General features: G+C 42.4%; 1 protein-coding gene across 3 annotated transcripts; it reads right to left on the bottom strand.

Moving 5' to 3' along the window:
• Nucleotides 1–23,470: 23,470 nt before the first annotated feature.
• pax2a (paired box 2a) lies at nucleotides 23,471–53,152 on the bottom strand. 3 transcript variants are annotated; one of them, XM_070977584.1, is made up of 11 exons: nucleotides 52,578–53,152; nucleotides 50,955–51,120; nucleotides 49,637–49,834; nucleotides 46,124–46,209; nucleotides 45,821–45,940; nucleotides 44,855–44,899; nucleotides 37,656–37,831; nucleotides 35,456–35,576; nucleotides 28,153–28,254; nucleotides 26,642–26,728; nucleotides 25,283–26,456 (listed from the first exon to the last, which is right to left on the bottom strand). In XM_070977584.1, exons 1-11 carry the CDS (start codon nucleotides 52,618–52,620, stop codon nucleotides 26,380–26,382), a joined length of 1,221 nt encoding a protein of 406 aa, XP_070833685.1. In that variant the 5' UTR covers nucleotides 52,621–53,152; the 3' UTR covers nucleotides 25,283–26,379. The 3 variants fall into 3 exon arrangements, with proteins under 3 accessions (XP_070833687.1, XP_070833685.1, XP_070833686.1); XM_070977586.1 differs by lacking the exon at nucleotides 44,855–44,899 and having other exon boundaries at nucleotides 23,471–26,437; XM_070977585.1 differs by lacking the exon at nucleotides 44,855–44,899.
• Between the last annotated feature and the right edge of the window lie 18,937 nt (nucleotides 53,153–72,089).

The raw sequence follows: 72,089 nt of genomic DNA, 5'->3' as shown, positions 1-72,089 counted from the left end.
GTCAAATACGGTTGGGAGGGTGCCAAAATAACAGCCGTACCAGCAGAATTTCTAACAGGGCAGAGAATCACAAAGGAAAGTTACAGCTCGCTTAGCATTATGCAGCTTTTCATCATAATTCTCTACAGATAAAGCGTAGCAATCCTGGAAATTTTATTTTCCTCTTTTGTTCACCCTGCATTTGGGAAATCTGTGTTCAGCTTGTGTCTCTTTATGTCCCTGTGCAAGTATGTGTTTTGCTGTGTTGGAGCTGTCATTATTCATTGACCACAGATGTAAATGGATCTAAACAATGGGACGCGCGTGCTGCGGATAGCGATCGCCCCTGGAGAGGACAGGGCCTGCTGAAATTAATAGGCCTCCCGTGGCTAAATAAGCAATGGCGAAATAAGCCTAAATGTCCCCCAATCGCATGACAGACAGGGCCCAAGAATCTGAACAGCAGGTAGTTATTATATGAATTGCTGGAGAGGGACATATTGCAGACCCAACATGCCACATCAAAACCATCACACTGCACTGGATTTGAATCATTATGTGTGCGTGGTACGTTTCACTGGAGAAAAAGCTCATTTGCTGCACAATGTTTCCCGCTATTTTTGCCTTTTGTGTACCAGTGTTTTTAAATATCACAACTAATTCTTTGACAGCATATGCAATAAGCCTTACTATGAGAACCCAAAGCATTACTTTCCATTATATGCCTGCTGTTAAACTTTTCGGGAAAAGAGGCAAATCATGAAACATGAAACATGAAAATCCATCTTTTGATCAGATACTACCACATATGGGCACTCATATGCCCAAAGCCCTAATGTTGAAAAAAGGGTGAAGAATATGGGTACAAATATGCTCCTTAGCTGGAAGACACACTTCTTTGAGCCATGGGCTCATTTCTAATTCTGAGTGCTGGTTCACAAAATGGCCCAACATTTAAAGCAACTGGCAGGGGGTAAATTAGTGCTCCGAGATGAATTATCATACAATTAAGGATCCCAGAATGTGCCAAAACACAAAATACACAATATGGAGCAAAGACCTACTTTCCCCCAATTTCATCAGGGACGGACCAGTGTCACATCCTCTTTTAAAGGAACACTCGTACTTGTTTCGACACTGTTGTGCTTTGTCAATAGATTTCTGTCCGTAATGGGTTACAGTTCATTCAGAAATTGATGTTTGTCCAAAGATTCATCTTATTCAATTGCATGCGGTGAGATTTAGGTTGCTCTGATTCCTAAAGACATAATAATGCACATGCATAAAACACTGAAGCTTCAGTTTCAAGTATCAGCTTTCCTTTCATTATAACATGTGTTCATCATGCTGTTGCTCCTTGCCTTTTCTCCTGGCTTGTATGGTAGTAGAGGTGGCTGTGGATCTGAGATGTGTGGAGTGATGGGACTGCTGAGGTGGTCAATAATCTATTACAGCACACAGCCCTCCGCAGAGTGACAAATGTCTGTCAGAGAATTGGGCCCAGAGAGGTCAGAGCTGGGCTACTGACCTCTGCTCCGCTCAGCCTCCTCACACAGATCAGAGCAGGCTGACGCAGACTACAGCGAAATACTCCGTTTGATGGAGGGTGTCTGTTTTGGTGTCCGCCCGCCTTTATCAAAACATGCAGAAATTCATTTACCTTTGCAGTCATGTCGGGAAACCTCCACATCCAACTCATCATCACTGCACGCTTCAACAAATCCTGCAGTCTTGTTTAGTGCCATGTAAAATGAGGCTTTAAAATTCATGAAGGCATTTTCTGTTCGGGGGGTGGGGTGCTTTATGTAGGTATGAATCATCATCCTGTTTAGAAACATGATTCCATCACAGGAGAGGCACAAGTCAAACACAGTGACTGTGAGCAACAATCCGGCATGTGCAACTTAACTTTTCATGCAGGAATAGGTCAAATCAAATTAAGTGCAGAGCAACATGAGGCATCGTGGTTTCTAGTCTACTGATCGGCCTGCGTACGTTTTACATTGTCGTGACAGCACTGATTTGACTGTTGCTTCAGTAAGAGCTGGTGTCTGGGTTGTGTATTAGGGTAGTGTACTGCTACTGCTGCATTAATGTGTATGCTGCATTTTACTGCTGTAGTTGTTTAAGGCTGAATTTGCTCTAATTACTTTATATACCGTTGTGGAGTTTAATCTACAGCAATGCATCATATTCTGTAAGATCATATGTTTTAGTGCTGCTGTCCTGTGAGAACCACACATCTCTAAAAAGTCAACTTATCATGAGCTCTGCCCTGATTTCAGCTTTGTCATGATGTAGTTTCCAGCTAATCCAAGAGGTCTTTAAAATACTTTATTTAGCTAAAGAAGTGGGAGAATTTTTCTGTGCTGATAAACGAACACTTCATCCTTCAGCCTATCAGAAAAATCCAATTCAGCACATTTGGAGATACATGGTTTTCACTGGATAGGAAATGTATAAAAAATTGTAATCTAAAAGTAACTAAAGCTGTTGTGGGGTAAAAACTACAACTTTTTCTACTGAGATATAATAAAGTAGAAGTATACAGTTCTTTTAAATGGAAATACTCAAGTACAAGTACCTCAAATTTGTAGTACTTAAGTACTATACTTATAAATGTGCTTAGTTATCTCTACCGCTGTGTCAATGTCAATAATTCTCTTCAGGGCTGAATATATCTGATGTGCTTCAGCCCTGATAGAAATATTTGCAAGAAATCCTTTAGGCCAACTATTAAATGAAGCTGGGATCTGCTTACAAGTCTGTGATTTTCTATCTATTTTCTTTTCTATCTTGACCCTTCTGTGCTTTTTGTAATACTTGCTGGCTCTAATGACTTAATTTCCCCAGTGTGAGACCAATAAAGTCTTATCTTATCTTATCTTATCTTATCTTATCTTATCTTATCTTATCTTATCTTATCTTATCTTATCTTATCTTATCTTATCTTATCTTATCTTATCTTTGTTTTTTCAGGCCTGTAGTTCTCTTGCCTCCTGCACATTTTCTACACAAAGTCCTATATTGAAATTTATGGATGTGTTTTGTTTATATGTTAAACACATTTGTTTTGCGTATATTTGTCAGTATATTGAATTTTCATATCATTTTGTATCATATTTGAAGAAAGGACTCGAATATGTGACTTCTTGTGAGGTGAAATCTTGGGAATTCGTTTGGCGCTGAGTCTATAAAAAACTCCCTCACAGCTTCTTGGAGTCACCCTGAGAAGAGTCAGTGGCTTTGTGTATTGGCAGCCCCGCTTCCATGTTATAATGATAGGAATGGACGTAGACCATTTAAGTATCAAATCAATAGCAAATTAAATTTTTTAGCAGTGCAAGCTACACTCAGAATCACCTGTAATTAGCCCTGACAGACTCTGGTTACGCTGCTCTCATGTCACTTTGCTCCCAATGCACACACTGCTTAGACCTACTCACAGCAGTTGCTGATTAGAATTCAAATCTAATTAAAATAGTGCAATTTCTATTATTCTTTTGTTGTTGTTGTTGTTGTTGTTGTTGTTTGGGAGGGGCGGTCATCAGCATATTTCATTGGCCATCTGTGCTCCTTGTAGGTTCTTTATGGGTGCAGACAAATGGCACATGTATTCAAAACACTACCTGAGCACCTGAAGTAGGTTAAGCAGAAACACATGCGTCTAGCCTGGTGGTGTGGTTTGGAAAATGGGCTGGGACCTGATTTAGATAAAAACATGATGACCCACAGGCGCTCCTATAACGAATAGTGTGTCCTCCGAGCCTTTCATTTTCCTTCAGCTTCCTACATTTGTCATCTTCATATGAATAAACAGGTCTATTTAATCTCTCTGTCCTTTCGTGGGATTTTGTGGCACATATAATAGCAGGCTATGTGCAGCCTACAAACATGCTTGTTTTGTCCTGTTTCCATTGAATGGTTATCAACAGAATCTCCATTGCAAATGAACTGCAGTGAGATGCTGCCCCAATCCGTCATTCTCTGAATTTATGTGGAAACTTTGACAGTGTTTGGAATTAGTTCAGACTTCTATGCATGTGATCAGTGCAGTACGGTGTTTGTGTAACATATACCTCAGTAACAGCTGTAGCTTAAGAGGCTTGAAAGGTTCACCTTAGGCTGCTCAGAGAAGCAGGAAGATGGGAGATGTGTGTGATGCTGACCTGTCAGTCTCTCTGTGCTCACCTCTGCATCAACATCTACTGTTGATCAGGTGGAAATTAACTGCACCTGAATGACGTGCCATGCTTGGAATCTGCGCATTGGCTCTGCCTTTTTAATAGACTTACACCTCATTTGGCCTCTAAAGCTTGTGAAGCCTCCCATGGGATGGCCTGAGGCAAAGGCACACACACACTCACACACACAAATGCATGCGCATACAGAAAGCCACAAGGAGATATGTGTACGCCAGAGGGAGAGACTTAGAAAGATGTGGGGAGAGAAAAACAAGGAAAACATATATAACGGAGAGACAGAGAGAAAGATTGCTTGCAGCAGAGAGATGAGGGAGAGTTTAGGGATGAGAGAGAAGAGAGTCTGTGATCGCAGAGACAGAAGTGCAGACAGGAACAGACAAAGAGACAATGGTAGATAAAGGAGAAAACGCAGAATGAGCTTGTGCTGTCGATGTTGGGCAGCAGCGACAATGCCTGATTAGGCCATCGAGGGCTGAACAATGCAGCCCGTTTCCCCTTCATAACAACAGACCTTCCTGTCTGACCCCCTAACCTCTGTCACCGGCAATACGTGTCAGAGCCGCGGCGACACCCTGTCAGACCCACCCCTCCCTCCCTCTTTCCGTCACCCACCCACTTCCCTCCAACCTCAAGTCACTCAGTCCAACCTTGTCAGCTGATAAACCCCAAATTATTCACTTTTGGAACAGCAGGTGTGATAACAGCAGCTCTTATGTTTACAGTCTTACATTTGCTTTACTAGAGGTGCATTGCCGCTTAAAAGCTCTTTGGCGTTGGATTCCACCTCACACACTAGTTTCGATTTTCCACGTCCAGCATTGCTATATTTTTGTGTCATTCTGTTCTGTAAATGTTTGGAACTAATTTGAATTCAAGAGTTAACTAAAACTGGTAAATCAGTTAACCATTTAAGTAATTTTTGAGCAAATACACTAAACACTCTCTGTTTCCAGCCTCTCATATGTGGGCATTTACTGCTTTTACCTGAGTTATGTCGTTGTGAATTTAATGTCTTTTGCTCTCAGACGGACTGACTAACTGAGGGAATTGTGATTCAGTAATTACAAATTTCTGACATTTTAAAGGGTAAATGATTATCAAGAAAGCAATTGTCAGATTAATCCATAATGAAAATAATTGTTAGTTGCAGCCCTAAGCATTGTGACCCAATGTATTCACTGTCTCTGTCCTACAGTATCTATAATTAACAGAATATGCTGTTGTTGTTGGATGTTTTTTGAGTGAAAGAAGTGCTTCTGTTTTGTACCACATGTATGTTGTAGCCAAGAGGTGGATGGCTGGTATACGAAGTTCAGGACTCTAGGTTTCCTAAATCCTGTGTGTAATTAATTTTAGGTGACACATCGGTTAAGGTAAAAAAAACCAAAAACCAAAAAACAAACTTGGTTAAATATTAATAATGCAAACAGCTCCGGTCTCGTGCTTCAAGTTTCATTAACCAAGACCATGATGTTTCCCTAACCCTTAATCTGGTGCTGTGAGTAACTGCACAGAAAATGTGGGAACATATTTGCTTTTGCAAATTAGTACTATATAAAAGTTGCAGCTGCATGAAATACATCCACTTTAAAAAAAAAAGAAAACCTGCATAGAAAAAATACCAGTGCTTGATTGTTTGTTTTGTTTTGTATTCAGTCTGTGCAGTTTGATGTAACTTCAGCAGATGGTTACATCAGAGTTAAAAATCTGCTGCAGAATGGCATCCCTCTATCAGAGATTAACAGTTAACAATTAAAGCGATTCTCCAGTCAAACCAGATCTAATTAGCTTTTGCCAATTTCCCCCCTCTTGTACCCCTAAACATTCCATCTGCTGTACTGGAGCTCCTGATAGTGAACTCCACTTCTGGGAAGAGGAGCCTCTGCAAAGCTCGCTGTGCTTCTCTGTCCCCCCCTCACTGGCTGGTTTGAAGTCATCTTTTGTCTGGTGGAGGGGGCGTTATTGTCTACATGTTTAGTGAGGTTCTGTAAGGGTTTCAGCAGCATCTTGACTCCCCTAAGCTGAGGAGCAGCTGAGGTTAAGTGGTCTCCTCGCTCATGGCACCCATCTTCTTCTTCACTGTGACAGCTGGGGACCAGACTGTTGCCATAGATACATTTCCACCCCCAGTCGGGTCCTCATCTGAAATAAACACACACACACACACACACACACACACACACACACACACACACACACACACACACACACACACACACATAATATATGATAATAATAATAACTAGACAAATTCCCCTCGGCGGGAAATTTGGAGAGTGATACAGTGCGCAAACGCCGGGCCGTGTGCCAAACGCCGGGCCGTGTTGCTGACAGAGGTCAGTGTCCAGTACTAAAAACATAACGCAAAGCTAACATTAGCATATCAAAAAACACATTGAGAAGGTCTCAAACATCATTATAATGCCTTACCAATCATTTTAGCCAAGGTTAGCATGTTAGCATTAGCATGCTAAAATTAGCATGTCAAATATCACATTAAAAACCTCTGAACCCCCATTAGAATGCGATGAACATTCATTTTAACGTATGTTAGCATATTAGCATTAGCATGCTAACATTAGCATGTTAGCACGCCAAACCGACATCAACAGGTATACCTCCAGGCACCAACAAGTTCATAGGACCTCATGTTAGCATTAGCATGTTAGCATTGTGGCTAACGCTAACAGGCCAACATCACTCATTACATCACCAACACATACAACTCACCAGTAGGTAGCTTGGCTGTGGCTGGTTAGCATGTCACTATAGAGCTTAATGGAGAACTGATCATTTGACTGAGCTGCACAGCTGCAGCTAAAGCTACATATGTGTGTGTGTGGGAGAGGCAATTAGGCTCAGAGGTTGCCACGGCAACTTGAGATCAGGCCACCTGCGGGTCTGCGAGACTCTGAGAAACGTCTGAATTTGGCCTCTGCGCACCCTCCGAACAAACGCTTCTCACGCCAACACCGAAACTCCTATTGCCGAAATTTCTTCACCGTGAGAGCCACAAGGCTTTGCTGTACACTCTGATCACTTTCTTTTTTCGCTGGGCTGAAAAATGCGGATTTTAGAGCGAGTTAAAAAACGGCTGGTTTCTGTCTCTCCCATTTTTCATTTGTATTGGACCTTATGGGCGAGGTCAGAGGCGCTCTCCTCGCTCAGAGGCTGAGAACTCAAAAACCGTAAGTCCTATCGTTTAGCAAGGCACATCGTGAGAATCAGCGCAAGCGGCACTACAACTCTGGAAATTTTCAGGCGCGTAGAGTGAAATTTGTGCTTTGGAGGAGCGTGGAAAGACGAAAGTTTCACACAATTTTCAGAGCTTCTCTCCACTCTAGCAGTTAATCCCCTCCACTCTAGCGCGAACATTCCGTGCAATACACACCCATTATAAACTCAGAATTTCTCCCAAAACGCTCACGGTCATTGAACTGCGACTGCTCAAAAACTATACGACCTATCAAAATGAGACTTAATACACCAATACACGAGACGTGTGTCTACGTTTTAAAGTTGGAATGGCGTCTCTAGGTCAAAGTATGCCAGAGCAGTAGTCCTTTGAAAAAGGGGGAGATTTTGTCGCTTTTTTCGCCTTCTCCCATTTACTTTGAATGGGATTTTTTCGTGCGTTTTTCGCGTCTTACGACGCGAAAAACGCGTCTATTACGGAGAAAAATAATAGCACACCATTCCCGATCGAGCCGCACGTTTTGATATATCATTCGCCTGGGTGCTCGCTATCGTTTTTGACTAGTAGCGAACCGAAAAAAGTACGGAAGATGAATAATAAAAAGAAGAAGAAGAAACACGCAGAAGAACAATAGTGGTTCAGTGCTTTGCACTGAACACAGAAGGGGCTTCGCCCCTTCTGTGTTCAGGGCAAAAGCACTGTATCACTAATAATACTAGACAAGAATTTTGCCATTTTTTTCATCAGAATTGAGTCTGAGGCCACTGATTAGAGCAGTTTCATTGCTGTGGTATGTTCTTAAGCCTACCTGAAATTCCTCCAGGGTGTTATTTTCTATAAGAGAGGAATTAATTTGCACTGAAAGGATCTCACTGATGAATGGACAGTTGGATATATAGCTGATAGCTCATTAGTGCATCAACATCTAGACTAGTAGGTGTTTTTTAACATAACTGTTTTGAAGGCATCTGGGAAGATGCCTGTTTGCAGATATCTATTTTTAATCTTCAGGACATGACTTGAAACACACAAGATGGAGGAGTTAGACTCAGTGACAGTCTTGCAGAGCTCAGTTAATGTCATACATGAGAATGGTACATCTTTTATATATGTAGATATGCTGTATACAGTATCAGCTTATAGTGATTTATCTTTCATCTTTTTATGGCCCTCTGATCAATTTCATGCGTCCTTGTTCTCTTTATATTATCCAAGCAACTAAGCTAAAACAGAGAACAACATGAACTGAATCTGAAAGCAGAAAACTCTTTTCCTTTCATGCACTCTAAAGTTTAATTGTTATCTATTAGAAATGATTATGAAAAATGGAAAGTCAGTTTTTGGAACGGTAAAAATAAATTCCAGTCACTGTAGATGACTGCATTTCTGTTTGTTTTGCTCAAATTGCCAAACTTTTCACTGGAGGTGGAAGAATTCCAAGAGATAAGCCAGTGATCAGGAAAATAATTCCAAATATTATTTTCCAATAACACACTCCACAGGGCAACTTTTTTTGTGCCAAGCTACAAAAGACACAGGTCTTGTTCACTGACTGAATGGACTGGAATTTACTTTGCACTTCTCCAAGAGATTAATTCTAAGTCTGAAAATGTATGAATGCTATAGGATCATTTATTTCCAAAGCCGGTATAATTCAAGTTGTCTTCAAGTATATTTGATTACTTTAAAGCACAAAAAGGCAAACTAAAAATCATTCAGTGGGTGTTAAAAGGACCCACAAAGAAAACAGGAACATAAGACCAGTCTGACAGAATGGAAACCTTAAATAACAGACCACGACTGGTAAAAATGAAAGTTAAAAAAATTACTCTCACGGTGAAACAGGCTAACAGCATCTTCAAGTGATTTACCATTGACATCACTGATAAATTACTTTGCTTTTTATGCAGCAGCTTGCTTCAAACACTGAGGTTATAGACAAATGGGGGCCAAAGGCCTAAAAGGCTGCTCAGCCTCACTGGACATTCTGCTCATAATTAATCATTTCAAATAAATAACTGTTAATGTATTTACTGATTAATGTAGCTCAGATCATAGTATTATTGTGCTGAATGTATGTTTTGAATTTTAACATGATCACACAACGCTCTCTCTTCAAAGAAATGATTTTATTTCTTTGCATGTCTTTATTTTTATGACCTAAATAACTAATTGTTTGACAGTTCATAATTATAAAGGAACATCCACAGCAGCACCTCTGACTGACCACAAAAAAAACCTAAACAAAACCTGTTCTCACTCCTAACTCATCACACATGGATGTTTGGTCACTTTTTGAGGCACATCGTTTTTTCAATGTACAGGGTAGTCCGATAGACCTCTATAGACATCCCAACCAAAAGTAATGGTTGATATCTTTTGTAAGGGAATTAATGTACCTAAGTAATGTATGTACATAAGTACAAACGCACACAGGAAACCAGGAGGCAGCATTATTGTGGAAAAAATAAGTGCAAGTACTCCATTTACATGTAGGCGGGTGTATCAGCTGGTATCAGCAAATCATTAAGTATGACATTCTGAATAAAATATACAAGGAGATATTTCAAATGTTCACACCATAAATGTATTGAGGCATGGGAGCAAACCACTAACTACGTATGTAGATAGGTAATGTTCCTGTGTTTTTAATGATCAACCACGATCTTTTCCTAAACCCAACCAAGTAGTTTTGGTGAAAGAGCAACTGCTTCACAACGTTAACCACGTGTTTATGATTGTTCTCAGCAAGCAAGGCTACCAGAACATCTAATAGAGAAACTGTCGGCGAAGACCACGGGCACTTCTCACAAGGTGCCAGGACTCTTTTCTGTCCCTTCATATCAGCTTTTCTGTGCAATTCATAATGGCCCTAAATAAACTGCATTACCCAGGGGGCACTATGATACACTCACCTGTTCCAGTCTCACCCAACCCAATGTTCGCCTGCCTGCTGTGCTCTGTTAGCAGCATATCCCCAAGTACATTTAATGATTTGCTGATATTGGCTGATACGAACACCAACGTGAATTAGGGGAATGCTGGCACTTATTTTTTTTTTCCACTTCAAGCACAGGCTATAACACCCCTGAAGTCACTGGGTGGCCTTGCCTACCCAGCGTGCATCTCTCTGTCAGGGTGAATGTAGACAGTGAAAACCTGCTGTGTTAATTTTTTTGAAGCCTCAAGGCTGTACATTTATTTTCTGAACATATTTCATGTAAATACCATGGCAAAATGTGAAACAACATGTATAATTTGATTTGTTTTTAATTGAGCTGTTTCTAAGAACAGTGACCATTGTCTCCGTATTTTCAGTAAAACGTTGCATGTATAAACTTTACAACAGGGAGAAAGGACTCTGTATTCACAGTGATTGACCTTCACAAGCTATAATGATGAAGAAAAAAACTATAAATGCCCCCTTCAAAATGCTTTTTTTCTACATTTCTACACAAAACCTATGATTTTTAACTTTTTTCCATTAACAAAATTGGCTTATAAATTACAGAATCTTGTTACAAACCGAACATCCTGCCTGAATACAAGTTTGTACTTATTTTTTTTAAGGATTTGTGAAGATATATTTCATTAAAAACAATATACTTACGCTTTTGCATCCCTTGTCTGTTAACTTGTTGCAGTGCCTATAGATCATTAGCGCTTCATTGCTGCTGTTCACTCTTAAAGGTCCCATGCAAGTGGAGCTGGTGTGTCTTGATGTGACACCTCTGTAGGTGTGTCCTGTTTCCTCACCAATAACAATGTCCTGTGAGATCAGAATTAAAGAGGAAAAAGTTAAAGCATTTGGATGGGACAATGAGGAGGCCCCACCCAAGACCCTAGACCAGCAGGCTGAGATTAGAGGACATTTGTTCCACAATATTGCTGCCTCCTGGTTTCCTAAGGCTGGTGCGTTTGCACAGAAGGTGCAGGCAGATATTTGGGCAGCGGCCAAAGCCTTTCTTCGCTAGCGGGCCACCTCGCTAGAGCTGCAGGTGCTGAGAAGGACTCCCCACTGCTTCCTAGTGCGGACTGCGACCCTACAGGCTGATGGAACAAATGCTGGTCTATGGAAAATAAACTTATCTCATTTGGATGACAACACATAGCCTCGGGTTACTGTGTTGTGTTGCACCAGTTTTGAGAAACAAGTCGGATGGGGTCAGCAGCTCATCTCGCGTTGTGAAACCAAGAGAATACTGTAGTTCTGATGCATAAGATTTGTCTCAGGATTAGCTTTTTCTATTCATATCTAAACTTTTGGGACAGATCAATATATTGTTACTTATTGCTAATGCTACAACACTATCAGAAGAAAAATACTGCTGTTTTTACTTTACACTTTTGGATGCTTTGGTGGGTAGCTGGGAATGTTTGAGGTGTACTCTGTGGAGGAGCTCTCTTCTGGCTGACCTGGCCCTGACCCCAGAGGTGAACCCCATCACACAGAGGTGTTAGAGTGCCACCCGGCGTGATGGATCACCCCTCAGATCTCTGTGATCTAACAATCACGGCCAATCATCAGGGCTCTCTCTCTGTTACTATAATGATCGGCAATGATTCGGGCCTGGAGTATTCATATGATGGATGGAGGCTCATGCTGGGTCCTGAGAGAGGGTGAGTCAGGCCGGATAGAGCCAGGACTCAATGTCTATTGACAGCATTGGTAGGTTGGGTAGTTGTTAACACCTTTATCATAATGAAGTGGGGGATACTTAACCCTGGAGTACATGGGGGTCTCTTGGTGCCTTAACACTGATGTTTAAGGTGACCCCCCTCAGGGAGACGCCCACACATTGGCTAACCATTTTGCCAGATGATATGTTAATTTTTGTGACCTTAGATCGAGCTGGGTTACTCCCACGTCTAGTGAAAGAGTAGAGGATGACAGAGGATGATGGACTCAGCGGAACATATAAGGGACTGAGATTTTATTTACATGTCTTTTATTTATGTGGTTGTTTGAGTCATCAAGCAGAAACAGTTCCATGCTATGACAAATGCTGCACTATACATGCAATGATTTTCTGGCACCGTCCTGTCTAACAGAAGATCAAAGTCAAATACTAATACTAATGTATACAGCATGTGCTCCATTTGTATGGAAAAAAGCATTTCTGCAGCAATAAAATGTTTGAAGCCAGGTTCTGTACTGTGTCTCTATATAATACATGCAGCGTCTATGTCTGGCCTTGGATTTGGGTAAAGGCTGTCACAAGCTCACATGAGTGCATGCATCACGGAGCAGGGGTACTCATCCAAACCCCACCCAAAAACCCACTCCCCTGGTGCGGGGAATTACTGGGCCTCTCCCAGCTCCTGGTAACCCCTTCATTATCCACACACCAATGGGTCCGGATCAGATTCAGCCTTTCTGCAGGGGGGGAAGAAATGGAAATTGGGAGGCAGGGGCTGCAGTCCATGCATCTGAACAATGCCTCAATGTTTAAGAAATGGCCTCATGGATGGGAAGTGATAGGGTTCCGTTGTGCTTGGTCTGGAGCAGGCTTCCTTGTTTTCATTTGGCCATTTGTGAGAATCTGCTTAAACACTTCCTCTGGATCTACGGTTATTTAATTATCATGCGCTTAATGAGCAGCATTGCCTCAGAGCAAAATAAATATTTGATGCTGTATTTTGCTCTTTCCCCTAAGCTTTGTGGCCTGTGTTCAGCCATCTCTCTGTCTCCATCTCTTTTTCTCTCTCTATGTCCTCTATTCATTTTTAAATTAACCTCCTAATGGACCTCATCTGTCCAGAGAGAGCCTATTAACTAAAGCTCTACCCTCATCCAGGGTCCCTGCCACAGAGGGCTGCAGACCCCACCCACATGAACCTGTCCCTTACTGCCCATCAAATGAACAGCCTCACACATCAGGAAACAAAAATCAAATGTGGAGAAAACCAAGAGGTAACAAAAGGACTTCATCATATATAGTTAATTACCAACTGGTCCTTTCCGAACCGAAGAATTAGAGGGCTTTAATTGCTTTATCACCTGGGCCTTGTGAGCGCAGAAACTTAGCAATCAGCCTGATTTGTTTTAAATGAGCTGTCATGGGATGGGATGGGGAAGCTTGATGCCCTCTAGCACCTGAAGTGAAGTGGTGGACTGAAGGGGTGTAGAGCGAGGCCGGGAGGTTCCTGAATGGCAAATCGAATGTCTGTAAATGAATGGAAATCAACAGTGTCAGTCCCCGAACCTCCCTAACATTTTCTGCTGGCCAACACAGTCTCCAAGAAAGAGTCCGCTAAAGGGGCTCTTTTTTAAACAGAGGTTTCAAAACCCCAACACACCAACTCCCTCAGGACGTGGCGGTAGCCTTGGGATTTGAACACCAGTGTTGCTGAAGCAATTAGCATATTCCTGTATTAAAGGAGGGAAGCGTGACAGTGTTTTCCAGGATGTCAGTATGTATCATTAAAAGGCATATTTTAATTAGGGACATGTTAGTTCGTTACACTAAATGGATTAACATTGCTTGTCAAGGGTAGAGATATGTTTTACATTTAAGTCCACTGGGGAACAAGGTCTCAATTTAACAAGACATCTTAAGTTGAGATGGGTCTTGTTAGTGGGGATTCAGAAATGGCACTTAGACAGTTTAATATTTTGAAAATGTGTGAAGATGCCATATCACTGGGCTGCTGTTTGTGTGTAACTGAGTGTAAGAAGTCAATTATTGTATTGCAATTGTCTGCAGGCTGTGATCTGGAAACAGTACGCTCAAAGGGCAGGCAGTTTGCTATCATTTGCAAACTGTATTATTAACAAAGACAAACTTCAACTCAAATTGGTTTAGTTTTACATTGTAATTTGTAAAACAAACGTATCTATCTCAAAGTATATTTGTCCCTTGTAAAGTTTGTGAGGAGAGATTTTAAAGCAAAGAGCTTGACAGTACACTTTCTGGCGATGCAGCGAGTATAGGTTCTGCATGACCGTTTGGATCAAAGAGTGGTTATCTCTCCTATTGAGCTGTTCTCACCTCTGTCTTCTCTCATTATGGGGTGGACAACAAGAATTTCCCTCCATTAATCAGAACCCAATTCCTGGGTCAGCCATCACAGAACTCCTAACAAGCGAAAATGCAAAAAGAAGTGTGGAAATAAAAAAAAAATAATGAAAAAATAAAAACAAGACAAGCATCTCCTGAATGTCATAGATGCCTGAGAATTGATTTCTTCCCTGTTAGTTGGAGAAAATGGGTGAGAAACTACTGCTTAGCCAGAGGTTCTACTAAATTAGATTCACTTTGTGTGTGCAGTCAGCAGTCAGTCAGCAAAGTCAACTTGAACTGGTTGTGAAGTAAGCACATATTCATATAAATTGGCTTTTTTTCTGCTCTGAATGAAATAATCCCCCATCTGACCACAGTGGATAGCTCTACATACATTTAGACAAGTTGTTTCCATCCATATATGAATAATGGCTTGTGTTAGAGAATGTAATTCCAGAGTTTCCATAAAGAGCGCGTCAAAGGATTTTGAGACTATCAGGATAGTTATTGGGATGTGAACCCTGCAGCTGTGTTTTTACATTTCTTACACACCTGCTGTGCTAACAACACCCCTGTAAGGATTATATCCAAGAGGATTTGCAGCCTGAAAAAGTGCCTGAATTTGTGACATGTGCTGTACACATTCATGAAGTTCACACTAAAAGATGAGATTAATTCAGACTTCTACAAATGTAAACATGACAGCTGATACATTCTGGTGAAAGCTGACAGAAACGGAGCATTTCAAAATCACACGAACAACAAAATAAATCCATCCAGAACTTACAAATCTTTCTGTGTTGTGCCATTTTCCACGAGTAAAAGATTATTTGCAGTTGAATATCATCACTCCCCTCTTTTCACTGTCACTTAGACCTGTCTAGGTGTAATGTCCTGCCCTACTTTGCCAGTTCTTGATTAAAATGTTGACTTTTTGCTGGGTAATAACCTGATTAATGTAATTGAATGTAAAAGGGCGTAGCTCAGCAGCACTGCTGATCACTGGAGATGGATTAGGAGAGAAGGCTTTCAAATTGAATACAGTTCTCCCTCCTCAGCTTGTTAATTGCGCCGTTTACCACTACCTGAGTCAGTGACCACTGCTATTTAGTCTCTCTAATGATGATGCACAGTCCGACCCAACCACAGATAATTAAAAAAGCCTTCCCTGCACCCACACCCCCATCTCTCTCTGTCTTGAGTTTGGTGTTGCATTGACAAGCTGCACTAAGGCTAGATATTGAGCTGTCCGCTTCGCAGAGCCTTGGCTGTAGGACCACGTAGCCTTCTAAATGCTGTTGTGTTGTGTGTTTTCCAGAAAGAAAGTTAGGTATAGATCCTTGGTGTTTGGCTCTGATTGATGGCAGAAAAGCCTGAGGTTTCATCATGTTCTTCCTGTCAAAATGGTTCTCTCCCTTTGTCTCACTCAAGCTAAAACAGCCGCTTTTGTGCTACATTGTTGATTCTGACAAAAAAAGGATTTTCCTTTTGCTAAGCTTTAGAAATCATTGTTTTCCACCCAGAAGTCTGTAAGAAACTGTGCTTTATTAAATCTCAAATTGTGAATATTTTTTAGCTGTTTGACTCCAGTTGTGGAAATCAGTCAGATTTTCCATCCGTCATTGACACCTTTAAGCCTCATTACTGTCATAGCACGCCGTGTTAATCTGTAATCTGTACCTGAATAAATCTAAAGCAATCACATGATTTTGTTACAGAAGAAGTTACAGAAAATGCTGAACAGCCTCACATAACACTACACCAAATGTGTGTCTGTATCTAGCCTTTTTTGACACGTACTACAGAAGCTCACAAACTTTGTAAACCTGACAATAAGTTTCGTTGGGTCTGTGGTTGGCAAGGACAGGTGACATTTTTATTTGTGGCACTGTGCAAAGAAGTGTTTAACCTCTTTGTCAAGACCAGGCAGTGTGTGCACATACAAACTCTTTTCATCTCCGTTTGGTTTTGGCCTATTTTCACTCCTCTCTGAAAGAACATAGTGGTGAAGATAATGGACAATGCAAATGCTAGATGGTCCTACAGTATGCAGTGCGTCGAACTGGCACCGCTTTGCCACTTTGTGTTGATACGTTGTCCTTCACTAAGGCTGCAGATAAAGATTATTTTCATTATCGATTTCTTTTCCATTGAACTGATAAATCTTAAATCTATGAAATCTCAAAGAATCCCAGTTGCAATTTCTTGGAGTCCAAGGTGACGTCTTTTTCTTGCTTCTTTAGTCTGACCAAAAGTTCAAGACTCAAAAAGATTCATTTAACAATGATACAAAATACAGGAAAACAGCAATTTCTCACATTTTTGAAGCTAGATCCTGCATATATTTGGAATTTTTGCTTGAAAAATTTATTAGATTATTAACATAGCTGCTGATTAATATTCTGTCAATCAACTAATTGTTTCAGCTCTACTTCATTTCATCCTCAGTTGGATTCCTACTCTACAAAACAGCAAAACAGCAGATTACTGACACATCTATTGAGTTTTGCACAGGGGTTAATGTTAGGATTAAAACTGGGTAAGGCTCACTGTAACGTGAAATAAACAACATCAGGATCTTTAAAGAAATAAATACAGACAATTGATTTATTTTATTCGTCTTATTTTAAGGGTTTATTTCCCTGTTACGTTCGGCTCTGAATTATGGATGCCTTATGTGTCTACATTACTTTTGATTAGCAAAATAATTGGATATTACATCGTTCTATTGGAAAATTATTCACCGTATTCTAGCTGAGAACATTTATTCAGACGAGAAACTTTTTCTTATCCATGTCTACCATGTCAGATTAAAATTCATCCCTTTAAATGTATCCTGTTGAAGCAGCTCGAGAATGAGGACCATTTTAAGAGGTCTGAGACGAGGAAAAGCGGTCTGTGAATTTACACCGCTTGCAGTCTTGAGCAAGTGCTGAAATAATTAGGGGAAAGAAATCTTTGGCTTGTGCAAACTTCCTTCCACCATTGCAGAACAAAATAATAAAGAGAATGTGTGTGAGACAAAGGCAAGAGACCCCCACGGTGCCTGGGTCTCTGCTTCCTGTCATGAGTATTCCTGCGGGGTTTCACATGACAAAACGCAGAAAGTTGTTTTGTCCCCGTGCCTGTCACGATACACCCTCATAACCGCAGCTGTGTGTTTGTGTGCATATGTATGCGTATGTGTGTGTTTGGTTGTGCACTTGCATTTGTGTGTGTGTGTGTGTGTGTGTGTGTGTGTGTGTGTGGCTGTGCTTTTCTTTTTTTGTGCTGGCATGTTGTCTCGCTGTCTTCCCTGTCAGCTCATAGTGTGGCACCTGCTCTCATGTTCCTAATTAGTCTCATTTAATTAATTATATTCTACAGCACATCTCCTCTCTGTTCGTATGCAGTTTCTTTCTGTAGGTTTCACTCCCTTTACTCTTCTAATTCCTCGCGCTTTACGTGCAGAGACTATAGGAGTCTTTGCATGCGTTCAGTGGCGGTAGGATGGGAGTTTGTTGAGAGGCAGAGGAGGTTGTGTTAGGGCTACAGTAGCAGTTAATAGACTGTCGTCTGGCTGAATCAAACACTCTTTAAATACTAAATATGAGAGCCTTCTCAGTTTAATGAAACATGCTAAATAGAAAAAACACTTCCCTTACTTGACCATGTTATTATACTCTCTAAAGCTGCATTTTTTCCAGGCTCAAATTTGATGCAAAATGAGTGTTTCTGCTCGCGAGGCGCGCTGACACCCAGCTGACTCACAGACAGAATCTCTTCGGTAAGCTGCAGGAAAACAAGTCAAGTTTCAAGCGTGGTGAGTAAACAGAAATCAGGAAAGCACTTTACCTGTGACAGTTGGCCTAAGCACCTCTTTCTTCTCTGTTAGCTTTTCTGTTCCATTTGTCAGGTTCACTTGGCCTGTATGCCAGTGTTGTCTATTAGGTGTATTTTCACTGTGCTGAGCACTACAGTGAAGGACTGAATTGAGAGGAATGAGAAAGAGAGAGAGAGGAAAAGATGTGAGTTTATTAGCCCGGAGTCACTGGAGTAATTTCTCATCATTTGGCTGCAAGAAGAAGTATTTATAGTTTTAATGATTGTTAAGATATAAATACCCCACAATATCACTAAAACCATCAAACACCTATCTTAAAATCAACTTTATGTTGCATGAGATGCGATAATTCTTTAAAACCAAGTGACACTTAGAAGGGGGCATCCAAGGTACACAAGCCCATCAATGAACGACAGTGGAAACAGCGTTGAATTTCACTTCCTGATGTCAGAAAAGAGGGGTAGCCAGTCCCAGGCAGCCTCCCAGCTGCCCCTCATCCCGTGTTTTCCACTAGAGGATCCTGGGCTTAAAGAAAAGATGCTGTTAATAATTCAGACCCTTGATGAACACCACCCAACACCGCCACAAAAGACAAGATCAAACTTTTGGCAAAGCCAGCGCCACAACGGGCCGATAGTGTTTCCCTGCGTAGCTCGCTGTACATTGACCATATGGACATCATAATCACCCGTGGGATGAATCAGCAGATTCTTGATCTGGAGCCCAAAATCACACGACACCTTAATTAGCTGGTGTTGATATCGCCCTTCACAGTGCTAATTTGTCACCGCCAACAAAAGCTCCTGGCAAGCACAGTTCTGTTGCATTTTGTTGACTCTGTTAAGGAAATAGAGATGGAGCATTTGAGGTGGAAAAATATTTGAATTCTGGCACTAACCCCCCCACCCCCCCACCCCAACAGGTAGCTCTACTGGGCAAAGCATTTCTTATACCAACAAAGATTTCACATGGAATCATGTTACATATCAACAATCAATTATGAGGAAATAAGCATGAGTTTGTCTTGGTCATTTCCTGAATAATAAATGCAGCCATCATTAAATTATTTGGGACTGTGTTTATTCCCAATGACATGCAGTTCCCAATAAGGTGTAAATAATTGCTGCCCTCCTCGGGAGGCGTAGCCACCATGAAGCAGTGAGTTGAAAAGGTCAGACGTGTTCTGCACGCCAGCTCTAAAGTGGTTTATTAGCATCCCAACGACATATTCAGGAGATCGTCTGAGACATAATTACCTGGATAAGGTACAGATGAATACTGTATTTGGGGGAGAAGGCAAGGTTGGTTGGATATTGGCTTTGTCTCCATTAACCTGGAGCACGGTGTTAAAGGATCTGTTTGTGGAGAGAAAATGACAGGGAGTCGGGCTGACGGGGCTGGACTCAGACAGTTAAAGGCCCCTCGCTGCATAGGATAATTAATAAATAAAATACCAGGGGAGCCCCTGCCATGCCTTCGTCTATGACAGGGGCTGTCTCCAGTGCGCTAAAGCATTAAATGACCAATTTCTGTCAGACTAACTTCCACCACGCTCTCCCTCTCCCTCTCCCTTTCTTTCTCCCCTCTCTCTTTTGCTTGCCCTCTCGTCTCCACTACACTCACCCCTCTCTCCCTCGTTCCCTCCCTCACTTCCTCGTTTTCTGAAGTGGGGCTACTTTGCTCTCTTTGCACTGAGTTTTTCAGCGACTGATGGCTCTAGTTCATTTCTGCTGAATTAATTGGTCCCTGAATGAATTCTGTTGACAGGGCAATTCATCATGTGTTTGGCCTGACAGTGACTGGGTGTTGGGTAGGGGAGGGGGGGAGGATGCGTCGGGGTGTGTGTGTGCGAGTGTGTGTGTCTGTGTGTGTGAGGGGGTTGAAGCAGTGTGGGGAGCCAGTCAGAGGTGGTGGGGGTTGGTGATTGTGGCCTCCCACTTTTCTTTCTCCCCTCTTTCCCTAGTCTCTTCTTCTTCCGCTGTCCTACTGGAGCTGCAGAGGGCTGGATGCTCTTGTTGCACTGTTTTACCAAAACAGTGGGGACTCAAACAAATCAACCCCCCCCCCTCCCCCCCAGACTGGGCTTCTGTCAGACAGAAGACCCCCTCTCAGCTTGAAGGGGGCACACAGGTCAGTGCTACCCCATTTTACACATTTTGGCCTTTTGTTATGCCCCTGCACACTTCCTCCCCAACCTCGAATCCCTCCCCACCACTTGATTTGCACACGCAAACACAGGAACGCAATCCCTCGCCCCACAGCTCCTCATCCCTTTTGCAGAGTGACATAATCAGGTAGCGAGGCATATTTAGTGCTTAATTACACAATGTGTCGCACAATGGCCATTCAAAACGATAATTTAGCTCCTGAAGGGAAATTGCTCTGCACTGCTGACTGATCTAACTGGGATGGGAATGGTATAATAGCATATAGTTGGCAGACGAGGCCTGGGCTGAGAAACGCAGCAATTGCATTTCTCCAGACAGCTCTTCGACTGCTCATTATTCTAATTGCGAACTATGCTGCAGTACAGGATGCACACAGAGCCCGAGCATCCTTTGAGCTTGAACATGGAGGAAACCTCTTTAGGCTGTGTTGAGTCAATCAATGCTCACTCATTACAAACATCACAAAGTCATGTTCTTGTCGCCTGGATGGTCTCACCCGCCGACAGTGAAAATAACCTCATAATCATCGTTCTGTCAGGATCAGGCTCATCAGAGCCTGGGCTTGAACTCTCTGACTCCCCTGCCACACTGAAATGATCTTAGTATGAGAAGATGATTTATTTTCACGAGGACATTTTCACAAACCTTCATTTTAATTTTCAAAGCTTTTTATCCTTGGACCAGAATGATAAACAAGCAGTGCTTCTTCAAGGACACTTCGAGACTTTTATATCTATGTTTCATATCTATATTCACTTTCAAGATATAAACAACACAAGAAATAACACTTATCAACCAGCAACAAAGTAGCTTCACATTATACCGCTGGACTGTTGCATTGATGTCTCCTCTCAACCCAAATCCATGTGGGATTAACAGAGTTAACGAAGGCACCGTAGTGAACAATACTGCACCCGTGCAGCCACCAATTAAAGCTGCTTCTAATGAGGGCTCGTTGATTGACACAGCAGGGTTGGCCTCTCCCCTCGCCAGCATCAACTATGACAGCCACATGATGAGGCTGATGACAGGCTCCCATGCAGGCAGATGACAGGACGTCACTGCTAGACCACCACCAGTCCTTGTCTCTGAACAATACCGCGCTCATATCGCACCTCGAGATTCATCCAGTGCTGCTCTTTGGTTGCATCGTGGATGCTTACACAAAGAGAAATGATGATATATTGAGTTCTAGGGGTTTAGATTGTGTACATTGTCAGTGTTTATTGTGTTCCAAGTCAACAACTGCTGGACAAGTAACAGTCCTGCATTCAAGTTACTTTAAAAGTAACTTTACTTAAGGATTGTCAGTAAAATGTACTTAAAATGTAATTTAAGTATCAAAAGTTACAATACTTCTGTCTCATGATCACACATCCGGACTGTTAATATCAATGCATCAGTGCAAGTTACTTTCGCAGCTGGTCCAATTTGCATTACTTTATATGCAGTCAGACAGTTTATTCCAGACAAATCTGTGACAGAAGAAGGTGGGAACAAAGAGAAATCAAAGTTCTGCTGCACAAATTTGAGTTCATTGTAGGAATTTTTCTCTTCTGCCTTGAACAGCTAATTAAATGGACCCATCTGAAAAGTTTAGTGTGGAACCGCTAAGAACTCATAGACTGATAGATATCTGATAGCTCTGACAAGGGACCCTAGGAGACGCTGCTTTTTTTGTAATGGGTTTTGTATTGCACTTTAGAAGTACAATATATAATTTTTTTTAATCTAACATCTTCATGAACACTAACCAGTATGGAGTATGAACTGGACTTTTTCCCTCTGTATAAAGCAGCATGAAAGGGAAATACTCAAGTAAAGTAAAAATGTACTTTGTTACTGTGCACCACTAATGTTGACCATCAATCTTATTTGAGATGTTTAAGGTTATAAAAAGTTAAATTGAAAATTATATATATAATTTAATGCAGTATGTTGATGTCAGAATGAAACTTTGCAAGGGATTGCCTCAGACTGCGCTCATCCAGCAGCTCTTTAATATGGACTTATTTCACTGTATATATTAGTAGTGACAGACATGAATCATGCCAAAGAGGCCTAGCTGTAGGGCATCACCAAGCCAAGTTGACAATGAGGGTGAAGTGTTTGAGTAAATCCTGTGCGAGGCCCATTGGCCCCCGTGGCAGGGCCTCTCTGTGCGGGTTTGAGAAGCCCTGAGGATGACAGGTGCTTTTCGTAATGCCTAACTGATGAGAGCCAATCAGTGCGCCCCATTCTGCTGGTGTGTGTCTCTTCTCCTGTTGTTGTCATCTGGCCCGCTAAAGTAAAGATGAGCTTGACTGACAGATGCATCCGGGTTCACAGTTTATTGGTTTCTACGAGAGAGCCAGATATGCCAATTTAGACAGGGTAGTGACAAAAAAGTTCCCATCTAAATGGAATAATTTTACCACTGGGAATTCTCAGCTGGGAGAGGAAGGAGTGTTAGTGTGTACATATGTGTGTGTGTGTGTGTGTGTGTGTGTGTGTGTGTGTGTGCTCTATTTTTTTTTTTTTTTATCTTTTAACAAGGCCTGAATGACAAACACATAGGACAGTTAGGGGGCTGACAGAAACAGCAGATTTTGATGCTTCACAGGGGATCCATGAAATAAACAATAGGCAGAGGAAGCAGGGAAATTGAATTACAACTGGCTCGGCTTGTGTGTTTCAGAGTAGAGAGTGTAGAGAGGAGGTGAGGCTGCAGCAGTGCAGGATGAAACCAATGCATCATTAAATATACTGGAGTGAGAAGCTGGGGCAACGCTCTCCTGCCTCTCCAACTGTCCTGTGTCTTTGTTTCACCCTCTCCTCTCTCCTCTTTTTTTTGCCTTCTTTCTCTCTCTCTGTCCTGCACACACCCAAACACACACACACATGCGTTAAAATAATCCAATTCTTCTTTTTATTGTAGACTGCTTTTAACAGGAATCATAATATATATATATATGCTTTCTACAGACATCCACACACTGATACACACAAACAACATGCTCTCCAGCTATCCTGTATTTCATCTTTGAGAGCTGTAACCCGTATGAGTGCCTTCAGTAGTCCTGACTGTTCATAAAACCAAACATCAATACACCAGCAGCAGGAACACTCCCCAGGAACCTTGAACTCTGAATCATTTTCTTATGGGGTTAATAATGAGGGGACACCAAGTCAACGACTGACATATAAAAGAATTTATTTCTCATGTGCACAAAAAGAATTGGAACAGAACTGAAACAGAACAATGATTGAGGCCACAAGGCTTTCCGTATAGATTTTCATCAGAAATCCTTTTTATGTCCATGACACATCTCCTGTATCATCTTTACAACAGCAGAAGACCCATTCCTTCAGAGGTGCCTTGCTTCCTAAAGCAAAGACGTCGCCTGAAAGACGGTGGCTTGCACTCTGCGCCAGTGTTTCATTTTCAGATATGTCGAGCTACATGTAGACAGAAATAGGCAAATCCCAAGTGCAATTTGTAGAGGATAGCTTCTCCTGGAGAGCAGGACTGCAGTCTGTTTCTCTGTTATCTGGTGCCCTCAGCAATGACAGTTAACCCTGGTACCAGGTGATGTATTTGCTTATGTAGAATTAAAGTAAACTTCATCTTGGAGGCCTAAAGTGTTCGCGGTTGAGAGAGTGGAGGAAGGAGAGATGGACAACTGGGAATAAGTGTGGATGTGTTTCTATACATGGAGGCACAGATGACTGTAATTTGGATTAACATAATGATCACAACATCTACTAACAGCAAACAGGACACTATCTTTGATTGTTGCCAAGGACTTTAGTTTGATCATGTCTTCATTTGTGGAGCAAAGGTGAAACTAGAGAGAAACCATTTCACGCTGGAGGTCATTTGTACTTCTCTACCTTCATGCTGCTCTCCGTGGGGATTACTTGTTCTGAGCCCAACAGCAAAAGATGATACAGAAAGCCATTTAACTCATTGCATAGTGACATAAAACATCATCATGACATTATCATGAAAACAAAATAAAATGACAAAGACAACCTATGTGATGTTAGCATCTGAAACCTGCCCCTACAGTCTATGTAGCCACAGGTTATACAGTAGTTGCGCCTTTCCTCAGAGCACAACATTACATTAAGACACAAATGTAATGCATGTTTTTTTTTTTTCGGTCTGTATATCTACAAAGGGAGCCAGTATTAGTATGATACTGCAATGGTGTGTGTGATATTATTTACAGAGAAGAATTGTCTTCACATTATTCACAAATCATTCTACAAAGCAGCATTTTGTTGCAACTGATGGAGTATTGAGTCACTGAATTTCACCTTTTTCATTACAGTCATATGCATTATGTTGTTCGCCATGTTGAAAAGTCACGACATACATGTTCAGTGTTGACTACTTATTTAAAAGATAATACTGCTTTATTTATGCATACATATACTGTAAATAAAATATTAAATATCAAACTAAGTCTTTGGCAAATGTAGTTAAAAGTACATTCACAAAATATTTTCCAAAAAGCAAACTGAATCAGTATTTCCTTTCAGTCCCTATGGAGAGTAGAACGTAAATCAAGGAGGGTGGTGAATATGTGTTTGTAAAGGCAATTAATTCCATTGAACAGGCATGAATTTACGTTGAAAAAACAGGTTTGTAAGGCAATTGTTGAAGCTAATTTACAGTTGTTTCGCTCAACTGCGTACAGCTTTCTAAACTGTGTAGGCATCTAGTGGTATGACTAAGTAGCTGAATGAAGTGTAACCCAGGAAAATTTGTTCATGTAGCCACAAGACTATGGCTTATAAACTGCTCAGAAACTTGAAGGCGTCGCTTTTACTCAAAAAAAGATGTTCACACAAAAACACGTCTGTCTGTCTGTCTGTCTGTCTGTCTGTCTGTCTGTCTGTCTGTCTGTCTGTCTGTCTGTCTGTCTGTCTGCCTTGTGTCTTTACACCTACGTTATGCAACATAAATAGTTTCGACTTATGTTTAAAATTGGTAGGTTAATCAAACTTAATTTTAAGTGAATGCACCAAATAAATTAAATAAACTGAGGTTATAGTGCAAAAAAAGAGCAAAGGACGATCATGCATGGACATGGACATGACTGGAAAAATGAAATGTGACTGATCTACTCTGATGTGAACTACTCTGAAGAAATCTTTGATACCGTTTTTTTACATTAAAAAATAGTGACAGAAAAAAATAATTTAAAGTATTTAAAATTCTGGCGAGACCATTTTGAGGCCACCGTGTCTTTTAATACTTTGCAAAATGATTTACATTTTTACATCTGATTGTTTGCCACAGGGAGAGTGATGTTGCCATTGGTCTATATAGGGTCAGTAGACGTTGTAGGACATGCTGTGTTTATCTGATAATGTGGGTGGGACTGGAGAAATGGGAGCAGGAGACGTAGTCAAAGCACCAGAGTAAAGCCCGTCCTACAGTGTGGAGCCAGGAACTCGTTATGTGTCAAAGAGGCCCCACAACACTGGTTCAAGTCGCTGCACCATCAAGCTATGGGACCTTTGTCATCTCCCCTGGACTTCTTGCTTTAGAGCAGAAAAATACTGCAGTTCATCACATAAAAGGAATGTGAGGATCCATGAATAAAATAACAACAACAACAACAGCAAGAAAGAAACAAAAATAAAAACCCACAACATTTTTTTCCACATGGTATTCTTCACACTGTTTTTCTTCAATTTATATTTTATAATATATATATTTATATAATCTCTTAAAGTCATTCTGGAAATGTTCAGGCCTGCGAGAGATTGAGGGCATGATGGGTGAGTTCTGAGCGCCCCGCGGGCCCTTTTGACCCAAAAGTGTGTGACGCTGAAGCTGGGCTAGATGCACCGGTGTCCACTTTCGATGATCCTTCCTCCACATCGCGTAACATCATGGGCTCTCCTTTAGGATTCCACCTCGCTTCCCTTTGACCTCAGTGTTTCTCAGACGGGGACAATATGGAGGCCGAAACCCTGGCCCTGCAGTTTGAGCTGGTCTCCATGGTAACTAGTGGCGGTCGTAGGCAGTGGCAGCAGTGGGAGGTGCGGAGCCACGGGATGCGGCACTATAATAATAAGGGGAACCTGAAAGTTAACAGAAGAGCGAGCCGTTGGAAACCATGAGGTCAAACATCATGTAAGACACGTGTATGTAAAACTCCAAGAACAGATGGAGCCTCGAGATTTTAATTACTGTTTTTGACTATGAATGAGATTGAAACTTATTAATGTAACAGACAGTTTTTGTCATAAGAGAGAAAGTTGCTTACTTAGTAATGCTGGATTGCTGAACCGCCATGCTTCGTTGTAAGTGGTGTACTGTGGATGAGAGTAGGGGTTTCCAGAAAAGTCCCCTCCTGGAGAACAAATCAATAAAAACAAACATTAGCAAAGCCCTAACAAACTGAAATGACTGACAGCTTTTCTAAAATATTAAGCTGAAAAATGTCTTTCCACCAAGTTACATTGCAGTTACATTACAGTCTTGTCACACAACAATGTGTCTGTGGTGTTTCTATTCAGGCTGCTTGTGTCCCTTCGGGTGAATTGATTGTTTTATTAATCCTCTGTTAGTCTTTAGCATTTCCGCTATTCTTTCCTCAAGTGCGATTTTCAGTGCTTTTTTTCCCCCTGCGACGATGCTCGCTTCAAAACTCCCTAATAGATTCTCCGAGACTCTCTGCTCTTTGTCCTCCCTGTGCAGGTCGTGCTGCAAAGGACGGGAGGCTGAGGGGATGTCAGAGAGCGATGCTGTGGGTCCACAGGTTTCTTTCTTTTATGAGACTATAAAAGCTGGGTTTTATATGAAGCTGCTGAAGAATGGCCTTTGCTTTAACAGTGTTTGGGGCCAGTCACTAAATCTTAGTCATTCACTGCCAGATGAAAAAAAACTACAATCTCTGGATTAAGGAGTTGGCTGTGCTTGCATGCGTGCATGTGTGTTTGGGAGAGTACACACTCTCCAGTGGCAGATAATCCAAAAAAGCATGTGATCGGCTTTTACTTCCATGCATATCGTAAAACGTTACCCTCACACACACTAAGCTCACTTTGATTATTGGTCAGTGTGAAAGGTACATGTCTCACAGCAATAAAGGGAATTGTGTTTTCAGTTGTTTGGAGGAGAGATCTACACACGCTGGCAGCTATAGCATCCTCACTGCTGGTCGTGTAACTCGAGCTCATCCCTGAGAGAGATAGTGATTTAAATATTTACAGGCCCTCCACGCCTCTGTGTTTTGACCCTTAACTGTTTGCTGTGAACCTGAACTGCAGGTTAAGTAGAGGGGAAAGAGATACGCTCTGCAGCCCTGGGTGTCCGGGGAGGCGAGGAGAAGCGCAAAAGCAGTGTTTATCGACGGGGCTGGTGAGAGTGCGCTGTGTGGACACGGCGAGGGTAATGAGCGCTGGGAGCTGGAGTGTAACTGAGAGGAACTGTCCTATCTCACGGCCACTGATTGTGGTGATCGCCTATCGAGTTCATCTAATGTCCTCGTCCGCACACGCTAACCACAAGCTAACCGCAGTCTAACAAAGCTATAACAAGCTTGCTTCAATCCTTTGGGTCAAGAGCAACTCTTTAAGAATTCTTCAGTCTCTCAATAGTGAGTGTGGTACATAAATACTCTTAAACACATCACAGAAAAGCATTACCTCTTGTTTAGTTTAAAGTGACCTCAAGTTCTTTACACAAGATCAACTGAAGGGTACTATCTAGTGAAAGTAAAACCCGTAAAAAGTAAAATTAATGGCATCATAAAAAGGGAGTAGTGTCACCTACCAGGAACCATTCCAGCGAGTGTGGAGGTGGGGTAGCTGCCTTGTCCTGTGGGGGGGACATGAGGCGGGTAGCCAGGTAAGGTGGTGCTGGCCATGTCTCGCCCTGCAGGCACACAGGAGGAAAATTCTTACAAGGATGCTTGAATGCAGAAATAGTATTGATACCTAATTTCTAGGAGACAGGGCTGATCATTCAGTGGGGTACAACTATATGCCGTTTTGTTGAAGTTCATTTTCAATCAACTGTCATTGTATTTTTTTCATTTTTCTCCTTGCACCATAGATGCTGCAATTGTGATATTTCAGCCAGGAACACGGTAAAATCACCAAAGTGAAGTGATGCCACTCACAATGCATCACACCATTTAATTTCTTATTGTATGCAAGACCGTTCTGCAACTGTCTAAAAAAATATAGTTCTATGTATGTAATATGTAAAATATTGCAGCATGATTCATGAAGTTGCACGTTCTCTAATCAGCTTTAAAACTGAGAGCAGTGTCAGGAGCTCTCTCTGCTCCACATTCAGTCCTTTAATTAACACTGACAGCATTCGACCTGGCTGGATGAAGGGGCACACAGGACAGGGAGATACAGGTCCAAAGCAGGCCACAGCATAGGCCCTATGTCTCTGAATCCCCCCACCACCACCACCCTTTTGGCCTCCTCTGGCCCCTCAGACCTTGGGCCTGTCACGAGGCTGGAAGGACCTGGGTGCCTATTGTTAACCCCGAGAGACGAGCAATGGGTCAGAGATGGTGAAAAGCAGGGTGGAAAGGGGGCAAGAGCAGTCGCTGTTAATGAGGGGCAAACAGTCAGTTTTGCTCCTGTGTACACAACAGTAGGGCCACAAAGCATGATGGGACTGATGGCTTTGCAACGTGAGAGACGGATGCTTTCATTGGTGTATATTTTTGTACATTATTCAATTGTTAAAAACTAACACAGAGGTAAATCAGCTGAACAGAGAGAGCCTGATTGTTTTTTGATCTGATTACGGGGTCTTATGGGTAAAGTTGTACCTGCTATAAAGGGCTGGCTGGCATACTGGCTGTAGGAGGGGCCGTGGGCATGGGCAGGGTAGCTGGGAGTAGAGGCATCTACAGAGAGGCTGGACTGGTGGGGCAAGATGTCAGCTAGAGCAGAGTCCCCAACAGAGGAGGGGGTGAAGGGGGCAAAGGATGCCTCATGGGGCTCCCGCTTTACACACATGGAAGGTGGATATGATGGGTGAGAGTCTGCCAGGTGGAAAAGAAAAAGAAAAAACTCGATATAATGTAGGCATGCAACTCCACACATACTGTATACATTCACTTCAGTCACTCAGATGTATGGTGGCATGGATGTAATGCTTTCTAAATGTCCAAATAAACTAAAGGAAACTACTGTACAGAGGCAAAAACAAATCAAATGTGTCGCAGCAGAAGTTTTTAGATTTGTCATGCACAAAGTTGAACACTATCACAGGGCAATAAATCAAACAGAGACGGGACTCCAAATCCTTAGCAGACTCATGGTATGAATTAAAGACAGCCTAAAGGATGAGGAACCCTACAAGAAGTGCAATTGCTACGACACATTAACTTCCTATCTTTTACCAACTCAAGGCCAGACATTTCATATGAATTCTGAATTGATAAGCAGTCTTTAGAAGTTGATTTGTTCATTTACATAGCTTATAATAATAATCTCATATGCACCCAGCAGTAATTCATTCAACTAAGTGGAAACATACACCAGTGAAATGTTGCAACAACACATCGCGCCTGATCAATCAAGCTCAAATGCGTAAAAAATTTCCCCAAGGTTTTGGGAAAACAAACAACATAATCTCACGGCTGCTCTCTCACAACAAAATCACTCCCACAAATAACTCAACAATCGGCTTGCAGACAGTTCAAAACTCTACACTTTGATCTAATTTGGCTGATGAGTCTTGGCATCTTTCATTTCAACCGGCTCTGCCTCTTGGACCTATGCAATCAATGTGAGCTCTGTCTCCGGCCTCTCCACGTCTGCCGCAGAGCCTGTTCTGTTCGCTGGGGCCTGTAGGGAGAGATGGCTCTTTCCCGACACCATGATAGCCTCATTAGCTGCTTCCCCCATCATTGTTATTTTACAACAGGACTGTGTGTTGCGATTCCTCATTAAGATAAGGGCTGTTCTATGGAAGGGGGATGCAACCCTGTCAGCCCTATGAACCTGATGCCAGGGAATCAGGCAACCTAACTGACTGCTTTCCCATAGAAATCTATGGCAGGTTCTCCAAATTTCTTTGTCTCCGTGACAGCTGTAAATGTGGATTTAGACAGAGATACTGCAATTACACAGACCACTTTCATCTTATTGAGACAAATACCACTGTCACAGAGGGAACAACACAATGTTTAACAATGTAAGTTTTTAACTTATGATCGAATCATTAAAAAGAATGGTTGACATGAATCTCCGGCATGAACAGAAATATTCTAACGAGTGGGCTTTGCATTTAATTGGATGTGCCTAAAGTTTGTCACATGCACCGTACAAGCATGTCATAAATTTATTGGAAACAGAGTCTGAATGTAGGAATGAGTTCAAACAACCCAGTTCTCTTCCTCAGTTAATTAAATCTAACTTGTAGTCTGTTAAAGTCTAGAAAGTTAAAACAGCTTTCAAAAGCCTAGTTACCCTGAGTTTGATATGGGTGTATAACAACCCCCATCCACCCTCAGTCTCTGATACAAGACAATACAGCAGATAACGGTAGAGCTATGCCTCTGTTAGAAACACCATAAAAGCGCCTTTTTTCAACTAAGACCTTGATCAGTGGCATTACCGCATTTAACCTAGTCTACAAGTGTTGGCCATATCAAGACGTAATCCAATCCCTGTGTGCCATATTTAAAAAAGCCAATTGTGTATTTACTTCTCAGATTGCTTAAGTGAATCTTGCTCATATAGGTACAGCACAGTATTTTGCTGATCTAAGGAGCCCTGACTTTGTTATCACTGAATGGCCCACCTCACCTTCACATGCAACATTAATATGAACTTCAGGCTAAGGTAGAGGGTGTTTACACTGAGTCTTCCTGAATACTACTGTAGGCTTCTGTTTTCCTTGCGCCTGAGCAACTGTTGTCAAACAGACAGGGGTTACGACGCAACAACAACCGATACAAACGCTGCGTTCAAGACCACTGAACTCTGAAACTAATCAGACATGGTGTTTCTTATTGTCCTGGAAACGAGGCAGAGCCCGGGTAAAGGGAGCTTGTCAAATCAAAGGCCCTGATGATGGAGATGGAAGATAAACTCAGGCTCCTTGGGGACTCTTCTTCCCAGCAAACACATCTCTGAGAGAGTGGAGACGCTATAGAGTTCTCCAACATCTGTCTCTGCTCCACCACTGATACCACGTCTGCAGACCCCATCAACCATAGAAATGAACCTACAGCAGTCCTCGGAGTGATGTGTCCAGATATAGCTGCAACAGCCTTCTCTCAAGTGAGCATTTCACGTCTAAACATACACCAAGGAACTTTGGTGCGCAAACCATTTACTGGCAAAACACTTGTTTTCAAAGGCTGACATTCGAGCTACAGATAACTTTTTCATTCCAACAGTATGTTCAAGACCACAGCAACATGTCTACCTTCATGTTTGCATCAAGCACAGCCAGTTAAACCTCTGCCTTCACTCTTTTGCACTGTAGAGGCAGAAATTTATAACCACTTTAGCGCCCAAAGAATGATCGTCAAAGGCTGCATCCAATTGTGAGCTGGTAAAGAATATTTGCTGGGCCAAATAGCTTGCATTCCCCACCCACAGGTTTGAAGTCATTCATTATCAAATGTGTGCTCAAAGGTTAGTGTGCTATTGTGGGGGGTGATATAAACATTAATTTCCGAGCTCTGGGCTGCAGGCGTTAACTGAGCTGAGACAAGCCGTTTGTCACCAGGCCACACACCAGGCACGGCAGGTTAGGTGGCTGCTTGTTGTTTGCCACCCAGCAGAGAATAGCTGGTACTGCCAAGTCATAAACTGGGCCCAGAGTGTGGTGTACATTTCAGACGAAATTAATCTGAAATGAAGCCCGTTCTTTTCCCATTTCTGCTCTCCCATCTGTACAGTTTTGTTTCTCACTCATAGGGGGAAGGATATATAGGTAACAAGGTGGATAGATATAAAGAGAGATGGAAAAGATTTGGCTCTTCACATCTGCTAGAGTTGTAGTGGGTCAGAGGGGTGCCCATTTACACCCAGCCTCCCCACAGGCTCTGGTGAGAGTGATTATTGAGCCCAGCCTGCACAGAGGCTACTGTTCTCTCATTGGGCTTAACCCTATTTAACTACTGATAAGTAGCTACATTATTATACCTTGATTTATTCCACATAAAAAGCCTTTATCAGGAATGGAATAAGATGCACTGGATCTGCAGGATTCAGTATGTTGTTTACATGTCAATAGGAAACTATGCATACAGACATACATATGGAGCAGAGCCAGAGACCAGGGGCTAATCATGACATATTTTTCTATCCATGGATGCACTGAGCAGTTCACAGGGTTCATCTACTGGACACAGACACACACATACAGCAGCTTCTCCACAGCTCATATACACCAGAAAAAAGTTCCCTGTTTACTTTCTACCCATAGTTGGATATGAACAATAGTGCGTGCACAATCTACCTGCCCTATTTGCAAGTGGCTAGATTTGTTATGTTTCTCTTAAGGGAGGCTAAAAGAATAATCCTTTTAAAGAATTATTGATGAATGCAGTCTTTTTTCACAAGATGGTAACATAACAATTCATAGCTAATGTGCAGGAGGGGAAATCATTTGTAAATGATTGCCGCATCTTGCTTAATCCCAGCGGTGCATTTTGGTGCCCTAAATCTCCCTCTGATTTGGCTGCCACCCTCCACCCTAGGTAACCGTGTCTTTCACACATTAGGGTAAACAGAGGACACAAAAGATGGCCGACATTGCTTTCGCCAGCGCCCTTGGAACGCAAAACTGAGCACTTCATTAATCATTCATCTTTAATAGATTATGCAAATTTCAGGACATAAAAATCAACAAGATCAATAACTGTATGAATTTTAATTGGGAGCAGAAAACGTTTAAGGAATGAACATAATCTTGTAGCTCCATCCACGATGAGAGCATAATTTATTGATAATTGGATCCCAGCCTAAATGAGGAAGGTAATTTAGCATTTTTCAGCCTTGGCATACATTCCTATTTACAGGGTTTGCTAATGGCAGAAAAAATAATATTATGCACTAACAACATACCCCCAATCACATGCTTCATGCATTACTTTGCATAGTCGTTAAAATTAAATAATAAAAGTTTACTAGATATTACTTCTCGGTTGAATTTGATGCTGAAAATGCTCGCACATTTTTTATTGCTTGCGCTAAAGTATGTTGTCATATTCCACTTTAAGAAAAGTTTTGTTAGTTCGCCTCTTCATTATGCAATCTGTGGCCCTCACATGTATCGCTTTAGGAGGCCCCAGGCCCCCAGGTGGCTTGAAGGCCACCTGCTATGAGTGTGCTCCCCAGAGCGAGACCGCTTTCATAGGAGGAGCCCAGCATAAAAGACAAAAACACACCTTTCTTCTCCTGAGGCCCAACTTTCTGGGGCAGATCTACCTCCCACATATTCAGGAATAAAAAAGGGGTCTTTCTTTTCCCATAGCTCTGTGGCTGGGTCTGGGGCTGGACTATAGGGATCATTTGAGAAGGGCCACCGCAGTTTTCAATCATGCTGTCCTCCTCTTTACTTACTCTCTCTCTCTCTTTCTCTCTTACACACACACACACACACACACACACACACACACACACACACACACACACACACACACACACACACACACACACACACACACAGTGGACTCATTGACTTTGATGCCCACTGCATAATTATGGGTGTATTATTAAAAGGCTGGTATATTATTCTCGAGTGTGTGGCCATCAGTAAACCTAACCTCTCCTGGGAAAGAGCCTCAGCAGCCACATTGAAACAATATTTCAATTAACCAGGCGGCCATCATCCTCGACAGCAGACCAAAAGAAGCCATAGTGCAATACAGGGTGGGCTTGTGTGGGTTATATGATACAGATAGTTAATACTACAAGATATTCAATACACTGCACCTGCTATTACCAGTTGGCTCTCAGTGGAAGTTACTATTGAAAACAGCAGCCAGTTCATAGGTTGGAAAAAAAACTCTGTAGTTTCAGTGGTTCTTTCACTGTCTGCGTCTCGTCTGTATCTGGGTCTCTCTCTCTCTGTCCCCACAGCACGAGGCAGCCAGCCAGTCATGGTGCTATTCCAGCCGCTGTCAATCAACAGACTATCATAGCCTTTGATGACAACGTCGTGTCGCGGCGAGAACAGCAGCTGTCTCTTATGAGAAGTGCTCCCAGTCAATCTGTTAGCGGGCTAATCCAGGCTAACACAATAGCCAGTTAGGAGCAGTGTGTGAAAGGCCTGTAGGATTTAATGGGCTCAGATGATATATCGCCTCACCCTGCCCCTCCGAAATAAACACACGGAGTGCCTCGAAAAGTGGCTTGAATGAGCTTTTTTTCATTTGGTCATAGAAATTTTATAGATCGCAGGGAAATGCGTGTGCCATAAGGAAGTGGCAGTTAAAACCTCGACGCGTCAACGATGATGCCATATCAAGATGGGTTTTTTTTGCCAGTACTTAGTCAAAGTTGACCAAATTTGCAAATTAACTGTAAAAATATTATTTAAATCAGTGGAGCTTTATGTCTTAATACGTGTAGAAATCCGATTATCATTACTATCAGTTAGTATTATTATATTAAGTAAAGCGGAATCTGGGTGCAAAATGACAACGTGCAGTGTATTTTCGGTAATTATGGATGCACTCTAGTCTATCAAAATCTTAACCAGCTGCAATAGTGTGCACATTTGGCCTCTGTTGATTATGGGATTGAATTAGAGTGATTTTTTTCTTTAATATCAGGAGGATATATCAACAAATTCACTCGACTGGTGAGGGGGGGTGAAAGTGGAATTTGGAAAAATGGGGTACAGTATGTTAAAATTCACTACACTCATGAGTATGATAATGCATGGTTTTATTTTAAGTAGAAAACTTCTGGAGAACAGTTGAGGAGATGCCATGAAACAATTTGTAGCAGCCGAAGCCGTGCTAAACCCACTGAGCTTCTGTTCTCAGCATTAAGTTCAACCACTGTGCTGCAGATGTCTTCGACCTGCTGCAGCTGTGTGTATTCTTTTAGGGATCAATCTAGCGTGAGTCAGATTGTACCTGTCACAACAGAGTAGCTCTGGGAGACACTGGAGGCGAGGTCGGAGCTGGCGCTGGTGGAGAGGCTCGGCTTCACGTCTTCCAGGCCAGTGTTCAGGGATGGGAGTGAGTACTCGTTAGCCTGCAGGCAAATACACAACAAATGCAAAAATATGTCAGTGGCATTCAAAGAGAGAAATTCACACTTTCTACATAAAATATTTTCACATTCCACCAGATTGTGTCATGATCTGGTTAATATCACTCGTGCACTGCATGCAAACCCACTGTGCTTGCTAGATTTAGAGCAGATTTCCCAGTTTAGGAGACAATATATGAAATATGTCTGAAGGGAACCCCTGGTGGATCAGAGGAAGCTGTCTTTGATCCTCTCTTGTGTTTCCATCTGAATATTTCCTGTGAATTCTGTGAGCACCACCAACCGCCACCCCCCTGCCTCACCAACCCGTCCTGCTCCCCATGCTTTACCAAGACCTATGATGTATGCATGCATTAGGGCTTGTCTGAGGAGAAGGCAGAAAGGGAGAGAGGGATGAGAGAGGGATTGGGAGAGGAGTGAAAGGACGGGGTGTCAGCTGGCTCTTTGTGCTCCACTGCAGTCATCCCTGTGACCAGTCAAGGGAGGAGACATTCAGGGCTTTGTTACAGGAGAGACATGTGGTGTGGTTTTTTAAAGGGGAGTACAACCTCAAAATCAACCTTTGTGCTCTGCCTCTAGGATGAACACATAAAACTGGGTTAATAAAATGATAAAATAGTGTGTATTGTTTTACACCTTTTATATTTTTATTAGTATTTTTTACTTTATATTGGAGGTTTTCATTGCATTTCTTTTCAGTTGTGATAAAACATATGGTGCGGCTGCAGCCATCCTTCATGTTTTACAATTTCTCATTCAAAAAAATGCAATACTCTGCTGTGGTGCACCAGAAAACTTCATATAAGGATCAACCACCAACTTGTCTCTTAAGTATTTATTCACTTTAATCTGAGGTTAAGACTCCGCTAGCAGCTGTGATGAATCCTGTTTGTTAATGAGATGACACTTCCTGACCTGGCTCTTCTTCTTTGAAAGGATAAGTGTGTGCGCACACATTTGTGTCTGCGAGTGTTCGCATCAGAGTGCGTGTGTGCATCTGTTTGTCTCAATGGGACGAGGGGTCCCACAGGGGCGAGCTGGTGACCCCAGTCTTGTCTGCCTCTATCCCAGATAAACTCTAATTGTCTGCTTACAACTGTTCCCTGGCACTAGGCTGGATGTTCCTCTCTATTCCGCTGGGCCTCAGCAGCACAAGAGCCATTTTGTCATGCAGATGGGCTGTGGGCAGGGCTGGGCAGGGCTGGGCGGAGGGCGAGTGGCAAGCACAGAGGGGCCTGAATGACCTGACCACATGGCTGCCAGAAGTGTGGGAGGGATGAGGCCTATTCAGCCTGGCCTCTTCAAAATGGCTTTTTAATGCCCTGATGCAGACACCAGACAAGCCCCTAATAGCCTAATATCCCACCTTTTCACCAGTTTAAGAAAAGGAGGGGGTGTTGGAAACAGGGGGAAAAAAGGAGGCACACAGAAAGAGTGGAAAGCAGCCTGATTAATATTACATTAAATTAAAACTGATTTTTCTGGACCATTCTGATGCCATTTTTCTCCCCCCTCCTCCACCTTCCTCTCGCCTTTTTAATACCTTCTCCTCCACTCTTTGTGATTGCAAGTCATTTCCAATTCGTTTTGGTATTGATCTTGCTGTAGAAATCACTTTGGTAATTAGCTGCATTAGGGGCTGTATAGCAGGCTGAGGGGCTGTCCCTCTGATTTATCGCCGTTGTAATTCCCCGTGATCGCGCAGAGATGAAAATGAACTCAATTAGGGCACTGCTAAGGCTGCATGGGCACCCACATAGAGTTCCAATGGAAAAATTAATGGTCTCTTGTTGTTTAACAGTCTAATGAATGTAAATAAAGGTTATCCGCTGTAATAGGCTGTAGGCTTGTAGGTTGCTTTGAGCAAGAAGTTGCACGGTGCTGTTCATCACCTGTGTCAGCGCGTGTACCAGTTAATTCACTGTATAATGTTAGAAATCAATGTTAGTTATTTACTGTTGACTACCACGACTTAAGGACAGACAGGTAGAAAGAAACCAGGATGTCACAGCAGTCTGAGCTCTGAATTTCAGGGTGTAGAAAGAAATCTGTCCGGCCAACCTGTTCAGGTTTGATGTGTTCTGAAGTTGGGAAGACATCAGGGTAAGAAGGACGTTCAAACACACGGTCCAGGGCCTCCAGCTGCTGCTGGGTGAAGGCGTCTGCTCGCAGGTGCTTCCTTAAACTCTCCACACTGCCCTGAGAGTCGCTGCCGGGGCCTGAGCCATCAGAGCCATCTAGAGAAAGAGGAAGAGGAAGAGGGGAAGAGGGGAGGGAGGGTGACAACATTCTGCATCAGGGCATAGCTCCAGTGTTTTTACCTGATATTATTCTAGCAGACTAGCATTGTGAGATAAGCACGAGGAGATTTTTTTTTTTTTTTTTTTGAGCTCAAGGGGTGTGAGAATGATGGCCTGAGGAGCAGGAGTAAATTCAGGGAGACCCACCAGCATGTCTGCCTTTTATCTCCCTCTCTGTTTTTCACTGCCTCTCTCTCCTTCCTCTCACACACTCACTCAAGCAGCTCTCTGCCTCTCCCCCCACCTCTCCTCGTGGCCACCATCAGCGCGGTCATCATGTGATAGGTCCATGGTAATTGATGGATTACCTTCAGTGCAAATATATACTTGTAAGGGAGAGCGTGTGTTTCAGGAGGAGAAAGTAGGGCTGGCGATTACATACAGAGCCTCTCATTCTGCTGGCGGGAAATGGAGAGCCATTATTTAACTGCACTATTTCCTCCTGAACATATTACCCTTCCCTCTCTCTGTCTCTCTTTCTCTCCCTCCATCCCCCACATATTGCCTGTCTTCTGGAAAACAGAATGGAGTGGGGACGCTACTCAGGGCCGAATGAGGACGGGGCGTCGAGGGCAAGCGTATGCATTTCCTCACTCGGTCACACTCTATATAAACAAATGAGCCTATGCTTCCCTCGTTCTCCTGATCTCTGACCCTATCAACTCGACTAGGGAGCCCGCCGCTGCTGCTGCAGCTCTCCCTCTGCTCACTCATCAAGTCCTGAACACTGAAAGAAAAAAAAAATTGCAGCTAAAACCTCCAACCAGCATCCCGGGAACCTCCACTCCGCTGCCTGCCTCCCGCCGCCCTCCCTTCCTCCATATACCCCGCCGCCAACAGCGGATGAGGGCTTTAGCTCCCATACAAATCTGTCATTCTAAATTTGCAGCAGATTATGTTCTCTCCTGGGCGAGCCAGCGGTGATATATGATATGCAAGGCCGCTATTGATTGCCTGATCCGCCAGCAGAGGAGGGAGGCGAAATGAACTTGGAATGAACATCATGCCTCAACTCATTGTGCGTATAATACTCTACTTAATCCCACATTTTTCTGTGCTATGGAATTCAATTGATCAATCATGTTCCACTGATGGTACCATTTCAGGGGCGTTATTGCCATTCTGCTCGGCTGCTTGACCTTTTTTCAATGGCTGAGGCCAGAGGATGAACCCGACTCGCACCAAGAAATAGATCCACGGAGAGAATGGAATAGAGAGCTGCAATTGGGTATGAGGGAGGGTGTGTGTATGTGTGTTTCGCTCCTAAAATATATCGACTTTAGCTTTGTGTAACATTTATGAAGGAGTCAGTTTTTTTCTCCTGCCACCTGTGTTTTTCCGACCATCAGTTAACTGAATATTTTGGCACAGGCTTTTTTTTTTTTTTTTTTGTTCTCAAACAGCTCCCTTGGGTGGAGTGTCGGGATTGCTGCTGGTAGAGCAGCATTAGTGTTGCTGTATGGAACTCAATTGTTGTCTGTGGTACAGAAGAAAATGGAGTCATTAATTACCTCGTATCAGCTGGTCTGAGAAAAGAGGCAAGCTCGATCAATAGCAACTGTTTGTCATTCACTATGGAGGAGCATGCTTATACTCAGCACCCCCTCACGCACTTAATCAGGCCTCTGAACTGGCTGTAAAAGGACATAGATTCCCATCATAGGATACTTTTTGGTGCCCTTTCTGTGGTCTAAATGTAAGCCAAATCCTCAGTACAAAAATTTAAACCCCATTTTTGGACCCTGAAAATTGACATTTAAAAACAAGGAGAGACAACTAAATCTATATTAGCAACATTTTGTGTACACCAGTGATTTAAAAAAAAAGTGAAACAGGCCTAATTTTTAATCATATTCAGTTCACACACACAAAAAAAATTCAGGATTATTTCTTCACTTATGCATGTGAATATATATCAAATTTATGTGGTCAAAGAACTACTGATTTGGCCTTTAAATAGCAATACTAGTAAATCATTTATTTTCAGAATTCACCATTAGAGGTTCATGTTTGACATATATCATAAGATAGCTGCAATAAATCAGATTCATCCTTTGACAGTCAGCGTGTCAAGTGGAGTGTGAAGCCCGACTGTCAGATTGCCTGTGTGTGTGTGTGTGTGTGTGTGTGTGTGTGTGTGTGTGTGTGTGTGTGTGTGCGCGTCTCATTGACTCTGCTTGTTTCATTTTCTCAGTGTTTCTTCAACCCCTTTGGGTGTCTCAGCAGGTATTCTCTTATCACCCCCAGAGCACCAGCTGACTCCGTCTCTTTGTTTTAACACCAAAGTGTAAGGAGACAAACCAAGATAAAAACAAGACTCTCCAACAGTGACACTCACACATCCACCCTAAAGTGATGTGCTTTCTGGTAAATACTTTCTTAAATCAGCTTGAACTGACAGATGCTGTTTGACCTATTGTTGCACAAAAGTTACGTATAGTTATATAATACCATGTATTCAGACATTTGAAGCGAACTGCAGAGCATTGCACCAAACTTAAAGCTCCAAAGACAAACATAAAACTGCAACTTCTCACCTAACAACACTGAGATAAAATAATCTTGAAGTTGCTGTAAGCCTTTCACATTCATGCACTTTCAGCCATTTGTACACACAAGTACAGAGTTAACCAATGACAGGAGCTACTGACAAACAGACCACAATGGTATCAAAAGCTGTTCTGCTTTGCTTTGTCTCAAAGGGGGATGTTAACGTCCTGCGGTGGCGTGGTGGTACTTTTATGTCCTTCTTTCATCTCCCCTGTTCCTCTGATAAGATATCTCAGAGGAAAGTAGAGGTGGGGGCTTGTTTGAAAGGCAAATGAATTCCTACACACCGCCTGGCTCTCTCCGTAAATCAATGGCACAGGGTTTTCCTAGATCAGAGGCTGCGAGTCCTCTGCTGATGGGTGAAATGATGCTATCGCAAATTGTGGATCATTTGTTGATGTTTTTAAAAATGCAGTTATGCTTGGGAAAAAAAAGACAGAGGGAGCACAAACAAACTGGTATACCCAGAGGGTGAACACTCCTCCCCTGTAAGCTAGCTATATTTATGAAACCTCTGAAGCGGAAAGGAGAGAGGTGGGTGGGGTGGGGGAGAGAGAGGGAGAGAGGCAGCAACACTGCCATGGCTGTTAAGATCCTGTTATGTTGTGGCGTGTTTAAGAGCTTTATTAATTCGATTTAGCACCACCAACCAGTGTACTGACTGTCAGCAGGCATAGCGATGCTTATTTGATATTTGCTCTCACTGCCAGCACTGCGGCTGCATCACAGTATTTTGAAGCACTCTAGTTATTTTATTTATGTTTATTTAAATGATCAAATCCAGGCTAATGCAAAAAGTTTTCAGTAAATAAAAAAAAGTGCACAGTTATCTGGATTTGGTTAGTCTCTAACTTTAATAAGAGGGAGTCTGTAGAGTGAGTTAGTCTTAAAATGTGAGGTTGGTGGTCTGATTCTGGGCTGCTGCTGTCCACTGACATGTGGACAGCAGCAGCTGGGAAGCAGTTCTTGAGCAAGACTGAACTGCTCCTGGTGTGTCTTTGTCGGGGAAAAAAATGTTGATTTAGACAAAACTGCCAAATTAATATAAAATAGCATTTGCACATGCAAAAATCTCAATTTTATCAAATCAGAATAAGTCAGTGCAGTGCAATTATTGCAAAATATTCTTTTTCATGTATGTATAAATAAAAAGTGTATTTCAAAAAATACTTAAAACTTAAACTCTTCAGTTTGCATTGAAGAAACATTCACATCATCTTACTCAATTACAGACATACATGACTTGATGAGCAGGATATCTATGCAGTACACCCTCTCCTCTTTAGTATGACTCCATTCCCATCTCTTATTTTCCTTTGTCCTCCTCTGCTTTCATCTCTACCTTCCTCTGGACCAGTCTGTCGTTTAGCGTTCGCCACCCTATGTGGTGAGTATTTGTGGAAATGCAATTAACGTATCCCGTCTTTTCTCTTGCCTTTTCTCCCTCCTCAAGCTGAGTAATGCATCGCTCCATTAATTCTCGGCATTGCTGCCCGTAATTGACTTTTCTCTGACATGATTCCTCTCCATTGAGTGAATTCCCTCTCCTTATATTTTTGTGATGGATCTCATTGTATATTGTTTACAACTATATGTGGGGTCTCGCGCAGCCGTGTTGCTGAATGCAAATGGTTAACTCACAGGAGTCAGAGAGAAGAGGGCGGACGATAAGAGGAGAAATTAAATGTTGAAGACCGGCAGAGATAGAGCAGAGCAGGAGGAGGGGGAGAAATGCAGTGTCGACCCTTTTGTGTCCTCCTCTACTGTCGGGGCCCTAACAGCTTCTATGTTACGCTCGGTGGCCCCTCTCAAACCTGGGCTTTTCTCTCTCTCACACACACCCCATCAGGACCATCATGGTGCTCATGATTCCATTTATTTCTGTCTCGCTCTGGATGCATTTATTTTCTAAAGTGATCCTCTATTGACTCATTGTCATGGACTGGCTTGACTAGCCAACCAGTGTAGGCCCAGGTTCAAATCCATACACTAACTGATTCAAACTCCACAAATGGGTCATGTGCCTTAAAAGATACACACCAGACAATCTCCAAAAGGGCCAAATATCACATTTGAACAAATCAAAACAGCGACTGTATTCATTTTTCCTCAAGCTATTGAACAAGGCTGATATGACTCCGGCTGCTGTGTGCAGTCGTTCTTTTATGTCATGAATGAACAACCTGCTGGGCCTTTTTTTTTTTCCCCCGCTCACACACTCATCAGCTCCTTCTACACTCATCCCACACCCACGCTACAATCACAAGTTATGACCTTTGCTTTCTCCATCTAATTTATCACTGTAGCTCCCAACTGCCTGTCCTCCCCAGAGCTGCACTGGGCTCCATCCAGGACGTGGATCCAGCCAGCGATGAGAGAAACATACAGTTAGGTCACATCAACCTGACTGCACACAGCAGCAAGGTCAAGAGGAACCTGTCACTGTGTGCTAAGACTAGGAAAACACTGAATTTACATAAAACTGCAGCTCTGATAAAAAACAGCATTTCCTTTAAAAAGAGAACAAATCGGAGCAGATATGTCTCTCGTGATAATTAGCTCAAAATCATCTTTCAGAAACGACTGGGAGGCCCGAGGTTTCCAAATGAGTGCATGAACTTCTGCACTGTAATACACATTCCACAATTGCACGGCAGTCACCCAATCCTCTCCTCGCCTTTTCTTGGCTTCCACTTGTACCATAGGTTTAAATGACTGAGTGAGAGCATGCTGTACAACAGGCTAATTTCCCCACTTCACTATTAATGCATTTGGCAGGAACAACATTCCATTTCCTGTAATGAGATACACAAATAAATCTGGCTATGGATAGATTCTGGGTGGGGTGGTGGTGGTGGTGATGGTGATGGTGGTGGTGGGAGGAGGAGGGGGGTTGTGGGGGGCAAAGGAGGGGGCGCATTGAGACGCATTCTCCCAGCACTGGCATAATTGGTATCGCTGCTTGCAGACATGCAAACCAATCTCTCCACAGATAGGACTGAGACTCTCTCTTTTCCCCCCTTAAGGCTATTTCTTTTGTCTTTTCGATAGCTTGCACATCCAAGATAGAGGGAGGCAGGGGGGGAGATGTTAATTTGTGAATTAATAGCTTTTCTCTGCAGAATTGCAAATTCTTTTAAATGTCACTATGTTCACTGTGTGAGGAGCATCTGAAGCCACAGCATTACCAACAGACACACTTGACACACACATTCCCGTGCATAGGTGTGTGCATACACATGCACAAATCCTAAAACTAATCCTTGCTCAACTCTCATTGAGGCTGCCAAGACCTCTGTCTTCCATCCTCCCCTCATAAAACCACTTTTTTTACCCCTGTCTCTCTTTTTCCTCCTCTCGTCTTCAGTCGAAGCCGTCCAGTGTAACATGCTACTTTTAATTTGCAATAACACATGACAAGGACAGATTAATGGCTCTTATGGCACCTATGTCCCTGAAGCTCGTCTTACGGGGACCCGGTGTACATAACGCGTGTCACACTACATTATCTCTACAGCCCTCCGGTAATGGGGACCTTTTTCTTCCTCAAAGGGCAACCGCTGACTTCAGCCACTACCGGGATCGCACGCCATCGCTGTCACAACGCCAGCGGTACATGGACTGTGCAATGCTTTTGTTCGTGTTCATCAAATGATCACAATGAAGGCTCAAACATGTGATGCTTTCGGGCTTATAATCTTTACCTGGTTTGCACATATGCAACAAAGTCTTTTGAGTGATTTGTAGAATATTTTAAACAACGTGAAACTGTTGCTGCTCTAGTTCTCCCCTTGTTTTATTCACTTATCTATTTACGCATGTATTTACTGGCTTGTCCGTCAAAGTAACATGTTAACATTTTAGCAGGTAACTTTCTGCTATGACATTGGCTAACTCAGGTCGATGGTCCACCTGCAGATGAGACCAACTCTATAGCTTTGTTCTGTAAAAAAAACAAAACAACAATGCTGAAATCATTTAAAAAGTGTGGAGAATTGAAAATGACCATGAATAACAAAACACAAGAGCTGCAGGGGGTTTCCTGGCATTACAGGCCAAATTAAGGGCAAACGCCAAATTTAGAATTATTTAAAAAATACATTTTAGCTTACAATAAACTGCGTCTTGTTGAAAATCCACTGCTATCTTTGCCTGATAGCAATTCTAAATAAGCTACACTGTGCATTACTGTATATTGAACTGCATGCCATTACATGGAAAATAGGATTTTCCACAGTCACTTTAGCTTCATTTATTTTAATTTCTTGGGAGATTATGTATTGGAAAAATCTTTCCCCGCCTCATCCTCATTAACTCATAACCCTGGAAGAGCAAAAACAGCAATTGAGAGGAAAGTATTGTCATCTGATTGACCAAAGCAAAAGAAAAGGTTGTCTAACTTCAACTTACAATGTCCTATTTTCCTTCCATCCAAGTGGTTGCCACTCCAGAGAACTAAAGAGACAGAAACATAAAAGAAGGAAGTGGCCTGTTTTGATGAGTGCTCTTTGAGATCATTTTCAGCCATATCATACCATCAGCCACCTCAAAGCAGAATCACACACGTGCACACACACACAGAAACACACACGCACACACAGGCACACACGCAGCCCCCTCCCTGCCTCCACCGGTCTGTTCCTACACCTGTTCAGGCCTCCACCAGGGACATGTTAATTCATAGGCATTAAAAAAGCCAATTGTTTGCAAAACCGATAATCTATTAGCCCTCAGGCAGTGTGTGTCCACTCTCTTGCCTTGCCTAGGAATGAGAAATTCTGGCTTGGACTGGATAGGCTTCCACTTAATCTTTGAGCATACCTAAGTCTTTTTTCTTGCCAGTCTCCTGGTAGTGTAGAGTCTAGCATACAATCTTATGAAAAAAGGGTTTATTATTGAATGTTTTAATGCTGTTCAGCACCGCAGAGTAAAATAAAATTCAGTGAAAAATATGTGTCTATACAGTGCAGAATATTTAATAACTGACTGATAGCATCAAGCTCCTTTTTCTGCCTTTTGTTACGTTATAGAAACGAAAGCAAGGAGCAGCAACGCTGATGCCTTGCCAAAGGGGATTAGAGTTGTATGACAGCTATATGGGATATCTACAGTACATCTGAGCACGGTACAAAATTGAGATGCAGCTTTGTAGGCGTATGGTAAAACGTAAAGCTGATTGAATCGCAACACTCTCTCAACACTCAGCCTGCCTGATATACAACATAACAAGTCACTGGAGACAGCACACAGAAACACACTTGGCTGCAGCGCTGTCATAAATGCCATCTTCTTCACACACAGGAAAAAAGAAGTAGGAGACGAGTGATGGGGAGAATTAAAAGGATGGAAAACAAAGGGATCTTGTGTCTCCCTTACCATCGTCTCGTTTCCTCTTCTCGCCGTTGGAGCGGGGGATACCCAGAATGCCGTTGATGGAGTAGGATCCTACGGGATCGTTGGAGGCGCTGGTCACAGGGGGCGAGGCTGTGCTGGGCACTGATGGAGAAAGCTGAGTTAGTGCGTGTACAGCCTGTGAGTGTGTGTCATTTGTGTGTTTATTCAGGTGCATGCGTGTGCTCATGTTCAGGTATTTTCTTTCTAGTTTCCTCCTGTTTCAGCCGCCCTGATTGGCTCATTTGACTGTGCTGTAATCGGTGTGTAGCCTTCATTCGCGCTCACCTATGGTGTGACCGGGCGTGGAGAGCGGCGTAACAGATCCGTCAGGGGACGGGTGGAATGGCTGCTGGACTTTGGTGCGGATAATCCTGGTAAAGTGAACAACAGACACGGATCAATCAATACTGCTTCCAGAGCATGGAGATTTCACACCAGCCCAGCCGCCCCGGGACACTTAAACACAGCACATCAGGTCCACTTACACCCGTGCATGTACAAGTGCTCCATCGTTTGGCCCGCTTGTATCCTCATATTCAGGCCCCTGTCACAAATAGCCAATCTCAGGGCTTTAGGGGCAATCTCTCTGCTCCTGTGTGAGGCTGAATAGGGGCTGCCCCCTGAGATTGTGGATTCAATCTAGCTGGATTCTGAGGTTAGAAATATGATAAAGTCCCCATACCAGTAAGATGTGATGTGGCGGGAAAGTCTTCATTGCACTTTGGTCTGAATGATCTTGCAAACAAAGCATGAAATCACATCAATTCACCTCAATGATCAGCTTCACTGGCTCTACCTGGCCAACTCTAATAATCTCCCTCTCCTGCTCCCCACTCCCTCTTTTCTCCTCGCTCTCTCTCTCCATCTCTCAAACCTGATCTTTCGCTCCTCTCGTCCCCTTTTCTCATTTCTACTCTACTGTCCAGTGTGCTCTCTCCTTTTACCGTACTTGCACAACGTCTATATTTCAAAGCCCTCATCTCTTTCTTTCTGTCTCCCTCTCTTCACTCTTCTCCAGCTCATGTCTTTACTCCTCCCTGTACTCTCTGTCACCTCTCTGGTTGTAGTTTTTGGTCTTTTTGTAGCTTGGTGTAGCTCACAGGAATCCTTCGGGCTCACTGAGGATCAGAGCCTATTGATTAGGGCTCTGGGATAGAAAAGTTGACAACGAATGGCAGCCAGGAACAGCAAATGCAAATGGTGATCTATAAATTATATGTGACAGGAAAGCAATAGTGTCTTAATGGCCTCACCTGAGACCACTAGTATGTCCAATGTATTTTAATATGTGCTGCACTTTGAACTAATTATGCAAAAAATAAAAGAACGTGTCGCAATAATCTGAAAACTTTACAGATGACAAAATTTAGAGGCCTTAGAGATGATGTTGCATTTTGGAAATTTTCTTCAAAACAGAAAGTACAGTGGGATTTGCACAAGCTCAGCTTCAGCTCTTATGGGGCATGATCGCATTACATTAAACCATGACCATGGTAATCTTTTGATTGACAGACGAACGTGAGATCATTGAATAACAGGCAGCGTTGTGTACCGACAGAAATCCCACATGGAAGCCCTCTCGCTCGAGAGGTGTGCCAAAAACAGACTTTTACAGACTGCAGATGAGGCGAGTGACGTTCATATATGCATGCAGCAGCCAGCAAAGAGCTATCAACTCCGAATCAGGCAGCTACGGGGTTAACTTCCTCAGGGGCAAAAATGTACATCAGACTCTTTTCATTCCCCTCACTATCTCATGTGTCCTCCATACTCTCTCCTTCAGGCAGGGCAACAAAGGCTAGCAGCCTCCTCCAGAAAACACACATCAATATTTTATTTGAATTTCTAACATCTCGCCACAACAGTTATCCGACCTCATGACTCGAGGGAGCCTCATAAATTCAAGGACTTTGTTTCAAGTCTATGTTGCTGATATTGAATAAGCAATTTGGATGGGTGAATTAACGACTTTGGTGTTTGGGTGTTGTAAAAAAAAAAAAATCTCCAAAGATTAAAATGTGGATCAATATGATTGAAAGCCGCTTAGGACCTTCTGGGAACGCCTCTGTCCACTGGGCATGGTGCAGCGGGTGGAAACTCCTCTCTGCGGCAGCACAACAAAGTGCAACCCAGTCTCTGTGTAATCTTTAATAATTCATGCAGGAAAAATGTGTTTAAAGCCAGGACATCCTCTTTAGTCAACAGAGCAGAGGTCAGCCCCTTAACCACAGAGACCACCAGGGGTCCACTGCCTCTTTCTCTCCCCGTGCCTGCCTTTTACACTTCTCTTCATCACTCTCTTCCTCCTCCACATCTTTCCCAATCCTCCCTTTAAGACATTTAAAAGAGCCTGTAATGAGAAAATTATAGAGGACTGTTTCTGGAGTTCAGGTTAGATTTTTAGAAACATTTCAAAATACGCCTGTGCATTTTTATGTTGTCAAAAAAAAAAAATAGAAATGAACTGTTCTAAGATAAGTTTGGGGGGGAGTAAAACCTGTTTTTGTTATGCTGTGATTTGTCATGTTTTAATAATTAAAAAAAAAGCATGTTTGTGCATTGCAACAAGGTCTGATGTTAATTATTAACATGCAGGCCATCTTAGTTGCAAAGGACACAATTTCTCCAAGCAGTGCTGTTCCACACAACTCAAACAACGCACATTATCAATGAAGTTTTCTGATGGTAACACACAAAACCTCCATTCAGCCTTACAGGCCCCACATTTTCCTTGGTTTTAGGAACAACAGGTGAAAAGAGACAACGGCGCCAAAAGACCTGTTGAAACCATCATTTCCATGGCAGCCTGATTTATTTCTCTTCTCTGTTTTGGTAAAAGATTCATCCATCTCCTGTATTTAGCTGGACGTGTTATGAGACTCTCTTCAGCTCATTAAAATGTAATGCCGATGACCAGCTCTCTGGAACAGTGCCTCCTAACCAAAGTTCATCACTCGCAGGCACTATGTGGCTTTTTTTTTTCACTTTGCACGCATGCACTGGGGCTTTTTCACTGGCGTCCTCTGTCTAAAGACACTTTGTCCACTGCTGTCCCGCTTCATGTGGAAAGGTGGAGGTGTAGGGTGTCTGCTGCTCGAGCTGGGACAGAAACTCTTTTATAGTCCATTTAGCCACAAATCAACACTGTTTTACGACGGCAATGTGTTTTCATGTATAATTTTCTAAATTTATACTTGTGCTGTAATTAAATCTGATAATAATAATAATAATAAAAATACTGTGTGATTAAAAGCGGAATGATTTAGAATGATCCACCACGCTGCTCACCTAAATGTGTGATCTGCTGTCGCTCCACATTCACCTCGGTGTTGGAAAACAGAGCAATTGGCTGGCAATAAAGAGGCTGCTGCCGCCTGTGTCGCAGTGTGGTCCGCGTATTGAACGACTTTGTTGGGTATTTCCCTCTGCCTCTGGATCTGGTTACGCGGTATTGATCGGTTTTTATCGAGACAGATGTGATTCTTCGTGGCCCCTGCCTCAGCCCCCGTGCTGGCTGTGTTGCGGAGGGCCGCACAGGGGATTGAATTGCACTTGTGAGACCACCCCGGATTGGCTCGGCTGGATCTGACTCTAGTTCAGCCTTGTATGTGAGGATAAAAAAAGCTATGCGCGCACTTCAGAGCTGATTTATCCTTTTTGCGCAAGCCATTTTTCCTAATCTCTTTTTATATTACATGTAGGCACAGAAAGAAATAAAAGAGGTGTTTCGGGAAGAATTTACGCGCTTTGGAACAAGATTTTTTCAATAATAAAATGCAGTGGAAAAACTCTACCTACCTGTTGATGGATGAAACGCTGGGGACAGTGTCGTTGTCGCAGACGCCCTCAGCCAGTAGTCGGTCTCGTATCTCCCAAGCGAACATGGTTGGATTCTGGCGCTTATATTCAGCGATTTTATCCACCACTTTCGGAGTTGCGACCTTTGGTTTGGAGCCACCAATGACTCCGGGTTTAATACTGCCGGTTTCATAGTACCTGCATGGGGACAGAAAGAGCGTTCCTGAATGGATCCCTCCTTAATTCAGCAGTGCAGTCTGACTGATGGGGAAGGCGGCTTAAAAAAAATCGTTTGTGTGGAAACAAATCTCCGCCGACCTTCTGCAGTTACATGTAGGGCAAATAAATAAATAAATAAATAACCTACAAATATGATGGCGGATTTAGTCTATGGATTGCTCTGGAAGTGTGCTGTTACATGGGTCTAATTGAGTGTCAGCTGGAAGGTGAACAGAGCGGATTTTCAACGAAAAGCAGTGTAATTAAAATCACACAATATAAGCAGTGAGACGGACAGAACAAAGGACAGTTTAGCTGCAAAAGCACAGTTTAGACCTCATTTCCAGTCTCCATGAGCTTACTGTAGCATGCACGACATGCCACCATGACCTATTGGTAAATGTTGGTGACAAACATTCAGTGTGTGTGAAATGAAATACCTCTGAAATGCCTTCTGATAGCTGAAAAAAATATATTTCAAAATATTATCTCACAGCATTTGTGCTCTGAAGTAAAATGATGTAGACCTAATTTCTCAGCTTTAAAGTAGACTTTACACCGATGAAAAATATAGGAAAGTAAAGTGTGTATTTATGGGATTTTCCTAGCGGATTATGACCCTCAAAGGTGAGTTTATAGAGGCCGTAGAGTGTGGTGTTTTTCTTAATCTGCGAGTAATATTCCAATTTGTGTCCGTGTGCACCTGAAAAGTCAGTTTTCAGGTGACCTCGTGGTACTTTTATAGACTTTCTTTATCACCGACAGTCTCCTGTAATATTAAAACAGCCTCATATTCCTCTGGGATATTTTTTATCCTTAATGTTTGGCTGTAAACTCTCCTCCTAAAATTTATTTCATGATTATGATGCTTTTCTCTCGCAAGGCTGCAGGTGATGGATAGAAAATCTCGGACGCAGAACTGCAGTGTTCAGGCAAAAAAAAAAAAAAAAGAGAGAGAGAAAGAAAGAAAGGGAAAAATGACCTGCCTATATAACCGATGACTGAGGCTGAAATAGAGCTGGGTGCGCATATACGAGCTATAGAAGATTGATGTTTGACACACATAGGGCTCTGTTGGTAGTGGATCCCCTCCTTTTACCTGCCGAGGATTTTGCTGACACAGCCGTGACTGACCCGTAGCTGTCTGGAGATGTCGCAGGGCCGGACGCCCTGGTGGGCCAGCTCCACGATCCGCTGCCTCACCACGTCCGGGAGGGGTCTGCCGTTCACAAACACCCCGCCGAGCTGGTTCACACCGCCGTGCCCTGCGTGGGTTACAACAGCAGCACAGGGGAGCATAACATTACATACCTGCAGAGCACACGATTTCTCTTCATGTGGGCTCGTATTTTGGATTTTCTGGGAGAGATCTATGTGTTTTACTTTCAATCTAAAAAGGTTAAATCACATTATTGTTTACACACATGCAATATAATTGATATACATATACACACACACACACACATAGATGCACACACACACGTCTTAATTTTATTGCATTAATCCTGAAATATATTAAATCTGCAGTGGATTTTGAAATAATAATTCTAATAATAACAATAAGAAGAAGAATTTCAGCAATAATAATAATAATTGTTGGGTAAAACGTGATAGAAACTGAAGCGGCCTGAGAGTAAAATTCAGGTGGGATTGTGTTGCTTTCAAGTATAGAAAATAAAAGCGAAATAAAGCAAGCAACATTAAATATAAAAATAAATGCACCTCACTGGCTGTTATAATACCCCAAAATAAATAGAAAAGTCCCCTCTCTCTGTAACATTGGCCTGCTTAGGCAATATTTTCCAAGAGCATCTCCTCCTCTGCAGCCTAACACATGTCGCAGATATTATGTTTCAACCTGTTTAATTTTCCTTGCACAATTATTGTAAATAATTAAAATGAGCTTTGATAACTCATATTACAAACGCGGATGGTGCGAATGAGGAGGAATAAATAATTTACGCACAGGTCGGGTCTTCTTTACCCATATCGTGTGGAGGAAAACATGAGGGAAAAGAAACAGTTGGAGCAACTGCTTCATTTTTCACGCTCAGTCTTATTCTGGAGCACCTAAATCTAAAGTGAGGGCTGGTAAATAAAGTGACACGTTTACAGCCATTTGCACACAGCGTGCTCTTGTCTCTCTTAAGTAACTGTCATTTTCACAGGTAATAAAAGCTTTGTATTTAAATTGGGGAGTTTCTGTTTTGTCTCTTGAAAGTAAATGCAGCCCACATCTTCTCATTACGATTAACATCCGAGTCGATAAAGATTTACACAAGAAACTCCCCACAAATAAAAATCTAAACTTATCAGTGACAGATGTGCTCTTAAAAAAATAACCCAGAAATGTTTCTGTTTCAAAACATCCATCATGTTTTTCTCTGCGTCTTATTCTCGTTTTTTATTATCGTCAAAATAAACGGAACTAAGTCTCTTTTCAAATGACTCCTCTGGCAAAACTTTGCCAGCGTTTCTTAAGGAGAAAAAAAAGAAGTTTGGAAAAATGACTAAAAATCCTAACATGTTTGATATTTAAGAGGAGTACAGTAATAAAACGGTGGCAAATAACGAGCTTTAATGGACTTAAAATGAAATAAAACACATACGAGCGCCTTTTAAAAATTCTAACTGTCCGTAAATCAGAAACAAACATGCTCGATCTCATTCAAAAGTCAAACACAGACATCTTGTTGTGCATAAACTTATTCAGTATACTCACGGTGCATCGCTGAGAAGGGGTCTGCTTTGCAGTGAATATCCATGGGATAGCAAAGGAAAGAAAGGTAATCGACTGAGGTCGCCGTTTCGCCTCTGTGGTGCAGCTTTAAAGGAGTAAAAAAACAAACAAACAAGGACTTATAGTTCGGAGCAAAACAGTCCGTGTGCGAAGAGTCCGCAGGCTGCAGCAGTGAACAAGTTCTTGTTGGGGCGATGCTAAGTTTTTCCTCCTGTTCGAGTCTCAAGTCAGAAGTCTGCAGAAGGGCTGTCAGGTGCAGAGCATGACCCACGCGTGTGCACAGCGCACCAGACGCAGCAACATTGACTCAAACCGGGTCACTGTTTGTGTTTAAAGGACATCATGAGGAAAACAAAGCCGCAGCTGAGTGTCCACGGGTCCGCTTGGGAATCTGCGGCCGGAAAATCCTTCTCCTCTGACGGCGTGGAGGACCGGCGGGCTCTGAGGTTTAATCAGATAGGGGCGGAGATGACAACAACATGGACACGGCGAAGCGCGGAGCTGTGCGTCCCCCTCTCCTCCAGAATGGGCTGTGCCTGAGCGAAGCTTTGGGCTGAGAATGAAACCCCTCTCCTTGTGTGTCTGTTTCTAAAAGCTGCAGTCCCACAGATCACCAGCCCACCCACCCCCCTTCTCTCCTGCCTCCATCCCACAGATCCCTCGCATAGAGATGGATGACTTGTCAGACAAAGGCAATAGATTCCAACACTTTGTGATTCGCCCACGTAAAAACCTGCAGCTCAAATGAGGAGGTCCCTGCATCCGACAGCCAGGAAGGGGAGGGAGACGAAATGGGAAATGATGAGACTTTGGGGTGAGGAATCAAGGAAATTAAAGGCAGGGGGTAGAAGAGAGGTAAAGCGCTGTCAGGCTGCCGTATGTTGTTTAAAGCGACGCTTCTCAAGTGTTTTCATATGAAGGACTTTCAATAGAAACACATGATGAGGCTTTGACTCGAGCATGGCCACATGGGAAGATTTTTGTCAGGGCACTTTTTTTTTTTTTAAGTGATATTAAAACAAGATATTTAAATCATAAATTCGCCAAAATTTCTTGTAAATTAAATGATAATTAAACAAGCTCCTAAACACAACTGGTGGCCCAATAAAACACTTTGTGAGTCTCTGGATCAAAGTGAAAAAAATCCTTTTAAATATGAAACAGAAAGAAGAGAAGAATTTCCAAAACAATCTTTTCTATTTTGGAAAATGTTTTGTTTTATTTATTTATTTATTTTTACAGCTGGTCACCAAACACTCTCATTGCATTAGCTTCCTGCTCTTAAACGAGTCTCAAAGAAGAGAAAAACACTCTTCATCTCTTCAGATCTTTGCATGCAAAACCAAATGTTCGGTTATTAAAAAGCTGCGGTGCTGCTCCGTGTCCTGACTATTCAGCTGCGTGTGGTCAGACATGCGGTGTGCAAGGTGAGCTCGCAACCTGCGGAGGGACAGTCAGTCAGTAGGCCATCATCATCATCATTACCACCATCATCATCCACTCACCGCCCGTGTGCAGCATCGCTCTGTAGATGGCGCTCATACAGTAGGTTACAGCCCGCTGTGCTCACACAGGCGGGCAGGTAGGCTGATGCTGCTGGGGCCGGCCGGGTCAAAGGTTGGCCTGGAAGCCTACTGTAGCTGAATTATGCGCTCTTAATCTCTTCCGGTGTCGAGCTCAATCTGAAAGAAAGAGAAAAGCGCTCAATCAGAGAAGATTCACACATTTTAAAAGTACTTCCTTTGAGTGGTCTGTAGCATGATGTTAGCATTAACTTCTGCAGGTCTGAAACCAGCTGCTATTAAGCTAAAGCAGCTGCAGTTTCCCCTGCATGACTCATGTCTCAAAATTATATAGAGCGTATGTGCAGCTGATTGTAGCACACTGTGTTTTATTGGAGTAAACTTATCTAGTGAGATATGTAAAACTGATCTTTATTTCATTTGATGTTTTTGCTGTTGAGAGACCATAGCAGTATAATAATAATAATAATAATAATAATAATAATAATGATAAGTTATTTAGAGGGTATGTGGACTTCATGGCGCAGGACTCCGTGCGTCCAGCTGCCCTCTGGACAAGTTTGAGGACGATTCTTCTTTTTGTTTCTGCTTTTTTGCTTTTTTTTTGGGGGGGGGGGGGGGGGGGGGGGGGGCTTGGGAGGGAGCTTCTGGTACAATATGTAGCACCATGGGCTGTAATTTCACACGTCAGTGCACTTTTGCCCTAAAGCTGCTGCTATTTCCCCCACAACACCCCGATTTGCCCCCCGTACCTCTCCGCAAAGCTACGACGACGTCCCGGTGTCACAGCACTACAGCAAAACAAACGGCGTGATAATTAAGAAACTCTTAGTCCTGACTTCACCCCTTTTAAAAGCCCAGCCACCAAGGACCTAATGCGATTATTGTTTTCGATTTTTTTTTTCTTGCTTGCCTTATACAATAAAGAGCCTGGGCACAGTAAGTCACACATAAGAACAGTTGATTTTAATATATTTCAGACACTTAAAATAATTACAAAAACGTTCCAGCTTCCTAAACATATTTTTATTGATACCAGCGGAGGTTTGATTTTAGTGTTCAGATTGATTTTCCTTAAAAAGAGCACTCTATCCCCACTGTAAATGCAAATATGAAGTAATACAAATGAACTGCTAGTAAAAAGAAGAAATGTGTTGTTGGTATTGGGATAAGAATATTGGAGTGGAGAGACACAGGAGGCAGAGAGGGAGGGGAGGATGATGAATTTCCAAGGAGGACAAAACAAATCCTTTTCTTCCGTTTTCTCAAACATATGGCCTGTAACGCGCGTCCACGTCCACAATCGATAGAGCTGTTTTTTTTTTTCTTTTTTTCCATCTTCCTGTTGTGTCTTTACTGCGCGTCTCAGACGATGCAGGGGTTCCCAAAAATCTTCATGGCAGGGCCCCTGGATCACCGACCTGCACTGATTGCAATTAACATGTGTTGATAGAGAGTGAGACAAAAGACTTTTTTTTTTTTTTTTTTCTGCAACTTTGAATATATTTGAGGGCCCCTAACATTCACTGACCCCAGTGTGGGAGCCACCGCAGGTTCAAAGTTTGACTCTGACTGCAAAGCTTGTTAACTTAAGTCCTCTCAAAGCATTTGTGCACAAACGACGTGTGATTGAAGAGCCATTATAGTGATAGACTGATTTATTTTCAGAATTCTAAAAATCAAAGCAGTTTCAATTCGTCTTATTTAGATGTGACGCCATTAAAAAAAGTATCTTATCCAGGTGTCAGTGAAGTAAACACTGAGGAGACTCGCCTGGTATAGGCGTGATGCGTTCAATCTCAGCGTTTGCTTTTGATATATTTAAGAGCTAATTTTACAAAACTTTAATTCAGCATACATGTCCCTGGGATCCATTTTTCTCCTATTAACCAACGCATCCACATCATACCAGGAGTCACTTGTAATACCCCACGATGATTTGGTGTCTCCTGACACCCAAAGCCATATGGGTAGGCTATGCCAAACTGCAGGATATCAGCTGCGTCCTTAGATTGCTTATTCATGTGCTTTATAACAGGAGCAGATGGATATCAATTTGACTCTATCCTCGACACCATCACAGATTGATTTTGTACTTGCTTTTAATTTTGCCATAATTAATTAGATCATTACAACTGTTTTCCATTGATCTTCCCATCTAAACCCAAAATTGAGAGGTGAATTAGAATGTGATCTATGTTTTCAATTACAGCCCAAAGCATATAGGTTATGTTAATAGATTATTAAGATATTATTTGAAACAACAACAACAACAATTATAATATACTAATAACAATGATAATATTAATAATAAAAATAGAACACACTTCAACAAAATATATTTTTTGACCTTAATTTCTGACTCTATAAGATAAGGAAATGCATGAAGTCACCTCACAATATTAAAGGAAAAGCACGCTATGCTTTGTTTGATCTTTAAAAAAAATACTACAAATAAAAATAAAAATCCAGATATATGAGCTGCAGCCTCCACACAGTTCTGTCCCACACAGTGACAACCAGCATACCTGCAAACAAACACTGACATTAGTATGAGGCAGAGGGAGAAATCCTTACCTGATCGACCAGCGCTGTGAGGCATGGCTCTCCCTTGTCTAATGGTGCGTCTCCCCGATGCAGCCCAGTAGATCTGTCCGGCCTCCTGCGCTCCCTCCCCGGCTGGGCGTCGTGCTTCTCTCCGCTGGTTGTCAGAATCTTTGACCGATCATCCAAAACTAAACGGTTTAGGCGACAACAAAAAGCGGAAGCAACCCTGCTCCATTGAACTAGGAATTGATAAAGAAAAAAGAAAAGAAATCAAAGAACACAGAGCGTTGAAGGCGCTGAATTAAAAGGAACTGCAAAACTTGCCTATATTGGTGCTTAAAAACTGGATTTTAGTATTCAAACAGCTGGAGCTTCCACAGTGACTCAGCACGATGGAAAGACTACACGTTTTATAAACATCCCATTTCGCACTCATTGGTATGTATTATATTTATTTTTTAACCTTGATATCAAACACTGTTTTCTTTGAATATACTCTAAAGTTTACACAATGTATTGAGCTGGTTTGTGGTTGAGTAGCTTTGCCCGTCTGTTCAACGCATAAACTCTGTGACATTATTAAAATGTTATTATTATTATTTATGAGTTTTTTTGTGTAAAATAAATTATCAGCGGATAGACGTCATGAAATTTAGATCTGCAAAAGTGTGTCAGCCTCATGAACACTAGCTTTGGCAGCACCGAAAATCGATAATAATGATTTATTAAAACTAGGTTAATTTATTTGTATAGAACTAAGCTATGACGCGTTCATGTGCAGTCTCATAACAACACTGACTACTGGTGAACATTTGCAAAATTAGAACTCTCTCTCTCTCTCTCTCTCTCTCTCTCTCTCTCTCTCTCTCTCTCTCTCTCTCTCTCTCTCTCACGCACACACATACACGCACATACATACCTTTGTGTGTGTGTGTCAGGAAGGGAAACAGACACACACAACACATTAGTGAGAATTCAGAATTCAATTAGACAAGTTAAGAAATTAATTCAAGCAAGCTGTATCATCTAAAGGTCAATCACATCTGTTATTTTGAGATTTCACACATATTTATTTTTCTTACCAAACGTCTTGACACCTTGTCTCTTAACACTTGAAAACTTAAAACTGCTCTTCTCCAGAGATTTAGCTCAGTCAGACATCTCAGAGATGCATCAACTTCACAAAGGAAACTTTCTCTGTGTGTTTAACAGTGTGAAGGAATACCAAAAAAAAAAAAAAAAAAAAAAAAGTATAAGGGAGAGAATAAAACTTAGTAACTGGAACATTAACAGATGAATAACCAGTAAAAATGCAATATTACAATATCCACAAGAACGACAGAGCGTGGTAAAGCTATAAAATTCAACATTAAAAGATTATAGCTTCTCTATCGGCTATTTAACAAACATTTTGTATTATAAGTCTCTTTACAGTGCTTTAAGTTCAGAAATGGCAATAAGACTGCCACTGGACCAAAGACCAGTAATGGATATTATGGAACACTTTATATGTAAGATACTGGGCCTAAAAAGACCTGCTCCTTACTGAAACTGTCATTTAAACAGCTGCCTATTTTTCCACTCTCACTGCTGTTTGCTTTGTAAAACATGACAGGTGCACATCAGTATTTAGTAAATGCATAATCATATATTGCAAATATATGAGAAACAAATGAGTGAAGTATTAAAATGAAAGTAAATGCATAACATAGACTAAAGCAGTGAGCTTTGCATTGTGACTTGCAAATTCATGGAATTAAATACTAGGTTCTCAATAATAATCCCTGTAAGAAACAACCAACATGTTAATTCATCCTAATTTACAAACTGGGATTTACAGACTGGCAGGCACACACACACACACACACACACACACACACACACACACACACACACACACACACACACACACACACACACACACACACACACACACACAATATCACACTGTCCTATTGTTTTTACAGTGTTATTGTTTATTGCTGTGAGTATTAAAAATACATTTCCAGCAGTAAGGGCTGAGTCTGCCTTGGCAATCTTGACATTAATGATCTTAATAAGTGTTTTTTTCGCCTGTATCTGTTCAGGCGACACACTGGGGGTCTGCAGGAACATCGGAATGGGAGGAACCCAAATCGAGGAGCTTAAATGGCCATAAAGCTGTGTGGGCTGTCAGTAATGGAACCTAAGCTCTTCTCAGAGCCACACACCACATTTACGGGTTATGACCGGAGTCTGCAGGAGAGGCAGATTGAAAATTGAGGGAGAGGAGTGATTTTGGTTGGACGGTGTTGTGTGTGGGGGGGAGAGAGATCTTATGGCATAGTCCATTAGACTGGTCAGTGGTATCTACTCTGTCCAAGATTGCCAGGGGGCTGAAAGGGAAGTGTGTGAGTGTGCATGTGTGCCGTGGCGGGGGGGGGGGGGGGGGGGGGAGGGGGTTGGGGGGGCAGGTTAATGTTAAAAGTATGTATGTATGTCTCCTCTCCACGGACAGCCAAAGTCCTCACCTGCACTTCCAACCTTCATCCTCCAAAACCCCCACCACCACACTGCCTCCGCCACCTCCACCCCTCCTCTCCCCTTTTTTAAAAATAGTGTCCCACTTGCTCATGGCCTGAACATTAAATAAACCTCCCTCCTTCACCCTTCATGCCCCCCTCCACCACCACCACCACCACCTCTCCCTGGCAACACCTCCCTCTCTTCACTCCACTGTAACTCCATGCACCAGGCTGTGCCCGTCATTTATCACGCAGCCCATAGGAGTCAGATGTGTCTGAGCTTTTTTCAGATACATTTTACAAAGCCATATACATACATTTTATGTCCCTAAACAGAGCATGAACGGTCAAACTTTGAGCTTGTATCACATTTCTTTTTGTCTGGAGCGAAACAGGAGGCCAAACTAAGACAACAACAGGACAATATGTTTCCTGCCTGATGTCTGGATGGTTTGTTGGAAATCTGGGCTGAGCGACAGCCACTATCATCATCATCAACTCTTGCCAGCTTTTCATATTTAAAGCCAGCAAGGGTTTAATTACCAAATGATGACAGTGTCATATGGTACCATGATGGCACTGAGCGAGGGTGTGTAATGTGTGTACGTGTGTGTGCGCCTTTTTCTGTTGTGCACACTTGTTTGTGGTGAATGTGAGCGTGATGTGTTCACATCATGATTGTAGGTAGCTGAAAGGCCTGAACAGGGAGACAGACAGCGGGCAGGAGGTGTTGTGGGAGATAAAAAAAAACACACACACACAGTAAAACATCTGTAATTTGTAATTCCCTAGTATTCAATGGCTGCTCATGGATTAAAGATTAAAATCTATTGTCTTGACAGATGGGAGAGAGAGGGGGAGAGAGGGTAAGGAGAGGGGGACACTCATGCACATCCCATTTCCATTTGTATATGAGCAGCACAGTTTGGCTAATCACAGTGGAAAAATAAGCTGTCTGCTTGCCTCACTCTGGGCAATGCCACCGTGAGCCTTCATTCCAGCTGTGGAGACATTAGAGACAGAGGACTTGTTCTGTTGTGATGAGACTATGTCAGCCCGCAACGAGTATTTGTTTATTAATATTCCAGTGGGAATAAAGTGCAGAGACGCACTGTGCTCAGCAGATAGGAATGGCAGCGTAACACAGTAACTCACACCTTCTCCAAACATTAAAGCAGCTGTGAAGAACTGAGCTACCGAGGTGCTGTGATCTAGTCAGATCTCAAGGTCCAGCAAAGCAGGAAGTGAGGTGACTGCGTGGTTATGAAATGAGTTTTTGTATAATTAAAATGCGTCATTGGCTGGTATGAAATGTTGATAATTGTGCAGAGAAAGCACAAGATGCTGCTTGGATGAGTTAGAATTTCTTGTTTAGTCTGTGTGGTCTTCACTGAGAGGGCTGTGTATGTGTGTGTGTGTGTGTGCGTGTGTGTGTGTACGTGTGTGTGTGTGTGTGTGTGTGTGTGTGCGCGTGTGTATGTGTGTGTGTGTGTGTGTGTGTGTGTGTGTGTGTGTGTGTGTGTAGGGGGTAATGGTCTGGTCAGTGGAGTGAAGCAGACCACCTGAGAGTTGTTTTTGGGCATTAGTGTGTGTTCTCTCTCTCTCTATCTCTCTCTCTCTCTCTCTCTCTCTCTCTCTCTCTCTCTCTCTCTCTCTGTGTGTGTGTGTGTGTGTGTGTGTGTGTGTGTGTGTGTGTGTGTGTGTGTGTGTGTGTGTGTGATATATGACACTGGCCATCTGAAGGAGGTGCCTTGCTCTCCCTCTCCAAGCTGCATGAAAGGGAGCCGAGAAGCCGGATGAATTAAAGCCTCTCTTCAATAAAACATCAGAGTCTTTCAGTAACACACGCTTGAGATGCCCCAGTAATTGACTTTTGGACTTTAGGATTTACATGAACCCTCCAAAAGCAGCTTACCTGTGCAGCGATGCCCCTTGAGTCCGCATCCATTCCCTGCTGATGTGGATTTCCATAAACTCATGCAATCTCTTTTATTTTTTATTTCCCCCCATCTCTGATAAATGCAGAACTATCCACTGTAGATAATTTGAGGGATTTATTGAAGTGTTCGAATTTATTTATCTTGAATAAGAAATCTCGCCAAATAAATCTTAATCCATCAGTATTTGGCACAGTTGTGTTCATGTAGTCAGCCTACAGATTCCACTTAATAGCTGTTTGTGTATTTATAGAATTAACATAAGTACTTAAAATGCTCTGATTTTACTTATCCACTTGAAGGGATTCTATACTTGCAGTAAAGCAAATTCAGTGATTTATATGTTAATGTCTGACATCAAAGGCAGAAAACTTTGATCATGTTGGACTACATAAAGAATATTCAAGGATTTTAATGAGGCTAGGACTGTGGGATGTACAATTCATTAGTCCAAGTAACATTTGCTCCTCATAACAATCACCATATATGAAATGTGAAATCTGGATGGTAATGGCACGTCAGAAATGAAAATATCACACATCAGATTACAGAAATGTTGAAATCTGTGTCTTGGAGAGATGGCGTTGGGCAAACTTGTGAATTTACTCCTCATCTCACACAGTACATAATAAACTCTTTAACAAGATGGGGAAAGTAAGAATGAAGGGAGATCTATGGGAGGGGCAGAGTAGCTTGGCAGATTTAATTAATTACTGCATATTAAAATGTTTGTTTACAGAAGTGAGCAGCTACAAGAGGTCCGATGTTAATTAATTTAAGGCGTACTTCCTACCAGCCTCAGCGATGTGTCACAAGCTGCAGAGCTACTCCCTTTGGCGGGGACTCTGCGTCTCATTGGATATCCATCAATTGCTGTGAGGTGTGTAAGAAACAAAGATGCACGGTGCACAAATTAGGCCCAATGTTAACATGATTGCATATTAAGATTTCTAATTAGCGAGCAGAAGGAAAAGGTGAGGAATATGTGGTGCATGGATGGCCCATCAGGAAACACAGCAGCTGAAGCATGGACGTTTGTCTGAGGAGGATCTATAGTATTTTCAGTTTTCACTGTTGAAATGACTGGATCTCATGCTCTGGCTTCATGCTAAGCAGCTCAGATGCTTGTGTCCAGAGCATTTGTCGACAGATTCAGCGGCTGGACATGTGCTGCCTCTGTCTGGTCTCCTGAGGTTCTTCTTCGGACAATGATGTATCTCAGTCCCCTTCGAGGTCAGCTGGACTGAGTCCAGAACATCACCTGCAATCAATAGTGTGGGTAAAGCAGGCCCAACTGAACGCATGTGAGGGCAAAGACTCCACTCAGAAGCCCACTGTGGGGAAAAAAGGCCTGCATGGCCCATTGCCTTGCTAAAACCAAACCACAGCCAGGTTTGGACGCCTGACACACTGGTGTCTTTAGGAGAGAGGTGGAAAGATGGCAAAAATAGAGACAGAGACAGAAAGAGAAGAGTGTAGTTTGAGGAAATAGTGAAATCTAGTGATATCTATAAAACCAAAATGCACTCAAAGCAATTAAAAACTGCCTGATAGTTAGACAGTGAGGGTCTATTTGTTGGGCTACATGAGGACGCCGTGAGAGAGAGAGAAAGACCTGAAGAGGGGTTGTTCATTGAGGTGAAGAATGGCTGTATTTGTGGGGATGCATGTAATTATTTCACTTCTCAGAGTCATTATTGGCCCTGCCTGCTGTCCTGTCAGCGGCTAAGAACCCCTACATCTACATGCGGAGCACCAGTGTAATGTTCCACTGTGGCAATCTAACATGTGTTTCCCTCAAATTGCTCTCTTACCTCTGATCACGATTATCAGTCCAGAGCTCCAAATAAGGGCAAGCCCTTTAATCATCTTATAAAAATAGGCAACAAGACAAAACATGATTAAAAAAAATGGTGAGACATAATTTCAATGTTAATGATGAAAGCCCAGAAAATAATGCTCCCAGTGGAAATTTCAACTGGATTTCCTTTGAAACATATGAAAATAAAAATGACATGCAATATTTTTTTTAGCCTTACATTGCATTCTGTCATATCGCATGCATTTCAGCTTGGCCTATTTAAGCATTTTATTTGATAGTGTACAATGGAGAGGTGAGAAGACAAGAGAGAAAGAATATTGTGCAATGTCTTGAACCACTTGGCCCCAAATACTACTGCATCTATGTGTAGTGTAGTTGTCCTTTTATTTGGAAGTACATGAAACCTCAAAGTTTTCTGTACCTGTTAACTTCGCTTCCACCTTCCTGCTGTCTAAAGTAAGAAATAAAAATACTAAAAGGTCAGTGACTCACCAAGCCTTCATTAACAGAAAAAAAAAAAATCCAGTTAAGCAATTTGAAATTAATCGATAAAACCACCACGTCTTACTCACTCTCTGACTCACACGCACACACACACATGCACACACACAAGCATGCTCCTGCAAAGAACGTGACAAAGAAAAACTAACCCATTTATCCAATATAGACTCGTGTTGCTTCTGCCCAAACAGCCATGGTGTATTTTTTATTCTTAACTCTCAGCTGCCGACAGAGCTGCGACTGCTTCCTCAATCAAGACCTTTGTGTGCCACCGTGCAGACTCCACTGCTGAAGAAGGCTGGGACGCAGAGGCTGGGGAAAGTGGCAGATGCTCTGCTGTGTACGGTGTGTATGCGTGTGTGCGTGCATGTGTGTGTGTGTGTGAACTCCTACTGTAAGTGGGATTTGAAGAATTGGCACAGTCATCTGAGCAGCGCTCCGCATCTCTCACAAACAAATGAAGGCCCAGAGCCTCAAAGTGAGATTGATATCTCTTTCTGAACTTCACAGGGAATATTCTGAATATGGAGAGGGGTTCCTCAATCCCAGGGGATCCAAAGGGCGCCTCCTCTCTCCTCTTTTCCCCACCTACACGCCAACAGTAACTGGAAAAAATGGCCTGGGTACATCTTTTGTGTTCATCAATATTCACTCATTCATCGTGTGTCCTGGCAGCTGAAATGTCGACAAGCACGGCGCAATGGATGGGCCAGAAATCCACTTTGTCTGAAATTGAGTTTGGAATTAAAATAGAACAATCCCCAATTTTTCTGGACCGGAGGCAGAGCCATACATTTCACTTAGCGACTGAAAACTTTTCAATTTGTGCGGCAGGTCTTCAACAGAACCCAGCCATTAAATAGGTCAAGGATGGATGTACCCAGGCTACATTGCTCTCTGAGTCAAACAAAGAAAGTTGGGAGCACGTTTGCAAAACATCATTTGTTTCACACAAAAGGAAATGATTGCAACGAGGGCTTTAAACACATAAGCAAGTAATGCATTGAATAGATGTGGGGGTTAGGGTTTTCTAAAGCGGACAATAAACGCCATGCAGGAATAGCAGCTAAGTCCTTTCAAAGCCGTTAGCTCCGAAAGACGACTAAAAATGGAAAATCCGAAATGCCACGACACATATTTCCAGTACAATGTGTAGTCACTGGAAACAGATCCTTGGGTGGGATTCATCAAGGCCGAATACAACGATTATCACCACATGGTGACTTTGACAAAGCTGGCCCTGATCTGACTCACTGACCTGGTCCTGCATGGGTCACAAAGTAAGTAAAAGTTTATGACACAGAGGCAGCGAACCTCTGCACATGTCTCTGTTCCAATCTGTGTCTGGGAAATGTGGTCATATCTGCCAGGATCAATACAACGCGCTGATATGTTTTTAATCATGCACAATTGATGCTGATTTGCATCCATCATTTTCATGGTGGATGCACATAGCTGCTCAAAGCACATGTCCACTCGTGGGGTCAGTGATTTCTACTGTTTCAATATGAATTAGTCTCAGTTTTTTTTTCTGTCGCCATGATTTTCTACAGTTGTGTCTTTTATATCTGTTTTTAATAACTGATAAAGTGAGCCAAGCACTTTTAAATAACTATATGACATTTGGAAGGATATTCATCCTTCAAATGTGTATATATTATATAATTTATCCTCCTTTGGAGCTCTGTGACTATCATATTTATATTTGAAGACATATATTCTAGTGCCTACCTTTGAGAACATGTCCAACTGAAGCTAATCCCTTTTTGCCCCCTGTTAATCCCACCCTCCCAAAGCCACTTATTAATGATCTCCCCCTGAAAGGTAAATCAATTATATAACGACGACAAAAGAACCGTTTTGTCATAAAATGGTAATTAGTTTGGGTCCTGACCTCCCTCTTGGCACCTCGACTCCCCCAGCTGAGGACCGGGGCAGGTCCGCAGTCCACACTTAACGACAGGCAGGCGTAACACACTGGCTGAGCATTGTGGGGCCTTTGTCTTCATTCAGGGGGAGATGAAGTTCTCGCCGCCACGTTTATCAATCACGGAGGGGCTCCAGCTGTTCCACAGGCTTCGGCCTGGCTTCAACAGCCGGCCTAACAAATTGTCTGTGAATAGTAAGGAAAAGGGACCCCCAGCACACACGCAAACAACATTAGCATCGACATACATGCACAGCCACATACAAGTGCGCAGAGCAGCCTCACATGAACACCATCACACCATTCCCTTTGACTTTACACGGAGACACACCAGCACGAAAACAGACTAAAGCGTTCGTCGCACGTGCAGATGCACCGAAGTACATAATGCCTCCCATTGTTCACGTCTGGTGACAAATGTTTCTCCACAGCCTTTTCACAGACACGACCAACCCTGCCGTCTGCTCGGTGCAATTACAAGATGGATTAACAGCTCTTTCTAACACTGTCATCATCACCTTGCATGCCTTGAAGGAATCTGAGGATGCTGCATTCCTGGATGGGAATCACGTCCAATTACAGCTTAATGAATGAAGGAGACACATATACTACTGAACAAATCAGGCATACTGAAGCCACTCTGAGTGCACTTACAGTTCTGTCTATAGATCCTAAGTATTGATGGCTCAGCATGTCAAAGATCAACTGCAAAATCAAATCCTGCAAGTAAAGAATTATGATTGTATGTTAGCACGAATGATCGGTGGGCTTCCACCGAATTGAAACGTTACTCGTGCCAAAAATATAGATAGATGAACATATGAATTAGCTGTTCTCCAAGGTCAAATGGTGATTGCATTGTTACTCTCACATGCCACGGTGTCAAAGCAATCCACACTCTCACTTTTTCATCATATTCTGCACATCAACAAAATAGCAAGAGAATGAAGCGAAGGAGATAAAGGGAGAAAGAGAAGAAGAATGGAGAGAGAGGGAGAGGGAGAAGGAAGAAGGAGAAAGACAGAGGGATACAAATTGATCGTTTGGTGGCTAGATCAGTCATAGTCATCCTGGGCGGATGGATGAATGTCTTTGATGGCCACTGCAGGTTCAGGCAGGGAGAGTGTCTGAAAACAAGAGAAATTGGTTTGGGCCCTCGGGAGGGGAATCAATGTGTGAGGGGCATGTAAGTGCTGTAGTGTTGTTTTGTGCAGGGCTATGGGGGTTGTCCAAAGTTTGAGGAGTCCTGAATGTGACAGCAGAACTCTCTTTTGAAATGTCCATGTTTTGTTTCCTTCTTTCCAAAGAAAAACTTTCTTGTTGAAACGTGGAGACTTTTAGGACCCGTTTCCAATTTTTTGGGACATCTAGTAGCAGATTTATGACACTTGGACATCCCAGTTGTGCTGTATATCACAGTGTTTCTTCAAAAGAGGCTGTTCCTGTAGGTTACATGTAACAGTAGAAGGATATAAACATTATTTTGAAGAAACAAAGACAACACAGCAGGCTGCTGTTTGACAAGGTACACCCAGAACTACAAACACTGCATGGCGAGCATCTCGACAGTGAACCACGATTAAACCAAGATTAGACTGAGGCTGCTTTTGTTTTCATCTATAGTTTAATATAATCAAACTGTGATGCCCATCCCTCTGACACTGGATCTGAATGTAATGAGAAAATTCATAGTTATTAATACAATAACAAATGTCTTATTTTTCTCTCTCTTTGTGGACTCAAACAAGGAAATCCATACAAAAACCCTGTGTAAAATCAGAATAAATTAAATGTATGGAAAGATTTTGTTGTTATTTGACAAAAATACAACATTGTGATAATATTACAAAAGATAACATCACCACGTCTGGTAGGGTAAGGTAATTTTTAATTTTAATTTCAGTGACAGTGCATATGTTGATCTGAAGCTGTGTACACAAATACAGCTGTACCTGAACATCTGGAGAATCCAGATCTTTCAGGCCACAAACAGTCAACAGAAGCTGTATGTGACCCCATGGTTGAATTGTTTCCTGTAGTTTAATTCATGACAAATATGCAGTTCTAATCTGTCTAAATATGTCTAAGGGCTATTTAAGTATAACACAGACACTGGAGCTCACATTAACTTTTACTCTCAGCTTCCTCCTCTGACACCTGCTGTCCAGCAGGCCTGAGGAGGTCAGCAGCTGGCCCAGTCACCATATTTCATTTTTTTCTTTTATGGAAAATCTTGCAGCTCCAAATGATGTCCCTTCCTCTCCTTCGGGTTGTAGGGCTGCAGTTTTTAAGCTTTGACCAGAGCTGATCGAGCAGCTGGTTGCATGCTTCAGGTGGTGTTGCACTCACGGTAAAAGAGCCAAAATATAATTTCCCTATATGTGGGAAGCACCGCTGTACTCACAGGGTTCTTTCACGCTGATGGCAGCCGCTATCTCATTCACGATGGCAGTAATAGAGTTTTATTAACTGATTAGTCTCTATTTTCAGGGTGGAAACAAGAATCAAAATCTCATGCTCGTTAATGAGGCCATTGTGACTTGAACAGTTATGTCTGCTGGATTATGATTTTTCTGCCAGATAGTCTCTTTGAACGATGATGCAACCGACTGTCAAGTCGACTGTGCTCTGGTAATGAGTCATATGACAACTCCTGGGGTTTCTCCTAACTATCCAGGCAAATGTCAGCAGTCTACCCCCCATTCCCTTTGATGACCTATTAAATATTATGAGGACCCCCTCCTGTGTGCACTGTAGTCTCACTCATATCAAGATGGTGTTTAATGCCCATGAGACAAACAACAGACAGATTAAAGCTATTATACCCTGCTGCACTCCCACATTCACCCTCTACAAAGTGGAGTTGTGATGAGTTGTTTAATAGTTTTGTGGCTTAAAACCAGTTTATGCAGTAAAGCACAATGCTGGGTTATAAAGGACATCGGAGAATTTATATTACAGCGATCTTACAAAACAAAGGGAGACTTACTGACCTCTGCAGCGGCTCCGTCTCACAGCGCGTTGCTGTTAGACAGACTCACCTCCCTCTGATCCAGCAGTTGTTATTAATAAAGCTACTGAAACCTAATCAACTTCAAATACTGCTTGTCAGACAGACATTATTAAGACAAATGATGATTTTATTCTCTGCTGAATGACAGACTTCAAATTTCCCGAACATGGTCATTTTCTGGCTTGTGAGTCAAGTGCAAGGAGCTAATTATATGACGATCTGAGCAAAAATAACTTCTCATTTTCAAGAATAATGGGAAAGAAATGTTATAGATTAATGGCACTATTTATCTTTTTTAAATTTCTGTCTTTCTCTGGTGATGGCAGCGCTCCCCAAGGAAAATATTCATAAAATGAAATTGAAGTCATAACTTAATAGGTTATTAAAATTTTTGAATGCATATCACTTCTCCTTTTGCGGCGCTGTAAATTTAAATTGAAGTTTGTGGCGTTCGGAGACACCGGCAGGAGTTTTTTATGGTGGCACAAGAGAGGGAGGACATGCATCTCTGTCAGTGGGGTATTTGCTATTCTAATTTTATGGCAGGCCAGATTATCAGGCGGGAATGTCAGTGTGCGCAGGCAGACTGCTGACAACACCTCAGCCCTCAGCCATGTGTTTCCATTAGAGAGAGCCAGCGTCCAGGGGCTTGTTCCCTCAATTTTTTTCTATTTCTGTCTTTTATCTTGATTTAAACAGAGACTTTCTGCATATTCCTCTCCTGTCATTCCTCGCCCTCCCTTGCCTCCACCCCTCGCACTTCTCTCTTTCTTCCCTCTTTCCCTCCCTTCAGATCTGCTATTTTCCGTAGTCTCACTCCCCTTTCTCTCAACCGTTACTCCTCAAGGGGGGCGGAGGTCTCAACAGAGACAGAGAGGCGCTACACAAATCTCAGGGGGTCGAGGTGTAGAGCAAGTGAAGGTGGGATACCTATCTTTAGCCTGCTATCTATGTATGGACACAGTGCCAAAGAAGGTAAGATGTATGGAGGTGATTGAAAGAGAGAGAGAGTGATGGAGGCAGAGGGGTCCATCATCTCAGCTGGATGGGTGGGAGGGGATTTTCTCCTCAAGGTCAGGGGGCAAATTTATTTATTTCCCTGGAAGTTACAATGAAATTTTACTGAGTACTTTGCTCTGATGATGAGAGAGATCAGTGGCCATAAATTTGTCTTGCCATTTGGTTGCCAGTGATGAACCATTTATTATGCCGCCTTCAAGGACACAGCATGGTATTTGTATGATGGTGCTATTCTATGTAATGATATCCATTTCATTGTGCCATATAACACAAATGAGAAAATTAAGAATAAAACTGCTCGGTGCAGAGCAGGTCTAGCTTTATTCATAGCTATCTAATGGGATATGTACAGTAAATGTCACATGATATTTGTGATGCCCTTGTCCTGGTTTTACAGTAGCGGTTAAAATGTTGATGTTGTCTTGCCTTCGAAAAAAAGTACCAAGGGCTTTTGGGAAGTGCGGCACAGGCAGGTGAAGAGCATGAGTTTTGGTGGATCAGTGTCTTTATTTTTGCTGTGAATTTGTTCTTGGATGAATAAAATGATAAGAAATTAGCTCCGTAAACAACAAATTAAGCTCATGTTAGGTTCCTCACGTTGATTATGTACAAAGAAAAGGACTCTTGACTGCACATTTTCCCCTTTTTGTGCAGCCTCTCAACACACAACAGACACCTCCAGGATCCCTCAGAGGGCATGATGAACTAATGCTCTTTATTGATTGGCCATTTAAAAGGCTCTTGTAGCCTTGGGAGTATGTTAATGCCATGAGGCCCTTTCCCCCGCTGCCCTGTGGTCCCCAGGGCCCTTGTGTGTATTCCTCAGTGGGCTATCATGGGGAGTTCATTAATGGTCAATTACTAATATCTGAAGAGGCTCATTGTGTTACGACGAGGCCGTAACTGGGCATCTGTCTCTCCTGCTTTGCAAACAGACAACACAGGGGCTTTTATTACAGCGGGATCACACACTTCAGGCTACAATGCTGAAAGGAACGTGTTAGGGATAAAGAACAACATCCCATTATTTCAGTGTTTGTAGCTCTTATGTGGATTTAATGTTATTTATTTGACTTCTTATTTCAAGTGATATGTGTGTCGTTCTTGCAGAGGGGCTTGCAGCCATAGCTCTAGGATTTTTTTCCTCAGTAATTTTCGATTTCCGTTTAGTGATTGTGCATGGTGGAAACCTTAAAGTATAACATATTGGAGCGCTCACACGATCTTGACCTGTTTATGCGAGTAGACTTGATAGGCTGTCTGGCCCCAAGTGGGAAGAGCCCCCTGCACGAGGCGACGCATCCTTTGACTGCCGGGTGATATTTGTGGATAATAAAAGGAATAAATCAGACAATGGAGCTGAATATTTCATTTGTTATCCATATTCCTTATGGGAAAATGATACAGAAATGTAAAAACAGCAATTTCCCACCAGCCCCTGCTGGGATTGTGCCAGAGCAGAAGGGCTGTTTTCATGTCTGAAGATAAAGTGCATCTTTACCAGCCTATTCTCTCTGGTATAAATCTAACAGGCAGCTTATACATTACCTGTTCCAACATAGTTCTGCATAAATATGTTATTGTAATATGTCATTATTTCCAAGTATTCTCCTCTTCTCACTTCCTGTCTGTCAACATGTCTCTTTCTCTATATATATCTGTCTCTCCTCCCTTCCTTTAATGTCCTATATCCACTCTCCAGAGGACAATATTCAATCTCTGGGACTTTGGGGTCGGCAGGATAACTTGTGATGACATTATAATGACCTTCACTTTTTGCTCCCCCTGGTGATAGATCCCCTGAGTTATCTCTCTTTGCTGAGAGGTGAAGATTATGTGAATGAAATGGGCCCGTGAAGCGATAACCACCATGCATTGTGGGCACTCGGCTGCTTTACAAATGGAAGAAAATAAACACAGTAGAGGAGAGGAGAGGTACTGTGTTCAACTGGCTTCGGTCCCAGACTCAGTGAAAGTTTGGAATGTAGTTTTGAACATATCCCAAAGCTGATAAGAAGCTAATCAGGCAGCACATTAAACGAAAAGTGATACTGAAAGGAGTCTCTTATCAACATGAATTCATGAACAATGAAATTTTCGCCACCTTAAATCAACAGTAGTTTCACACTTCAACATGCTGATTTCAGCTTTGAGAAAATCATGCTCAAATTTAAATATTGAAGTTTAAAAAGTAGAAGACTTTTCTTTTTAAAAATTGAAACTTTTGATGTTGTTTTTGGCGTTCTATGCCCACAATGCATGTAAGGCTAAATGCACACAATAAACAACAGTAAACTGTGCAGACATCTGAAGCCAAGAAAAAGGCCTATTTGGTGGGCTTCTTATGCCAACTCAGCACTCTGTCCCACAGTGCCCCGTCCCATCTGTCAGTGGACCCTTTAGTGCCGTGGAGCATGGGGGTGGCAGGGGCTGAAAGCAGGGCAATTGGGATCAGTCTGTATCCCACTGCCATTATCAGTTTTGCCCTGACAACACATCTACTTTTCACTTTCACCCCAGAAATGGGGGAGGCGGAGGGGGCCTTCACAGAGGCAGTGGCAAGAGCAGGAGATGATGGACATGAAAATGAGCTTCTTTTTCCCCCCTTCACTGAGCGGATGGAAGAAAATGTGGTGTCATATCTTGTCAGAGGTTGGCTCCTGGCCATGAGGATATTCATGCTGAAGTACGTCCACCTCT

The sequence above is a fragment of the Chaetodon trifascialis genome, chromosome 13, assembly GCF_039877785.1.
Source record: "Chaetodon trifascialis isolate fChaTrf1 chromosome 13, fChaTrf1.hap1, whole genome shotgun sequence".
Taxonomy (NCBI): domain Eukaryota; kingdom Metazoa; phylum Chordata; class Actinopteri; order Chaetodontiformes; family Chaetodontidae; genus Chaetodon; species Chaetodon trifascialis.
This window is presented reverse-complemented; position numbering and strand designations above follow the sequence as displayed.

Coding starts and splice junctions, on each gene's coding strand:
- pax2a (XM_070977586.1), bottom strand. CDS start 52,620: ATGGATATTCACTGCAAAGCAGACCCCTTCTCAGCGATGCACC. Junction 46,210..49,636: donor AGCGTTTCATCCATCAACAG/GTAGGTAGAGTT, acceptor TCACTTTACCAG/GATTATCCGCACCAAAGTCC. Junction 35,577..37,655: donor AACACATCAAACCTGAACAG/GTTGGCCGGACA, acceptor ATTTGCCTGCAG/GCTAACGAGTACTCACTCCC.